The sequence below is a fragment of the Salarias fasciatus genome, chromosome 14 (genome assembly GCF_902148845.1).
Source record: "Salarias fasciatus chromosome 14, fSalaFa1.1, whole genome shotgun sequence".
Taxonomy (NCBI): domain Eukaryota; kingdom Metazoa; phylum Chordata; class Actinopteri; order Blenniiformes; family Blenniidae; genus Salarias; species Salarias fasciatus.
This window is the reverse complement of record NC_043758.1, coordinates 37,688,756-37,756,339: the sequence shown is the minus strand read 5'-3', so window position 1 is coordinate 37,756,339 and position 67,584 is coordinate 37,688,756. Positions and strand designations below refer to the sequence as shown.

General features: G+C 46.3%; 3 protein-coding genes and 1 non-coding gene across 6 annotated transcripts; 2 read left to right on the top strand and 2 right to left on the bottom strand.

Moving 5' to 3' along the window:
* Positions 1 to 8,200: 8,200 nt before the first annotated feature.
* On the bottom strand, positions 8,201 to 34,824 carry nectin3a (nectin cell adhesion molecule 3a). 2 transcript variants are annotated; one of them, XM_030107617.1, is made up of 6 exons: positions 34,648 to 34,824; positions 19,187 to 19,537; positions 14,598 to 14,897; positions 13,425 to 13,542; positions 12,322 to 12,473; positions 8,201 to 10,533 (listed from the first exon to the last, which is right to left on the bottom strand). In XM_030107617.1, the coding sequence occupies exons 1-6, from the start codon at positions 34,742 to 34,744 to the stop codon at positions 9,878 to 9,880; spliced, it is 1,674 nt and encodes a 557-aa protein (XP_029963477.1). In that variant the 5' UTR covers positions 34,745 to 34,824; the 3' UTR covers positions 8,201 to 9,877. The 2 variants fall into 2 exon arrangements, with proteins under 2 accessions (XP_029963477.1, XP_029963478.1); XM_030107618.1 differs by having other exon boundaries at positions 19,187 to 19,534.
* Positions 34,825 to 40,553: 5,729 nt separating this feature from the next.
* Positions 40,554 to 44,402, bottom strand: LOC115399974 (diablo homolog, mitochondrial). 2 transcript variants are annotated; one of them, XM_030107639.1, is made up of 6 exons: positions 44,331 to 44,402; positions 43,833 to 43,962; positions 43,508 to 43,630; positions 42,270 to 42,380; positions 42,061 to 42,157; positions 40,554 to 41,785 (listed from the first exon to the last, which is right to left on the bottom strand). In XM_030107639.1, the coding sequence occupies exons 1-6, from the start codon at positions 44,372 to 44,374 to the stop codon at positions 41,574 to 41,576; spliced, it is 717 nt and encodes a 238-aa protein (XP_029963499.1). In that variant the 5' UTR covers positions 44,375 to 44,402; the 3' UTR covers positions 40,554 to 41,573. The 2 variants fall into 2 exon arrangements, with proteins under 2 accessions (XP_029963499.1, XP_029963500.1); XM_030107640.1 differs by lacking the exon at positions 43,508 to 43,630 and having other exon boundaries at positions 44,331 to 44,374.
* Positions 44,403 to 44,632: 230 nt separating this feature from the next.
* Positions 44,633 to 44,704, top strand: trnae-uuc (transfer RNA glutamic acid (anticodon UUC)). The gene has a single exon. It is a non-coding gene; the product is annotated as a tRNA-Glu (tRNA).
* An 18,243-nt stretch (positions 44,705 to 62,947) lies between these two features.
* On the top strand, positions 62,948 to 63,871 carry LOC115399963 (odorant receptor 131-2-like). Its single transcript, XM_030107629.1, has one exon. The coding sequence runs from the start codon at positions 62,948 to 62,950 to the stop codon at positions 63,869 to 63,871; it is 924 nt and encodes a 307-aa protein (XP_029963489.1).
* The last annotated feature ends 3,713 nt before the right edge of the window (positions 63,872 to 67,584 follow it).

The window sequence follows — 67,584 nt, the reverse complement described above, 5'->3', positions numbered from 1 at the left end:
GTAGAAATAAAAGCATGCAGTGGTAACAGACAGAATTAACATGTCCAAAACAAACAGGGCCAATACGACGGTCGAAGTCAGGACATCATTGAAGCTTTCCTCCGAACGGCGGAGCTTCAGACATGCGATTCCTCCGTCTGTCCCTCCACTAAATCACAGCTATAAATCAGGAATGCTCCGGCCTCGCTGATGTTGTTGGAAGGAAAAAAAGCACATGACCTGACTGTAAGCCCGACTGCTGGTGATTCATCACCGAGGCAAACAGCTGAGTTTGACAAGCTCATCTGCAGCAGTCAGGAAGGAGCAGCGGCGGAACAAAGGCGGGAAACACAGACGGCGGCTCGGAGCTGGCGGAGACCAAACCGGCCAGCTGACTCAAAACAAGAACCCTCATGGCCTCCCGTCTGCTCCGAGGAGCTCCAACATACAACCAGCGCCTGCAGTGGTGGTCTGGAGCGTGACGGCGGGGGCGGGCGGGAGTCACACTGCCGTCAGCCTGAACCCAGCCCACCGGGGCCAGCTGCTCCCTGGAAGCCTGCAGAGGGAGCGGCGGCCGGTGGAAGTCTCAGACTGACGGACGCAGCCAGGTGAAGGAAACAGAGCAAAAATAACAGAGGACGAGCACAACGGCAGACGTGCAGACAGACAGATGGACATTCAGACAGATAGATTGGTTTTATTTTAGCCACAAGGCTGCGGAGAGGTCAGTGGGTCAGTCTGTCTGTCCTCAACCAGACTGACACACTTCAGCACCCTCCACGCCGCAGAAACCCCTCACAGTGACTTGTCAAACTGTTGGATTTACGCTGGTGGTTCTGACTGAAGATTAGATTACTGGAAGATGGCGGCATTATAAACTCCCACGTTTAGCTACCAGGCAAAGGAGCAAATGCAAACGTTAGGTCCAGCTGGTGCAAACAGGCAGCGCCGGCGGACAAACTCCCCTCGAATTCACTGAGAGAGGTTATCAATCTCCATCCCAGAGGAGCCAAGAGAGCCAATCAGTGTTTCCACAACCACAGAGGTAGCCATGTACGGAGTACTTGGACTTTTCTGTTCAACTCTGTGAACCGTGCTGGAAGCTGAAACAATAGAAGAAGAGATGATGGGATGATGGGAAACCTCTGCAACAGTCAGGAACGAAGAGTGACGGAAGACGGAGTGTCCATGGAGTGATCAGTGTGTGTGTGTGTGTGTGTGTGTGTATGTGTGTGTGTGTGACACCTCTGGAATTGTAATTGTAATTGAAATATGTTATGAAATAAAAAAGAAATTTACTTTAAGTTTGCACAATTTGGCTTTACCATAGCAGCATTCTGTTGTCATACAGTGACACCTAGTGGTCACAGATAGTATGTATTTAAACGGGCGAGCGCTTCAACTTAAAGTTTATCCTCCAGACAGATAGAAAACACAGGTAAATGAGGAAATCCAAGATATACCTGAGCACAGGGTAGTGGAGAGAAAAACCCTCAGTCCACAGAGAAACTAGCAGAAGAGCCAGGAGCCGACTGGAGAGGCTGACGGCACTCCTCACAGCGATCAGAGGGAATCATGGGAGGAGAGGGAGCACAGAGAGGAGAAAACACAGTGACGACACGCAGCAGAGTCAGAGCAGACATGAGGAAACATGGGGGCAAGGCACAAAACAAACACAACCATGACAACGGCTACATTTTGATTCACGAGTCACATGTTCGGCCAAACTGCTATTAAAAGACTTATAGTCCAAAAATGCAGCAACCACATCCACTTCGGTCTTCTTCTGCTGTGTTCCATTCTCGCTCTGTTTTGGTTTTTTAATCTTTCAATTTATTAAATTCCTCTTTTGGTTCCTGCTCTGTTTCGTGTCTGTTTTGTTTTGTGGTTTATAAAGAAGCTTCATAACTGATGTTGGATTATAATCCAGTCCAGCTCAACACCACTGAGGAAGAGGAACCGTCTGTGACAGTGACCAATGAGAAGGTTTTATCTGTGGTTTGAGAGCACTGCCAGCACCGCGCAGCGCTGCTCTTTCTCAGGCTGAAGCCTCTTTCATATCGCTGCCAAACGGATCTCATGTCCTTGACTTCCTCCTCGCCCTCTGCTGCCTCCACCTCCTCAGCCTGAGTCTGTTTCACTGAACCGTCGCTGGATGGACGCCCGGGGATTGAACAATGCGAAGTTCCTGCAGGCACCTCGTATATCTGTCCACTTCGCGCAGGTCCGTTTGATTTCAGTCCGCTCCATTCAAATGTGTGTTGTTGTTTCCCTTTATATACCCTACGGACATTTCCCAGGGAGCACTGCATTGTTTAGCAGGGATTAAAATTCACTGGAGATTATATCTGCTCCAGCACTGCAGAACAATGCAGGGGGGATGAGGGGGTCTCCCTGTCACGGCCCAGTAAGATGGCCGCCCACCCATCCTGATCAGAGCCTGTGGCATGCCATGAGCCCAATTAGAGAGTGATCCATAAGAACAACCCGGAGCCGCGGCGGCGAAGGCGAGCGGCGTCCTGCCCCCTCCGCTCGGACTTGTTTTTGTTGTTGGAAGGTGGCGGTTCAGCCTCCTCACGCTGCCAGCTGCTCAATTTACCAAAACTTCAAATGAGCAAATGGAGATTTTCTTAGCGTCCACACTCACCCAGTCTGTGTGTTTGTACCTTACTGCACCCCAGAGAAAAGCACTCCGTCATCCCACTTTCATTTCACACTGGGCAGCGAGATGTGCTGCTCTCAGTGCTTTCCTTTACACCGTCTCTGGAAAAGTTTCTGAGTCAGCAGAGAGGAGCGCAGCCTCGCTGCGGCACCCGGGATCTGCTCTGTGGAAACCCTGGGAGCATTTCCACAGTCACATTGTGGCTCATCCATGAAAACCCTCTTTGTCTCCGCCGGCGGCCTCCGAGGAGTCGCCGCACAAAGGACGTTTTGTCACAGCGGCCGACCTCTCGTCTTTGTCGGAAGTGCATCCATTTATCCCGCAAGCCGGTCAGATTGACTGCGTGGAGGTGAAGCGGCAGGGTCTCTGTTTGTTCTGGTTCCTAAATGCAGACCGGTGTGTTTCTTTACTCTGCACACGGCCGATAATTAGGACTGTTTCCATTCACGCTGATGACGAAGTGCATCATTTTAAACCCTGACGGAGGAAACCGACACTTGTGGCATGCAAATCACAAATCCCAGAGTGAAACAACACCTGCATGACGGTGTTTTTTTAAAAGCCTTCTCTCTGTAATGGACCCTGTTCCCTTCATGAGCATGAAACTGGCTTCGTTACAGCCTAATTTATTGTTTATTTTCAGGCATCAGCATGTTGATTGAATCATGCATCATTAAAGAAGAGAAGCTTTTCCCTCGGGAAGCGAAGCAGAGAGCAGACCTGGAAGGGAAAACCTAAACAATCAGGCGGATTATTCTGCTAGCGGCCGAGCGTTTGACCTTTCAATACCGGTTAGAGATTAAGGTCGGGAATTCGAAAACTACTTCTTGTCCCCACACTTATCAGCACCGCCGTGGCCCTCGAGCAAGGCCCCGGAGCGCCGGCTGGTTCCCAGGCCCTGTGTGGTTCCGGTTAATTCTGAATCAGACGAGTCAAACGGCGAAACAGTCTCCCCGAGAGTCAGCAGAGAAACCAAACCTCCAGACCGGACCACAAGTGAACATGTGGATTGGAAATCAGAGCATCCGTCCTTCCTTTGTTCTGCTGGATCCATTTGTTCGACTTGGAGCTGCAGACGGAGGAACGTGTACACTGTGGACGGTCGGCGGCCAAACGCATTATTACTGGGAAACAAAATGGAAGTTTTAGAACTGAAGAGTTTGTAGTGGTGATTCTACTTTCCCACCAAATGTGTTTACTTTTTTTTGCAAACACATTATATTCCTCAAGAGGCTTTTTTCAGCACAGAGCTACGACCAGGAGCAGCAGAAGAACGAGGAGTGACAGTGGGAACAGAACACAGCTGGAAATCAAGCAGGTAACACTGACAACTTCCTGTTTCGAGAGAAATTTGAGGCCGTCGTCTCGGTAGAGAAATGGAAGCTAAAAAAACCATTTCATACTTTGTCTTCTTACTTTCACGTGAGTTAGGAAGTCAGACCAGCAGATGTTTTTACGTCCCTGCAGCTCCAGAGAAGCCTCGGCTCAGCCGTCCAGAGGTAACCGATCCGTCTCTTCGTCCTCTGTATTTACTTTATTGACGCTGTGGCGTGGGCGGCCTGAAGACTATCCCAGCCGGCACTGAGCGGAGGCAGGAGACAGCCTGGACGGGTCTGCAGCCCCGCGTGCATGCTGTGGAAGACAGCCAGTGGAATTCATACAAAGGGAGAACATGCAAACTCCACAACTAGGAACCTACGCACAGGAAGAGTTTGCATGTTCTTCCTGGGCATGCATGTGTTCTTCTCCAGCTCCCTCTGACAGTCTGTAAGAGAACTGGAGCCTGTAGAAGCGAGTCGGTGTGAATGTTTGTGTGTCTGTCTCTCGGTTTTACTCACGGTCAGAAATGACGACTGCTGAACAGTCGGAGGCGGCGGAGGGTTTAGTGTTTGGATGCTCTCACGGCGCCATAAACAGAGCCTGGGGACGCCGGGCCGAAGCAGAGCCGGGCCCGGCCTGCAGGGGGCCGCTGCCCCGGAGCCTCACACGCCTCGCCGCCAGACCGCCGGCCATGTGACAACATTTTTGTTGTAACAGCGCCGCGGCTCTCCCACCGTCTGCGGCCTTTCATTATTTCCAAACCCCTGAGCTCAAACAATTTGTCCGCTCAGCTCGGCCGGCTGCGGCCTTTGAAGTGCGCTCCCCGGCGCTGTTCGTTAGCGGGACGAGTCGCAGCTTTCCGAGCCGAGGAGAAGGTGGAGGAGCACAAACATACAAGTGGCCGCTTAACCCTTCACGGGGCGATTCGTCACGCCGGGCACCGTCGACGTTTCCTCCTGTTCCCCAGCCGCTGGCGAATGACGATGGAAAGAGGAATTTTTTTTTTACTGGAGCGTCTCTGCAGCATCTCTGGGTGGGGTCTTCTGAAGAACGATGAAAAGGACCAGCCGCTGTTTTACGACGTAACAAAACTAAACACATTTGCTGACGGATTCATTGCGTGTGAGAAAATGCCCCCCTTGCAGCCATCTGCCAAAAAGTTAAGAAAGGAAAAAGGAGACGGTAACCCAAGCCCACCAACACGGCGTTATTTACCCACCCGGCCTGCACAAACATGCAGAGGGGAGCAGTGATGGATTAGGCCGGGGTTATCCCAGTCAGGCAGCGCTGCGATAATGGAGAGCGCCGCCGAGTGAAGTCCAGCCAGGAGATCCCGCCGCTAAACGCCACCGGGGATTAAGGATCTGGTTTCTCCTCCTGCTCCTAATCTGGACCAGAGGGGCCGACTGTCACTTTGCTAAACAACACATTCTGCCTGTGTCCGTGCCGCCGCCAAAGCCAGGTCAACGCCGGGGATTAAACTGCAGCACTTAGAGAGGGAGGACCCGGACCGCGGAGGCCGTCCCGGATTCCTCTCTCAGAACGCCGTCCTCCGGAGCCGTGGGTGGTCAGTGCAGGTGTGACCGGCCGGCGAGGCGTGATGGAGAGCTGCCGAGGGGCGCGGCGAGACGGGTCGGCTCGCCGGCACGCAGGTGTGGACGGAGGTGACGGAGGTGACGGAGACGGATGGCGTCGGGCCTCGCCGCCACTCCGCCGCTCCTTCGTCCCGCGTGTGGGAGGGAAGGAGGAGCGCCGCTCTGTCTGCGTCTGCTTCTCGTCCTCATTAACTGATCCGGTCCGTCAGCGTCCAGACACGCAGGACAGGGGGAAGACTGGCGAACCCAAGAGTCTGAAGCTCCTCCAGGAGAAAACCAAAAAAATAGGACAATAAATGACCTCTGCTTCTTACAAACTGAGGGAATGGAAAATAAATATGATTCTATATTTCAACATCTCACACTGAAAACTAGAGGTGGGAAAAGAAACTGAGCCACATCAGTATCAGGATCTCTCATTTGGTGATTTAAAATTTTTTTTTGTCTTGCACCCCAAAAACCTTGAAAACTTTGTTTTATGTTTAGATGATAGATATTCAAAGTTCATTCTGGTAGAAAGACTTTACATGTGAAAACACTCTTAGCAAAAAGAACTTTACCCCAAATCAATTTTATTCTTTTATATACTTTGATGAATCAGTACACCATTAGTACTATTAGTCTACTTTAGTGTAGTTCTGTTTTACTAGTTCTGTACATCTAGTTCACTTTTAGTTCATGAAAGTAACTTCAAGTCACCATTTAGATAAATTAGATGAAAAGTAAAATACTTAGGACATGTTTGTTGATAATGGTGATTTTTAAAGAAGACATGAGTATGAAATGGCTGGGTTTGAAAAAAACTACATTTTTATTAGTGCTGACAGCCCGAATTTTAATGCTATCCCACAGAAAAAGTCAGAATCGAAGAATAGCTATTTTTATTGAACCGAATCCTAAACGACTGTAAAAAAATCTAATTGATAAGAAGCATATCGTCTCATCTCTACTGAAAACCTTCACATTTCCATTTATTACGATTAAATGCTTTATCTGAAATGTAGAATATGACAGCAAACTGTGAAATCTGGTGAATACAAAACATCAAAAAGACTTAAGGACAACAGTAACTAGTTACTTGACACAATAGTAACCGTGTGCCAATCGCCTGTCTCCTTTGCAGCGTTGCTGTGGAACCTGAGCTGAACGAACAGCTAATCGCTGATATTGTGGGTCAACATCACTTAATCAGCTGTCCGGAGTCCGAGTCCGAGTCCGAGTCCACAGACCGCTGGATTGAAACCCCCAGCTCATCTGCAGGACTGCAGTGAGGCCTCCTCCCCAACATGTACTGCATACCTTGGTGCTTAGTTCGCACCGTGGGGGGCGTCCGGCAGCAGCTGCTGCCTCGTAACGCAAAAAATCACCTGTAACAGCATTAGTATTCATTTTAAATAACAGGACACATTCCAGTGCAATAAGGACTTTTTTTTTATTGCAAAACAAAGAAACAAAAAACAATCTATCGCACTTTCATCTGATTCCTGTGAGACATCAATCATTCAAAGAACAACTTACAAAATAATTGGTCAGAAACTCTGGAGAACAAATATAAAAAGCGTTGAAAACAGGATCGCCGCCTTAACGTTTCCATGAGACGAGAGCTCCGCCGGCGCTCGAGATCAACGAATACTCTGTGAAAATTACAGACCTCATACAAAAAAATAAGATTTTTTCAATAATAATAAAAAAAAGCCAGCTTATTTACAGGACAATATTTTCTATGAATCTGGCTTGCCTCAATTCCCAGTGAAAGCTTGTTTTATTACAATTCTCTCAGTAACCGACTTGTTACACGAGTCCTTTCAAAGCATATAAGGCGTGACGATCCACCTTTTGTCTATTATCGTAGCAAATCTTAAATATGAAGATGGAATACGTTTTACAAGGGCCAGCCGGCCCCCTGCTCTTTAAATCAATATTTTCTACATGAATATTTTCAGTTCTTGTCTTTTTTTTTTGTGCATTTCTCAGCCCATCTAAGGCACCGACTGATCAGTGGGGGAGTCCAGAACACAACAGCTCGTCATCCCATCGGCAATATGTACACGAAAAGAAACCGGGCAGATGTGGGGGAAACACGCCAATAACTTAAATCTCATGCAACCAGTTGGTACAAAACGGGCTGTACCAAAAAACATTCATCCCTCCAGCTCACTTGGCCATTTCCAGATCGGCTGGGTGGGAGCGACGAATCGGGCCAAGAGAAAACACGAAACGTGCAGAAAGCCGGAGAGGTGCTGCTGCCAAGTGTGACGAGGGAAAAAGAAGAAGAAGAAGAAAGTGAATTGAAAAGCCGAGAGTCTGAGGTGAGGCCTGCTCTCTGCTGTGGCGGCTGGGCGTGTCGATCACACATTAAAGCGGTTTATTCTCAGACATCTGAACCTTCCACCAAAGCTGTGGCATGAAGCAAGAAGGGCGGAGAAGGGTTAAAAAAAAGCCTCAATAAAGGGAACACACACACACACACACACACACACACACACACACGAGCTCTTCAAGAAAATAAACTGATTGAGGAAAGTGGGACGTTTCCAGAAAAGGTTTAGTTTTCTCTCTCTGTCTTTCATGTGAGGCTCAGCAGAGGCCACGTTGATCCGTCTATCAATCCACAGGAAAAAAAAAAAAAAAAGAAGACCCCTGAGTGGAAAAGCGTGGGGTCAAATCAAGCAGGGAGCCATGAGATCACCGATGATCTCAACGCCTCACTTTCAACCTACAGTCGCCGGATTTGTTGTTTGCAGGGAAAGAGAGACGTACATCTCTCTATCCTGTGGGGAGCCGTTGCACACAGAGCCTTTCTTTTTTCCTTCTTCTGGTGGATTGGGTTTCTCGTTTCCATGATCGCTGTACGCCCTCCGAGGAGCCAAACCCGACTGCAGGCCGCTCCGGCCTGACGTCAGCCGCTCGCCGTCTCCAGATCCTTCAGACAGAGGAAGCCGGAGCGGCCGTTTCTGATCGCGAGACTGCCGGCGGTTTATGGAGCCACAAAACTGTCAGTTGACAGCTGCTACGCTCACATCTGGGATTTATAAACCCCACTTTCATCTTTCTTGTGATTAAATAAAAAAATGAAGCTATCGTGAGCGATTGGTGTCGGAGTTACAGACGGAGGACGCTGGATGGAAAAGACGGCCCGTCATGGCGGAGGGGAGCGGAGAAAGCTGACAGAACCGCCAGCGGGGCTGGATCACACACCTCTCCAGCACCGGGCTGAACACCAGGGCCGGCTTTAATTTCAAACAGCATTAAATCAGGAATTCAGCCTCTTAAGAGTTCAGTAGTCATGTCAGAGTTCCTTAACTAAAACTCATAAGGACAGAAGAAAGAACAGACAAAAAACATTTTCCGCAAGTTTCTATCAAAACATACCGGCTGACATTTAATCTCGTCAGTTTCATCCTGAACTGCTACAGGAATAAATTTAAACCCGAATCACTGATTTTCTGAAAGACTCCGTGAAACTAAATCCCAGTGATCTTGACCTTCTGTATATTAGAAACAGGGAAACTAGAATTCAAGGCAGGGTCTATTTACAAAGCTGTATTTGAATTTCTACCGGATGAAGGAGAAAGAAACACTCGCACGTGCAAGAGGAGTCAGAGTTTTACACAAACCGGAAAACAGGAAGTCTCACGTGAAAAGACGAAAACGATTATCTATTTATGACACACACACAAAGCTTTCACTGAAGGAGGCTGAGAAACAGGAAGCACAGGCGCTAAGCTAACCAGGTAGATCCCGACATGCGGCGCTCGCTTCCCCAAACAGATTACTGATCAAGACAACCTGAGTTCGCCTGGCAAAGGAAAAGGAAATGTCGGGCAGTGTTTTAATGCCATGTCCTCCATCCGTTAGCTCGCCTCTCCCTCGGTACGACGCTGGCGAGGCTCCCTTTTCGTCTCGTGACTTTCCCTTTCACATTGTTTGTATAAAAGGCATGCAGTATAGTTTGCTTTAGATGCCGGTCGCAGCTGTGGAAAAGGTTTCGCCGGTTTGTATGAAAATGCTCGCAGCGATCACGAGGCCGCTCCGGAAAAGCCACAGAAGAAGTGAGGTTGTTCATGGGAGCAGACAGTGGGGGACATAAATACTTGACTGACGGGGGTCTGGACGCCCCGCCTCTGACCCGGGAGGAGGACCAGGCAGGGACAAAACCTCGCCGGCGTCCGGCGGACCTGGAGCGCCTCCTACAGTCTGACGCAGCGTTGCTCAGGTGGAGTGGTTGGAGTCAGGGCGGAGCAGGACTGTCTCACCGGGGCTGAATTCTCTGAACCGGAGCGACTCGGCCTCGAGCGAAGCCTGAAGCCCGCCCGGCCCCTCAGACGTACCACTCCCGGCGCGAGATCACCGATCCGTCCATGTGGGACACGTAGTCGCTGTCCGTGCCGTTGTCGTAGCAGTCCTCCGGCAGGTAGGGGGAGCCGTTGTTCACGACGGTGCCGTGCACGGGGGGCCCGCACGGGTGCACGTTCTGGTTGTTGTAGTGATCCGGGTAGTAGTTTCCCTCCTTGGGGCCCCGGTGGGCGTCGCCCCGGTCCGCCCAGTCGTCCCTGTCTTTGCGCTCCGGGGTGTAGTCGGGGTAAATGATGTCTCCGCCCAGTTTGGGCTTCAGCTCCTGGCTGCCCTTGCTGGTCTTGTCTCCGTAGACCTCCTGCAGCTCGTGCGGCTGCAGCACGTCCAGCTGCGACTCCTTCTGCATGTCGGACGGTCCCAGGTACTGCTTGGTGTAGTAGTCGCCCCGGAAGGTCCGGCGCTGGCGCATGAAGCAGACGCCGCCCAGGATCAGCAGCAGGACCAGGAAGAGGACTCCGCCCACCGCCCCGCCCACGATGGTGCCCAGGCCGCCGTCGGGCAGGGAGGCCAGCGTGGGGGACGTGAAGGGGGCCCTCCGCTGGTCGGCGGCCGTGCCGGGCCCGGAGGTGTGGCGGAGGGGCGGCGCCGCGGTGCTGGGGGCGGCCGTGGTGGGCGGCGGATCTGCAGAGCCAACACGTGATGAGAAGAGTTAAAGCACAGCAGAGAGACCGACGGAGCGAGGCGTCAGAAAAAAACACTTCATGTTCTGTAACAACTGACAAAGCGAGTGAGGCGGTTCCACATCAAGTTACAGTCCGAACGAGACGCGTCTCCAGAGGAAGAGATCTGCTGGAAGCTGCTCTTCACTGCAAGAAGTGGTCAAATGAGAGGGCAGACAGAGGATAAGTGCTAAACGCCAGTGTGTGTGTGTGTGTGTGTGTGTGTGTGTGTGAGGCAGAGCGATCGGAGGACATACACTCGAGCATCTGAGTGAGCGTGATCAGCTCCTTCCTTTTCTCTCCGAGGCCTGCTGTGTTGAAGTCATGTGAGAAGACGAAACGCCGCCGTGTGATCGATGCGAGGTTCCTGCATCCCATCCGTCCTCCGGTGGCCGCCGCCGGAGACGCCGGGCAGCGTGGAGCTCAAGGTCGGGATGAGAGCCTCCATGTTGACCTCAAGCCTCGGAGACCGGCGGCGGCCCGACACCGCCGGGCGATCAAAGCCCGACTACAAAGCAGCGTGACGCACTAATAAGAGACCTGGAGGGGTTTGAGGCACTAGTTATCAAAATCCGAATCCCCGTAGAGCTGTAATGATTTCCACAATTCAGTACGTGAGTAAGAATCTAATTACCTACAATTACACAGAGTGTGTGAGCCTGACGGATCTGGAGAAAAGCAAAACCATAAGAGGGGAGAAAGCAGACGGATCAAGGCTGGAGAAACTGACAGACTGGCAGTTTCCATCAATCCCAGCCTGCAGCCAAACGCTCCAACCTCACACAGCTGATCATCTGGGAGGAGGGGGGAAGGGACCGAGACTGAGCCCGACCTGGCTCCACAGAGGAGGGGGGCGGCCGGGCCGTCATATCTGACAGGACAGCAGGGTAATTGCTCGGCGCTGGTCCGTCCCGGACAGGATGTCAGCGGTGCTTCGGTTTGGAGCAGCCGTCCAAACCGGGCCGGCTTCTCCAGCGCCTTGCTCTCCATGAGAGGAATCAAGAGCACCGAGTGTGTGTGTGTGTGTGTGTGTGTGCGTGTGTGCGTGTGTGTGTGTGTGTCTGTGTGTTTTACAGGAGAGTGAGCCCAAAAGCAGCGGTTGCTTTGTTTGGAGAGGGATTAAACGGAGCGGAGGAGAAGTGGAAATAAAAAGAGATGCAGAGTTCTCAGGATCCACGCCCTGACTTCGCAATAATGAACTCATGCAGCAAACCACCGACAGACAGAGGAACCAGACAGCAGCATTTTTTAACGGCGCTGCATGTTTTACGACGAGGGTTCACGTCAGTGAATCAGCAACTGCATTCAATAAACACAAATCCAGGGAAGCCCAGAGAAGTTTGCTCTCTGGCGTTTGATAGTTTAATAACGGATCCGATCACAGCGGGAAGAGAAAGACACGCTGCTGGAAAACACAGCAGATGAAGAACAAACGCAGCTTTCCGTGTCCCGAAAATCCGCGAACACAACTCATTACCCCCCGCTGTGAAACCCGAGACGTCCAAACACAGAGGAGGGCGACGTGGCGAGGGTAAACACCCTCTTCCCTATCGGCGGCATCGACTGTTGCCAAAACCTCAACTCTGCAAACGCTGGGCACTGATACTCTTTATCTGCACTCCGCGCTCCTCTGCTGCCAGGAATGCGTGAAAGTGGATCTGGGTCCCGAAGACGACGAGTGTAAACACACTTTCCTTCTGTGTCCCAGGGTGAAACGCTGTGAAAGCGGCGTGGAGAGAGCTGAGAGTACCTTGCACCCAGAGCTTGACGTCCTGGCTGCGCAGGCCGATGTCGTTGGTGGCCTCGCAGCGGTAGATGGCCGAGTCGTTGCGTCCCAGCGGGCGGGTGAAGGACAGGCTGTTGTTGGAGATCTGGACGCCGTCGGGAACCGGTCCGTCCAGCCTGGAGCGACACGGGACACGACAGACGCAACACGTCATTCAACAGCGAGACGATACCGGGTCCGAGTCCGGTCGGTCTTTCTGTGTGGAGTTTGATGGAAAAGTATTTTCAGCTTCTTTAACTTTCCATTTACAGAATCAGTTTCATGATTCGGTGCATGCTGGGTCATTGACACTCTCACGGATTTATAGCCGAGTTTTCGCTTCTTTTTTGTTTTCTTAACAGAAAGTATGAGTGAAATCCAAAACACTGCTGCTGCATGTGGCCAAACGACGTCACCTCCCTGCTGGCCGACTTGGCCTGCTGCAGCCATTACCCGACCGCACGGCGGTGATAATTTGAGAGGACGGCTCCTCCGTCAGTGGAAAGGACAGGCCTTCCGCATGAACTCAGACTTCAGATGTCCAGGAAAGTGAAAAAAGAAAAGCGAGGGAGGACAGGAGGGAGGGAGCGCGGCCGTCCAGACTGCACCGGAGAACATATTTCTTGTTTTCAAAGCAAGACGATGACAAAGAGCTGCCAATAAGGCCGAGCTGCTCTGAGGCATGAACCGTTTGGAATCTTTTATTTATAGCCGGGAGTCTTCCCGATGGACGCGTTCGGCAGCTCCGGTGTCCGGGCTCTGAAGTTATGCCGGCGGTAATTTATAGACGGAGGTCCGTCACTGTGCTGCTTCGTTTCAATTTGTTTAAACCCAGGTTAGATGTAGAGAAACACACAGCAGCTGATTCAGTTACTGAACAAACACATTACTCTGGTTGGACAGTCGCTGAAAGAAGATGACCCAATGAGCACAGGAAAAACATGCAAACTCCACACAGAAAGGCCGCTGAAGCGAGCGTGCTAACCACTGGACTTACGACCATACAAAGGACATTTAGTGTTTTTAATAAGACCGTCACACACACTCTTTCTCGGCAGCAGTAAAAGGGAGGAGCGGGAGACACTGACCTGATCCAGGAGAAGTGGCGGGCGGGCGGGTTCGCTTTGGCACCGCACGTGAATCTCACATTTGTTTGGCCCACGTACCAGTTTTTGTCATTTCCGATTATTGACACCACCGGGGCGACTGAAAAACAAAACACAGGCTCTGGATCAGTCCTCATGAAAGCCTGGCTTCAGGGCAGCTTTAATTAAATGGTTTTCCTGGTTTTCCTGTAAAGGTGAAGGAGGTTTATTTTTATAATCTGTTTGAGATCTCCACAGTGCGACGACAAACGAGCTTCCTCAGAAGACGCAGAGCAGCCAGTGAGGATGAGCCGGAGCCTGGACGGCGCTGGGACCGGGTCTGCCGGTCAAACAGACGACCCGGCCGGCGGAGACAGACTCACTCAGAGGGCAGGTGAGCTGCAGCTAATAATAACCTCTCACCATGACGGAGGGAAAAAAAAAAGAGCGGGAGGACGCCTAAATGAAGGCCGACGCATGCCGCTGCAATAAAGCATGGCAAACACCGACTCGGATATCCAATTTTTCACTTTGATTTCTCTGGAGCACGAATGAGGAACTCATTACTGCACGCGGGAAGACGAGTCCGCTGACCCCTTTCGCGCAGTTCAGCGTTGAAATTGTGCTTGTTTTGCACTTAAATTCCCTCACCTCGACATCCGACATGATTTATTGAGCGGGAGAGCCTCCTCCTTCCTGTATTAACCTCGGTGTTTCTGCGTCTCCGCCCGCTGCCCCCAGCAGCTTCCTGCCACTTGTGTTGCTGCTCGGGCCTGATCAATATTTCATAAAACACCTTCATTAGCCGGCACTAACACAGAGGAACGCACTGCGAGCCAGGGAAGCATGCATCAATGATTATAACATTAGGACGACTCTTAAATTGCTCCGTTATGGCGGAGGAGGGAAAAGGCAGAGAGCAGACGATTCATAAATCACGTCAGCGGCTCGGGTTAATATTGATGAGACACACTTTTCCTTCCAGACCTGCACGATTAGACCCATCATCATTCTGTGGGGTTCTATCACTGTTCGGATTGTCCGTTAGTCATGGAACCTCTTTTGCGTCTATTTCTGATACATAAAACCGATCAGTGTATATTTGAAAGTTTCATTTCCCGGATCGATGGCTCCTGAGGACAAAACCCAGAAAAGCCAGAGTGTTTTTGCACTTACACTGGACGTTGAGTGTGTACGGAATGCGGAACTCGGTGGCCAGGGCGGCGTGCCGCACCACGCAGGTGAGGGTCTTCCCCTGGGCGTAGCTCTGCGGCGGCCACAGGTAGCGCACGTGCACGGTGGTGGTGCCGTTGGGCTCGTCCTGGCTCTGCATGTCGGTGCGGCCGTACAGCTCCGTCTCCCAGAAGACCTCCGCCGCCGGCCGGCCGCGCTCCGCGATGCACGTGGCCACCAGCGACTCGTTGGCGCCGTCCAGCAGCGCGGCCGGCCCCGCCGACACGTACACCTTCGGCTCCACTGGTCAAGGCAGAGAGAGAGAGATTACAAAGTGAACATCGATCTTTTTGTGTATCTATATAAATAAGTGATGGCCGGCGGCCTCTCCATACTTAACTGCTCAAAGACCGACTCCTTCCATTCCACCTATACGCATTAAAAATGGATGAACCGAGCCACTCGGCCACATTTCAGTGGAGACATTTTTATTGTTGTGTGTCAAACACACACACATGCGCATACACACTCGGACATAATGTGTGTATAAACGCAGCTGAAGCGTCCGCGGGTCGAGCGGTACAGTTCCAGGAAAGCACAGCAGCACCTGAACATGCGTGACTTTGGAAAACACTCAATCTCCCCGAGTCTGAGGCCGTGTTTGAAGAACGGCGTTACTTTATACTTTCAGGCAGAGCTGATGTTACACCGGCTTCCTGAGAGTAACTGGAGGTTTTCAGATTCATGCCAGAGGGACGTGACCAGAATAATTGCTGTTTCTCACCTGTTACACAAAGAAAAGGAGCATTTTATGTGAAGCTGCTGCAGCGAAACTAAAAGCTGCCACCAACACGTCCCAAGGAGAGAAAAAAGACAAAAGAAGAAAAAGGACAGAGAGGAAACAGAGGAGAGCCTGCTGAGGGAAGGGGGGCAGTGAAGCAAACTGGATACTCAGGTTGTACTAGATTACATTTCCATGTAGAAATCCCTTCGGCTCACGTCTTTGTCTCGGGGCAGCGCCTCCTCCACCCCAGCAGCTGCTCCACCTAATTCGACGGTGACAGTTTTAAAGGTGGCACGCTCGCACGAGCCGCAAGGCAAGGCCGTCGTCTTAAAGACATCTGCCGCTCTCCTTCTCCCCTTTCCAACAGCAGGTCCAGCAACAAATCCAAATAATGAGCGGCACCCTCCGCCTTCCCAGAATAACCCGGGGCCTCGGGCGCCCCGTCCGGGGGCGGGGACGCCCTTCTCGGTCCTCCACCTCGCATTCTTCAACAGTAGCGGCTCTATGCTCGGAGCCGGGCTGGCTGAAACTTCAAAATAGCTAAATCAGACGGACGTGTTAATTTGGAGTCGCTGTCAAAGAGGGAGGGGAAAGCTTTAGGGGAAACGGTAACGATTTCCCTTCAGCGAGCCGGCTGCATTGGCCCTTTCTTCCCCACACATACACACCGAACCCTGACGTCACAGCGGAAAGCTCTATAAAGCAGAACCTTTACTGGATGTTCGATGGCCGTGCATCACGTCTGGACGTTTTTACAGTAAGATTCAGCTTCAATGAACCCCGAACGGCCATTTTTCATAATTCAAGGAGTTACTTTGGTAAAACACGCTGCAGCTCTGACATCAGCCGCCATGTTTATTTAGAAATCCTGTTTAGACCAAGATGAAATGCAGGGAACAAAAAAAAAAGGAGTTTGTTGTGGAACTCCGACCTGAAACACGGAGAACAAGTGAGATCAATCAAACTGTCGGCACGTCGACTGTTGGCTCGGCTCGAGAGCAGACAGGAAACAGAGCACATATCAAACGCGCGGCGTTGTCTGAAACCGCTAAAGTACGCTTGTTTAATGAAGGAACAGAGAGGGAAGGAGGCGGGCACACAAATAAAGGAAACGGAAGAATTAAAGCAGGATCGAAGCAGAAGTGAAACAAGATTCACGTGACGAAAAGTTAAATTTTCAGCATCAGGAAAAACTCAGTGGGGTGTGTGTGTGTGTGTGTGTGTGTGTGTGTGTGTGTGTGTGTTGAGATGCTGGCGATCTCCTTTTGGTAACTCTGGGACAAAAGGCCAAAAGAATTTTAAATAAAAACAATGAGTTCTTCAAAGCTCGGAGTTTACATAGAAATAAAACTTAAAACTAACTTTATTTTCACAACAATCTTAACAATGGTGTGTTTGAACTGCAGATTATTCATGTCTTTGTTTTTCGAGTCAGTCTGTTCCTCAGATTCTGCAGACCCCGAGTTCCCAGCCGTTTCTTTAGCAGCGCTCTGGAGATCTCCGAGAAGCCGGCGGTCCAATCACGAGCTGACAAAACTTCTCATATGCAAACAGGAGTACCTCCTCACTTCACTGGCTGAGTATTTAAAGACCCCAAAAGACAGTCAATGTACATTCTACTGTATTTTACTACCACAGAAGAAGAATTCCCCCACCCCGGGTTCGCTGGGAACCCGTGGAACGCTGCCCCGGGTTTCTCTCCATTAAAACGTCAACTGCTGTTCCTGAGATCGCTCCCTGACCCGTCCGTTACGGTCCCTCCCTGCGCTCCTCACCGCTGAGTGCGTTGGCTGGCGTCGCGGCAGTTCCTGCTGCTCTGGGTTTTCCCTCGGTGAGCGGTTGCAGACGCAAAGATGAAACAGAGGGCAGAGAAACAATAGCAAATAGTTTGTGTCCTATGATGCTGATTGCTCACAAGGCGAGGTTTGCGCTGCGAGTGCGGCGATTGAAGCCGAGTTAGCGCTCACTGCACCTGTTAATCATCACACGTGTCGTGACTGTGGCCGATTATTCATATATTTCAAAGCCTCAGCCGCTCATTTGAAATGAATGAGAACACTTTTTCATGAACCTCAAAGTATAAACAGAAACCAGACAGGAACGGTACAACAGGCGGCGTGCAGCCAACACTCGCACAGACGCACTGATAATTGATTGAGACTGGGCTTTTAGCGCTGGGGTTGTACCTGCCGGGCCTCAGCCACCCTGCTCCACTGAGGCAGCGCTTCATTAAAAGTCTTGCGAAGCCGGTTTTCATTGACGCCTTGGAAATGTGAACCTGCTGACTTGGAGTCTTGTAATTGGGATGTACTCTCACTCTCGGAGAAAAACGCCCCGTGGGACCACCTCACTCCCACGTGACATATCGGCTTGCGGAGAGCGTATATTTTCACCATAATCACACCTTAATTACATCTAAATTGTAAAGTGGGTCTAAGCGTGTTTGTATGAGCTGCAGATAAAAGACAGTGTGCCTGAGAAGCTGTTCCGATGGGACAGCCAGGTGTAACTGAAGGCGGCGAGGTCCCAGACAGCGTGGCAGTATCCACCGTGCTGTTCATTAGATATCAGAGTCGCCTCCGTCCTCAGGAGGCAGAGCAGGAGCTGCTGCAGAGAGGAGGCTCAGCGTTCCTCCTCCTGGGACGGACGGGGCACTCCGGACACACCGAGGAAACTCGGGCAGAAAACCCCGAATTACAGTAACTGCAATTTTAAAAAAAAGCAAACTTTTCTGTTCTCCATCATTCAATGTCTACATCAGCACCAGCTTCAGCCGGACGGGGGTGAAAGTGTGTGTGTGTGATCGTTTCTCTCGCCCTTCATGCGGCGTTGACGCGCTGCCGGACACACAGTCTGCTCTGAGCCACACTCCTGTTGTTCCAACTCATCCCGACCCCCGTCGCTACGACCCGGCTCATCGTGCAGCTCACAACTCGCATAAGATCCATCTCCAGAGGCCAGCGAGACAGAAGACTTCATTTCAGACATTTCGAGGAGTTCAGCTCCTGCATGCCATGACATCCCGTTCAGTAACACTAAATACTTGACTGCTTCCAAACTTCCTCCAAGACAGAGTCGCTGCTTCAGGACGCTACGACTGATATGTGGAATAAAAGCTGCGTACAGCATGTTCTAAACGGACGAGGTGGATTCTTTCAAACTTGTTCTTTGTTGTAGGAATTGGAAATGCTGCGGCTCTCTGCAGTCGGCCCTCCAGAGCGAGGTACGCTTTCATAACAGCACTTTCTGCTTCGGCAGATAAACAGCTTCAGATTGCAGTCTGAGGACAATCTGAGAGGTTTTCATGCAGCCGCGTAAAATACAACTGAAAGTCCTGAGTATTTCTGTATCACACCCTGTAATTAACTGGCTGTTGCTGCAGCTCAGCGGCATCAGAACGCTGCACTATGAACTCGCTGCTTTCATTTCGCGTGTGCGCTGGGAGAAGGCCGTCAGAGCGTCAAAGAAGTGTTTACATGCAGGTCTCGCCATGCAAAGGATCTAATGGAAACTGAGTGAAAGCTTTTAACAAGCCAATCAACGGAGGTGATGCAGTGCGGCCAATTTAAAGCCATCAAGGCACTTTCTCAAAGTGACGCCGGACTGAGGAAGATAAGTGGCGCCACATGACAGCCGTCTCCAGGCAGGGATGGCATCTCTCCAGGCAGTAATTTAAAAGTTAGGCGACTTCAGGGAGCTGCTTATTCCTCAACAGCAAACAATTAGTGGGCAGCTAAGCTTTGCTCCGTCACAAGTGAAGCTTTCAGGTGAAGGAGCGGCGAGCGGCGGCGGCGGCGCTGTGCTTTACCTAGGACGTTCACGTAGGTTGACGCTTGTGTGTTTCCCAGAGGAAAGGTGGCCACTTTACAGGTGTAGGACCCGACGTCAGCAAAGCCGACTTTCTCGAGGGTGATGGTGGCATCCCGGATCGACGGGGACACGAAGGCGATGCGCTTGCCGTAGTCTTGAGAATACGAGGTTCCAAACTCGGGGTGGAACACCGCCAAGGTGATGGTGCCTGATGGGAGGCGGCGCTCCCAGGAGCTCTGCGTGAGGCTGAGGTTGGATCCCACCTCGATTCTGCAGCTCAGTGTGATGTTCTTCCCCAGCACCGCATTCACTTTGTCAGGAACGACCACCTGGTTGCTGCTTACACCTGCTGGGAGAGAAGCGCAGAGAGATGAGACCCTGATAAACGACGGCGGCGCGTCGCTGCAGCAGCTATAATTAAACTGGAAGGAACTTCGTCAATACCGAGCTGCCGGATTAAAAGATTAGTTATTGTTCTCTGGTGTCTGGCGCTGGAGGAAAATTGTCTGGGAGTTCAAATCTTGATTCAATTAGTCAAACGGCGCATTTCTGCATGTACGCTGCGACAGCTACAACAACACAGGCGAAGACGTGCCATCAGCAGACCAGATTGAAATCCAAAGTACGGCAGCTGGGAGGCGCCAGGCACAGATGAACAGGAAGGAAACGAGCTAATCAGTGCCAGCAACGGGACTTTACACACAGGGCAGGTTCACACACTCGTCACAGTACTGAAAAATGAATAATCACGACTTTTCAGACATGTTTTCTTTTCACAGCGCCCCCCCCGCAGCGTCACAGGTCCGCTCGTCTTCCCTGGGTGGAACAGCAGCATTTGTTTCAGACCAGATTTTCCTTTTTTCTTGAGGCTGAAAACAGACGTGAGTTGATCTGGGAGACCGACTGCACTGCATTCCCTCCTAATAACCAACACACTTTCACCACGGGACGCTCAGCCTGTCCCCCTCGCTAATTATCACGGCACCTTTTAAAGCAAGCAACAGAAAAAGGAAAAAAAAAAAAAACTGGAAGGAGATGAAACAAAACAAGCAACTTAATGGTTTTAATCCTGCTTTTTTTTATGAGGCTCTTAATTTGACTAGAGGCCCACCACAGGCTTTTTTTCAAAGTCCTATTTTAAACAAATGCGCCATGTTTGCGAGGCTTTGAGCATCAGTGGCCGTCTGAGCACTGCGGCCGGCAGCAGGATGAGAAGGTGACGACAAACGCTGCGTTAAAAAAAGAAAAGAAATCACATTATAAAGATGTGAAGAAGTGAACCCTGAAAGAAGCAGCAATTACGTGTTTACGTTAATGACGGTGAAAACTGTATTTTCTTCGGCTCGTTGAAAAAAGTGCTGAACTCAAGCATTTCAAATGGAATCCATTACTGGCCAATTCACCAAAGCAAAGACTTATTTATGTTAATTAGCTAAACTACGCTGGAACCAAAGTCCCCAATTAACAGCTGATTGTACGGAGCCGGCAGTTTATTTTGGCTCACCTGAAAAGACCAACACTTCCACATTTAATACACTCCTGCTGATGAATCCGTCAGGTTGTGAGCCGTTCATTTCCTTCCGGTGTGGTGAAGCAGGGACATCTCAAAAGCAGGCAGGGTTGGAGTTACTGGCCACCTCCAACTCAAAAAGCTGCACACCGCACAATTCTGGCCCTTGCTAAAATAAGCAGTCGTGGGATTATCGCAAACTAAGGCTCAAAAGTCATGTTCCTATGACTTTTCATTTGTTAGATATATCAGCGCCTCGAAACCCGTCACAGTGCGAATGCAGCTAATGATCAGTTCCAACAACACTACCAGACCAATGATTATCTGTATTCATCTATTTCCTCCGGGAGCTGACGGTATACTTGGATGACGTACCTCATCCTTCATCCTGATGATACATTTCCACAGGATCCGCCAATTTCTCGCAACACATCACTGTCTATGTGAAACACCGCGGTGCATGCTGGTTTGCGTTGCAGTGCTTTTTTTTTTTTTTTTTTTTTTTTTTAGCTGCACTGCTTTGGCATTTTCCCCAGAGTTGTCTGTGACTCACTTACATAAAGTTGAATTTTCCAGACTTCATGCAAATGAGGCACAGGAAGCTGAGCACCGACACATCCAGTAACTTCCTGTAAACCTTTGCCGTTGTTGCTTGCGATTGAGTGTTGGTTGCCGTCATGGGAGACGGAACAATTAATGTGCATTTCAGCTTCAGCTCAGCAGAATCTCTTTGGAAACACTGACATGTTAAAAAAGGGAGCAGGGAACTGACTGCACCGTCTCATTCAAAACTAACTGGGAGTAAAATGCTGGACACCCTGAATGCACTCTCTGCATCTTCTTAAAATGATCCTCATCAAGACCAGTTAACGGGCAGTTAGCTTCATTTGCAGCTTACTGGGCAAATGACAGCGTTAATGATTTTACATTAACTATATCACTATATCGGACGACTCCTCTTCTACTGCCGACAAAACCAAGTGTTGCTTTTTACTCCTGCATCGAAACAGGACCAAGTCTCGACACCGGCCGTCGGGACTGGGTTGTGTTGCTGCCAGAGATTTCTCCCAGACTCCTCTCCAGATCACAGCTGACAGACGTGCTCCTGGGTCGTAGCAAAATAAACAAAAACTTCCAACCCAGTGGGAAAGAGTGAAGTATCTTGGAAAACTAACCTGAAATAAATCCTAAATTACAGGTTATGGCTGCTGCTACGAATGAAAAAAAAAAAATCCTTCTTAGCCTGTTTTTGAGAGAATAATCCCACAAATGACTCATTGATAGAAATGTGCATGAGGCGGCACGGAGATTTACAACATCACTTAAGACAGAATTGTCGAGCCGTTCCGCAGTAAGCTCTGTGAAAATGTTTCTTTTGAAGATAAAACGTAAAACTGTGATTTCATTCAAAATATTCAGACAGTGGCTCTCAGTTTCCTCGACACGGCTGCAGTCAGCGTGAGCTATATTTGGAGCCGTAAATGTCCACTTTATACGTAGTCTCGGATGTGTATGGAGTAAAACTTATAAAAGTGGCCCGCTGGCTGGTATTTTCAGTCTCTGGCATGAATATGAGTGGTAAGCCACAGCAATGCTATCTTGGTTGGGGAGGAATACAGCCGGAGAGGCTGAGGCTCCCCCTGCTCCATTACGTCCCCTGTAATTTCAGTGAACACACACACACACACAAAACACACACTTTCTCTCTCCCAAAATAAGAAATAAGTGTGCGACCATGTGTGTGTACGAGTCCGGCGCCTTGTTTGAGCGGATGCTGAACGTATGCTGTTTGTGTCGTGAGCTTCTGTGTGTTTTGATCCACATTTTACAAACCCGGCGCTGCTGTTTATCCTCCTGCTGCGCAAACCGATCCCTCACACATCTGCCTGCTACTCCATCTTCTAAAATATTAGCGCGCAGCATTTAACCCATTATTAGCCGTCCATTTGAGAAGTCACTCTGGGGGGGGGGGAAAAAAAAAAAAAAATCACTCGCCACAAGTGGAATATTATTCCGTTTCCCAACTGTAATTTAGACATCTGTTCACATCTTTTTCTCCACCTCTGAATTACGAGCCGGTCTAAAAACGGAGCCTGCAGTGCCATAATGTGCTTTGCAGCGCTGGTGCTGCCCCGTGTTTGCGTTGCTTCTGGCAGAGCGCTCTGGGCGCAGCGGCGTGGGGGAGGATCGGGGTCAGAGCTGTGTGGGCTTCACATTCTCCGCTCCGGTCATCTGAGCTGACGTGACAGCTGTTTGTTGTCACCTTAGTGGCACAACTTTGGTTCTTCTACTCGAAGCATGAAAACCAAATGAAAGCCGCCATGGGCTGTTGTCCAGAGTTGCTGATTTACAGTGCAGCTATAAGTGGAACAACAATGTTATGGAGACGACCGTCTGATGGGACGACTCCCGCAGGTTGTCTGCGTAGTAAAGCGACATGTCTGGCATGCATGGCATTATACTGACGTACGCAGACACGTGTGTCAGGCTGGACTTCACCCCAACATGCTCCGCATACTGCAGCTACCTGACGCGACACCCCAACTGCTGCTGTATGGAGAGTGTGTGTGTGTGTGTGTGTGTGTGCGTGTGTGTTGGGTTTCAGGTCTGTCAAAGCACACAAAGAAACTAGACTCCATCCAGGCTCAGTTGGGTTTGCTTTAGAATAAGCATTTGGAAACACGGAGGAGACGAGGAGGAGAAAGGGGGGCCGTGTTTAGAGAGGACTCCACCCTCACCACGAGGGGAGGGTGGAGACAGATGGCCTCTGCATGGGATACCTACAGCCAGGAGGGGAGCGGGGAAACTTGGCACTGCGAGCCACGGCCCGGGTTTGCAAACTGGAGCACTGTGACATATTACCTAAAATACTGCAGGCAAATGAAATGTAAGCAGCGCGTTAAAACAAAGCCGTCGTGCAGTTTCGTCGAGGAGGCACACGCACTGCTGTAGAGCCAAGTGAATCCATGACTTCACGACTGTCGATACCAATAGCAAATGCCGCCAAGCATGAAATAATACATGAAATCTTTCAAGGATGTACGAGAAAAACTACACTTTCCTGGGCATCTTTACAGGAAGTTGGAGTTTGCATGCTTTGTAAACGATTAGAGCAGGAAGAACCCCGGACTGCAAAACCTAATATGACTGCAGAGGAAAAAGTCTGCACTTTTGCCCCCTTTTCCATGAGAAAAGCAGGGAAAGAGTGAACTCATGGGAAGGATATGTGAGCTCTTTGAAGAAATGCTTCATATTTGTTTCCTTCCCTCTTGACATCACTAATTGCGACAAGCTGCTCTCGAGATGCAACGCTAAATCAAAACCTTCCTCTTTGCCTGGCAACTGGCTCAAACATTCCGGTTCGGCCACTCCGAGAGCCAAAATCTCCACCTCCTCAGACCTGACCCAGCTTCGGCCCTGACCTCCCCAGAGGAGGCCGACTCCCGGCTCCAAGTCCTCCCAGGAAAGCCTGCGGTGCACGTCAGAGGCGAGCGCGACGGGGGCAGATCCACGGCCAGGAACGTTAGCAAGCAGCAACAAAACACGCAATGTGTCATGTTCATGCAGACAGAGTCCATGCATAGATTATCATGTCAAACAGAGCTGGAGAGGGACCGGTCTGAAGACCTCACAGGAGAAGAATGCAGACATGAGATCTGTGCAGGAGGGAGTGTGGTTTAGGGGAGAGGAAACTCTGAGCAGAGGATGAACGGAGCACTGGAGCCGTCTTCGAGAGGAAGTTCAGGAACGAATGAAAGACCCAAACAGTTGTATCGATGGCAGGACACGGCGAATAACGTGAAAACCACATCAGGACGCCGACCACAACGCAACCCGGTAACTAGTCACACCATCAGTCACATCCCAGGATTTCACACAGACGTTCACACACAGTCTCATAGCGATGGCTGCCATGTAAGGTACGCGGGGCTGTAGAGACCTGAGAACACCCCTGCCTGCTTCAGCACACCTCCATCTAAAGCTGATGTCTTCATCAACACTTGAAAAAAAGCCTAATAATGAGCCCCTGATACCTAAAACCTGCAGGACGCCGGCCCTCGAGGACTGCAGTTCAACACATGAGGTCTGGATCATAAAGATGACAGTAAAAGTGTGCTCTACATGAAAACTGAAGTACTGTTCCTTTTTTTTTCAATACTACATCAACTGCATAATTTAAACATTTAATAGAATGAAAATAAGTTTGTGCACGTCACAGTACAGTGTTCTTATATAAGCACCAGGCCCTGAACCGGTACCGGACCGTGGATCACTTAGTACCAGCTGCAAAGAGAGAACGAAAAGTTTTATTTTGAAAAAAGCTTCACTTCCATCAGAACTTCCCTCCTGCTCTTGATACTGTGTAAGTCTGGCACCACGTCTGAATGCACCTGATGTTATCACCTGATGCACGACGCAGATCTGGATCGTCGAGTTAGAGCCGTACAGGATCAAACACCAGAGCAAACCTTAACGACAGCCATGAATCAGCAGTTCAACTGACCAAAAAAATCTGTCCAATTAACTGGACGGGTGGTTAGTCTGCCGGTGATGGATGCTTTAAAGAAAGATGAGATTTTCCTGCCTGCCACTGCCATCCCAGCAAAACTGTCAGCAGGTAGTAAGCAATAATTTACAGCTTAATTATTGACTTTTTTTTCCCTCTGAATGGAATATCAATAAATCAGCAAGAAAATAAAATGACAAAAACCGAAGAAAATTCAAGCGGAAACAACAAAGCATTGACAGATTATGAACGATGCCAGCAAAACTCCTATTTGGTCCCTCACCTGTCGGCTGCTAGCTCCTGCGGCCATTCACACGCATTAATCTGTCAGACAGCTACTCCGAGATAAAAACCACAGAATCATCAAAAAACTAAGTCAATGTGAAAACTGCATAAGACAAGACTGGTTCTGGCCCAGCCCCCGGGGGCCCGGAGCCAGCGTTACAGGGACCTGGAGGGGGCAGATATAATGACAAAGACTCCAACAGAAGATGGATGTGAGGATCCTGGTGACCCGGGGTGCTCCAGACCTGGGCCAGTCCTCATTCTCTTTCCCGGTTCAGTAGTTTTCAAGTGTGTGTAGGAGGGAGGCAGGTTGAAGGGCAGCGTTTCATTACTGTTTAATGAGCGCAGTAATTCACACTCCTTGCAGACATTAAAGTCCCTCAGTTTAGTGTAGGCCAGTGGAAACATTAGCTAGACTATTAAACCTCCATCTGATTATCAAGGTCACATTTTAAAAATGTTCATCAACATGCTGTGGAAAAGTGAATTTGCAAACTCTGCCAACCTTAAACACAACAGCCCCAAGTCGACCTGTGAATAAAGATTAACAGAGAACCTTCAGAAAAGCCATAAAATTATCAGTAATGCCTCAATAACAGGTTAAAGCCCACAGCTACATTTCCTTTTGACACAAGTCTGTTTCTCCAGGGACAGGAAGGGATCCAAATGCTACACAAAAGAACGCACAATAAAAAATATCAACGCAAGAAAAAAGACGTAGAAGCAGGAAATGGGCAGTTGAGTAAAAAATAAGCAGCAATGGTTGAAAGTGGGAACTTATTTTCAATTCTGGAAGCTGCATTTGAGTGATCTAGCCTTTTAAAAAGCAGTCAATAGGCAGCGCAGAGCCATTTGTTTGCCATTGTGTGCTTTTAGAGTGGCGACCGGGGAGAGAGAGCCCATCAGACGTCTATACGTCTCACACAGGCCTCCACCTCGTCCCTTTGTGTTTGCGGGGCCTTTAACTCCACGGCAGTCAGTTTGAAACAGGATAGGCCAAGTGGTGAATTGCCTGTTTTATTACATGCCTTTATCGTAAGAAATATTTGTGCAGCGGGAAGAAAACATGGTGGCTATACCAGCTGTAATCTACCCCCTTCCTTCCTAGCATTGTATCCTGTGAGGGCGTGAGGCTTTTTCAGCGGACTAATTCATGGCGGAGACAAACACGGGCTGACAGGCCTTTAAAAAGAGGGGCGGGCAGGCCTCTCTCTGCATGTCACCGTCCTCTTCAGGGCCCTGCTCTCCAAGCACCCCCAGAGCAATGTGCACTGGTGCGCCGCTTCACATTTGATTAAAGACCGCTGCTTAAAAGAAAGGGATCAATGGTGTTGACACAGAGAATGTCGTGACGGGTTGCAACCTCTCGCCGGAGTCAGCTATAGCGGAGCTGCAGGACTTGTGAAGGACAATGTCTGCTACTGTGTACCGAAGCAGCACAAACATTCCCACCTCATTGTGTAGGACCTGTTATTGTTTATTGTGGGGGTATGGGGTGTTCTGGTGTGCAGACACAATGCTATAGACACACAGGAGGGAAGCACTGTTTTTACTACATGCAGAGAATGTAGAAACGTTAAAAGCCTGGTAAAGACCGGCTGATTTCTTTATGCTGCGAGTCTCTGTTGTAAGATGCAGGCTACAATGACAATCTGTTTCAATTAGAGCTTAAGTGTGTCCCAGCGCTGACACGCAGATGCTAATAGACGCGGCAGCACACTCAGCACTTCGGAATAGTGTTGAAAATTGCACTGACACAGACGCCACGTTCATGCCATGTTCTGCTAACTCATGAACTGCCGATGAACTCATGAACCCTGCGTCTATCTCCGATCAGGCCTACCGAACACAGCAATGACTTTATATCCACAACTTCGCGTCCGGGAACCATGCAGAGACGTATAGAGACGGATTAGACTCCAGAGGCTGTGGTTTGCTTTCAGAAAGACTCGTTTTCACCACATTTACATGCCACTGTCTAATGTAAAACACTGCAATTTCCTAAAGAGCAAATCTCAGAAAACTAAGCTCAATTTCAATTCATTCTGACATAAATATGTCCAGCCTCTTTAGTTGGGAAGTGAGGGGCTTGTCGAGAGAAAAACAAGTCCTGTACTAATCACAGGGTGCACTGCCCTTCGCTGAGTCTAAATGGGCTACTGTACTTTCATTAGGGGATCTAACATAATGGAACATAGTTTCCCACAAGTCACAAGGGACCCCAGAAGGAATTAGACTGTTTTTCTAGAAAATTATTCTCACGATTGTTCAATTTTAGACTCCTTGCACACGGCCTACTTCTGTCAACAACAGAAGGAACAATAACAAGCTGACGGCATGTCAATGACTGTCGCATATAAAGCTACACTGAACTACATAATGTATTGATGGAACAAAGACAGGACCAGGTGGCGTGCAGCGAATGCAGATGTAGCGAGGATTAATGTGGTTTAACCCAACCATGCACTTTAGGCTGGCAGGATTCTAAAGCTGATTCCAGCTGACTGTGGGAAAAGAGAGGGTGCATCCTCCAGTCCAACTCAAACCCATCAGTGTTTTTATGATCTGTATTATAAAGATGGCATTTGAATCAAACGTTACGAGGGAGAACGCTTGTGCCGAGTCTGATGTGGTGCATCACTCAGTCGCAGCTGCTTGGACTACCCAAACACCGAGTCCACAGCATGCTTGGTTCAATTAAACAATCTTTGTTGAAGCTCCAAATACTGCAGGCACCGACTGTGTGCCTCTTCAGACCTGCTCTGATGTCCATCTCACATGTTTGCTTCACATTTTCTGCAGCAGCGGCACAACAAAGCGAATCTCTGACATATATACGATACTTTTCACTCATATGTGCAACAGAATGTTAACATTTTGGAGCTGTGGTGGATTAAGAAGAGAGCAACAAACATCCTTTTCCACATCTTAAAGCTGCATAAATATTGTTGAAGGTAGGAAGTCACATCCTTTCATTCGTTTCTTTATATGTATGCATCCATATCAATGATGAAAGCTACTTTGAACTCTCTGGAGTAATCAGCTGTACGTCAGTATTCAGTCCCTCGCGACAAGGGAAGGAAGTAAAGTAGTCCAACAACAACCTGCCACTGCCTGTGTGGTGTGTGTGTGTGTGTGTGTGTGTGTGTGTGTGTGTGTGTGTGTGTGTGTGTGTGTGTGTGTGTGTGTGTGTGTGTGTGTGTGTGTCTGTGTGTCTGTGTGTGTGTGTGTGTGTGTGTCCAGCGGTCAGTGAAAAACAGCCAGCAGCTTGGTCAGAGTGGCATTTCCTTAACGCCGTCCGAGTCACAGGGAGATCATTTCCACGGCGCACCCACTCCTCCCGGCACGTACTCGCACCCTCTCCACGCAACAGATTAGAGCAGCATTCTGGATTTACACCTACCGCCCAGTCGGCGCAGAGGCAGAACAAGGAGATTTAAGTGCGCAGGTCAGTCCGGTGCTTTGGAACAAAAAGCCACAGCTGACTGAAGCACAAAGACACATATAGATATAACGACCAGCCAGGGTACAACACTCAGCCCGATGTACAGACTTCTACTGACGGGGACATCAATACCTTTCAGCGATGTACTGCACACGCCGACATTTGTCTACCGAGACTCACTGGTAAGAAAGAAACATGGGAGACATTAGTTCTGTGTATCCTTGTGCGACTTATGTTACATGTTCGCTTTGACTTTGTGCTCCTAAAACACGAAACTCACCCAGATTTACAAGACAAATATTGTGAATGTAAAGACAGCGGGACCTCCCCAGTCCACCAGGTCGGGTTTGTACAGTAAGTGAGCCTTGCAGCTGTGATCTCCTTCAAATTCAGTACAATCCCTCGAACAGCTGAATCCCACTTTTAGGATGTGTTAGTAAGGAATGTAAAAGAAGTGTACAAGTTATTTAACAGAGGAACTTGGAGTAAAAAGAAGGAAAAACAAGACACAGAAACATATCTGCTTTCTCCATTAATATCAAAAAGTTTTTAAAAAGGCTGTTTGATTGGTGTTCATTGAAGGTGAGGGAAATGATTCAGGAGGACAATCCTCCTGCACATCAACAAAAGCAGGACTGAGGTGTAGGATGAGGCTGGAGGTTAATGTGGATACAGGAGCTCCAGCAGCGACTACAGAAGAACCTGCCTTAAAACCAACAGCGTAACAACCCCCGACTACAACACATCTCTCTGGTTTAAAGACTGAGGATGCTTTGAAGACAACTTCCTGAACAAATCGGTTTCCCTTGATGTCTGCGTCTGATCTTATCTGAGAAAAGGTGGGAGCAGTGGATGGTGTAAAAAAGGAAAAATCCAATAAAGTCAGAGGCAGATATTAATGTTATCGGCTAAAACACAGGAATGTTGAAACACTGCTCTCAATAATGTGAGCAACACTCAGGCCCCGTCACTCAGGAGCTCTCACAATACTGTAAATAATTGATGAAGTGAATATTCCTTCTCGGTTATGGTTTTCAACTTGGGGTTTAAATTCAGACCTTCTTGTGTTTTCAGTGAAAAAAAAAATCAGCAATGCGTCACAGATTACCAGTATTTGGAGACGTAACTTAACAGCCACTCAAGGTGAGGATTAGATCAAGTTTACATGAAGACAAATGAGTCCTCGCTTCAAAAGTCTGACAGCTTTCAGACGAGCGCCACCGGCTCTGGGTGGACCGTTGATAACTGTGTTTAGAAAAACGTTTGAGCCAAACGGAGCGCCTGGATCTGACTGTGATGCTATAAGCTGGCCGGACACACAGAGCAGCTGAGGAATGTGGGCAGGTGTGTCGGAGTCAATCTTCTACGGTGTGATGTTCTTAATGTGTGACCAGATGAGGCTTCACAGCAGACGGCGTGCTCTCTGGAGTATTTGGCTGGTGGGTGTTAATAATCTCCCACCTGGGTGGTAAAGGGGCGTGTCGGCACACTGTGTGCCCATCCCACAACTGAGAAGAGTGAAACAAACAAGAGCGAGCGGTGAAACCCAGCCACACCTGTTTCCCATAACCTCAGTGCTCCTCTCCGGGGGGATTCGGCTGCTGACGGTGCACATCCTGCATGTACACCTCCTTCGTATGGACTGTAAAGCCACGGTGTGTCCAAATGACCCCAACTTCAATCACACAGTGCGATCTGCCCCGTTGAGGGGAAAACCCTGCCTCCTGAAAACAGCAGGCTGAAAAAGTTTCCCTCTGTTCATTCAAAGAAGGTAATTAACCGTGGAAATATCTGGAAGCCATTTATACGGCGCAGTTTCCTATGACTCAGTGAATTTAAACAGTCAATTCCTGTCCATCTAAGATTTGCTCAGTAGACAAGACATACCAGCTAATGCAGAGCGAACGATTACATTGTTAATATTAGCATTTCATATGTATTTTTTTAAGGCATGTTCCAATTTTCCTCCCTATTCCAAATGGTTATTAACTCAGGTTCGAGGTTCTAATAACTGTACACTCACGGTGTAGGCGTAGGGAGGATGTCAAGAAAAACAACAATGAATGCCACCAAATACAACGTGATTACCCGGCAAAGTCCCATGGCTGACCCGCAGGGTACGTCTGGTTTCTATGACCATCGAAATGTTTTCCAAACTCTCTAACCTGTCTGTGGCACTCCAAAGCGGCCGAAAACCTCAAAAGTCAGGCCACAAACGTAACATTTCCTTTACATAACGGTGCCGTACTGAGATGAGAGGGAAGCTGCCGCGTGTCTGAGAGAGCTCGCCACTTTCTGGAACTCAGGCCTTCTGTACGCAAGTATGACCCAAAATAACCTCCAGGGACTGGACCACCGTTACCAGGTTGGCTCGGCACTCAAACTGACATTTCCCAGATGAAAATCGTTCAACCAAGACCTACAAACGGGGATTTCACTGCTGCTATGTTGTATATTAAGGAATACATTCAAACGCTGTAAAACAACGGAGCGGTCAGTCCAGGAGATCCTAACCAGCTGATTGACGGCTGCGTCACAGTCGATAGTGTCTTTTTGATTAGGCTTGCTTAAAAAAAAAAAAAAACCTCAGGGATAAGCTAAAAGTGGGTTTTACAGCCCTGGATTCACTAATGGACCACCAGGGAGCAGTTTTCCACTCTCAGCCTCTCACAGTCAGTCACATCTGTCGCGTCAGAGGAAGCAAAGGGTGGAGTCAACAGAAGCTGGTGACCACAGGCTGCTCTCTGAACCCCACACACACACACACACACACTGACTCCACACCCCACAACAAAGACACACACTCATCCCCTCATGGGCTCCCCGAAAAAAGAAAACACTGCGCGCATTTAATGTGATTAGCAGTGTTCTGTCAGCTGCTTCACAACCCAGATTTAAGATGAAAAAGGGAGGGCTGCTGGGAAGACGTGACAGCTGTGACCCACAGATGTGCAACCATAATGGGAACTTTTAGAGCTGTTCTAGCAGACATTTGTCATAGTGAGCAAGAATAATTAACACCAACAGGAATCTTCGGCATATGTGCTTATATTTAGTCTGTTAAGCCTGTTGCTTTAGTTCACCAAGTCTCATTTAACCTCAGATAGCAAGTATTGGAAGAACAATACAAGCATAAAGCAGACAGCGTGAAATTCAACGTGATTAATGGCTTCTCAGTGTTTACATTAATTGTCCAAAAAAAAAGGCAGACTGTTTTAGTGACTATGTCGCTAAATTAAGTTGTCCAATCAGCTCTCCCAGCGAAAGGTCGTGACCTGAGCTGCCCTGTGCCATGTGGCGACAGAGCCACAGCTGCCTTCAGTATATTTCCAAAGACAAACTTACTTTCCTGGCGACGTCTCGCTGACACTTATTGACCAGTGACGCACATTAACCTCTATCGGGACCAGATCTGCTCCGTGAGCGCCGCTTCTTCAAATCTATTTCTGCATCAGGTCTGTAATTTAGGTGGCTCCATTACTGCATTATTTATTTAGATTGCGAATCGTGCGGCCCCAAGAGAAGGAACCACAAAACTACGGTCTTCAATTACAGACCCCACAGCCTGAAGCCACGCCTCGAATAAATCCCCTCCTCACAAGCCCCGACTACATTCCAGGAAATCTGAAAATGACACAGCTAAGAAAACTGGCAGGAGAACTGTTTTAGTCCACAACACTCTCACATGGCATCCGACTACAGGAGGCCACATTACCCACTCCCCTGTGGGCATGCCAGTGTGTGTGTGTGTGTGTGTGTGGAAGGTGCACAGTCCTCTCACTCACCTGATTAACATTTACATGAGCCGAGAACTGGGATCACTCGTGTTTGCGCTTTCAGCTCGCATAAATAAGCCTGAAACTTCAAAAAGAACATTCCACTCCATCCAGCCTAAGAAATGTGTTTGTTGGTAATGCTTCCTGCATTAACAAGCCATTGTTTCTCTATCGATTGATTGTGTGCATGTGTGGAACACTTCAGAGGGAGGTCTCTGTGAATTTTTCAGGAGAAACTTTCTCCCCAAGGGCTGTTGAGCTCAAAATGAGTGATGAACACGTCGGTCACGGTGACATTAATTCCAGAGACCTTTTTTTTTGTAGCTTTTATGAATAATTTTGACTCATATTTAAAGTAAACGGCTGCTCCCTCCACACTAACCCCACCAAAAATCTTCAGCTGCAACACATGCACCCCCCACCTTTCAAAACACAACAGCCAAAGTTATCTGGCGAGCTCCTACTCTGTTCATAATCAGGAAATCTTGACACCCAGGTGACGGGTTAAGCTGGAGATCTGCACACATGCAGCAGCGAATGGACCAATCTGCAGACCAATCAGCCCTGATTGCAACCATGCCTTGTTTATCAGTTCCCTGCAGATTTATGAACCTGTGTTTTGTGGTTGCAAAAAAAAAAATAAATAAAAAAATAAATAAAAAGAATGGTATGAAGCTGTATTGTAAGCATGTGTGCCCACAACAGAAAGAGATGAGGCAGCAGCAGGACTGATGTAGTCAGTCCAGTCACCGGATCAGCAGATATTATTTCTTCAGCGCCATAAAGTTCAAGTACCGTGGTTCAATAGGCTGTGCTTCACTTTCTACAATTTTAAACTACATGGTTTTTTTTTAAGTTTTAATAGTTAGTCACACAAATTGAGCCATGTGAGTCAATCTCTGCTCGTCTAGCAATGCTTAGAGAAGTTCTTCACAAATATTTAACTAGAAATCTTGGAAATACTTGTGAACCAACATTTAAATATATGACTGTCTATGCAGATTTTCATCCACAGAGGCCAACAGCCAGCCAGAATAGAGTGAGGAGGATTAAATGCTGCAGAAGACATAGGTTTGCTGATTTTCTAGAAACATCTTGATTATCTAAGCATATGTATTGATAAGTCACCAATAAAAACTGGAAGGAACTACACTGAGGAGGCCAATTCGACTGGTTACTGGTTAAAACAATATATGAAAAGTAAAAGTTAGTAGAAGCTGATCCACGTGCATGTTTCAGAGGCTTTCTTTGCCTTGAGTCCAGGAGAAGGATCAATAAAGGCTGCGTTCCTGTGGAGTCCCTGTGTCTGTCAGGTACTGTGATCCGGCTCGGGGCTGGAAGGAGCTCTGGCTGGCACGGAGCCCAGCTGCAGGTCAATACTTCCAGACTCTGCGACTGCAGAGTCCCCCCTCCCAAAGTAAAGTCCTGGATCCTGGATCCCAGACCCGTCCGTGCGGAACCCGCTCGGTAAACTTTTATCTGTCGGGCTGGTTTCCATCGTGGAAGCCTGGAGGAGGAGGGGGGTCCCGCTGCCTCCGCGGCCGGTACTTCCCTCCGCTCCCTGCGCTGAAAGTCACGACGGGACGTTCTGGAAGAACCGTCTGCGGTCAAGTGAGCGTGCTATCGCTGTGAAATCAGCGCAGGGCCCGGACCCGGAGCCCGGTCCCCGGTAGCCCCGTTTGGAGAGGAGCGACCGGGCTCCGGCTAACGGGACGCCCGCCACGGGACCGGCGGCCGCGGCTAACCGGCAGCCCCACGGTAAAGACGTTTTATCCGAGTTGGAATCGAGGGTCCCGCTTCCAGAGCGGGAGCGACGCCGGGAGTTGCTTTCTTTTCTTTTCTTTTTTTTTTTTTTTTGTCGGAGACTCCGCGGCGCAACTTGACCGCCTGTCCGCTCCGAAGTGAGGAAAGAGCCGGCAGAGGAACGAGAACTCACCGGTCAGTCCGTACAGCGCGAGCAGCGACGCCACCAGCCGCAGTCCTCCGGACGGGAAAGTCATCCTGCGCGCGGATCTTTTCTCCATGACTCCCATGTGTTTGTGTTTGTGTGTGTGTGTATGTATGTGTGTATGTGTGCGCGCGCTGCGGCGCTCTGCGCTCCGTCCTCCTCTCTCTCCGCGCGCCTCGCTCACTCTGGCTGCTGGCTCGCGCTCAGCGGCCACCAGGCCCGCGTGGGCTGGTCCACGTTAACGGGACAACAAACGGGAGCGCGCGGAGCAGCACGTGCACGCGCACGCAGCCGCTATGGACCCACGTGGTTTAATTTCTGCCACTTTTATCGGGAGAAGTGCGAATTTAATGCGGTTGCAGCTACTTTAAACCTCCACCCTCAAAGTTTTTTTTTATTAGGTTCTAAATGGAACCGAATATAGTTTGATTTACAGCATTTTATTTAATTAAAGTCTCGAGCCACGGGCATAAAGGAGGAATATTGAATGGTTGAACTGGACACAGGCCAGAGGAGGCAGGGAGATGAAACAACACAAAAACAACTGCATAGCAACAAAAGTGACTGGCATAGGTGGCAACAACGATGGGAAAAATACCTAGGCAGCAAGCTGAATAGAAAAATGCACAAACAACAGAGTCACAATAGAAACAAGCACCAAACACAACCACAAAGAAAGAAAATGAGCAACTGCAAAGTAACTCAATTAAAAGTAAAAAAAAAATAAATAAAAACAAGCCAAGCGTCAACAAAAAATTGACAAACCGAACTGAAAATGATAAATACAAACAAAGACACACAAAAAAAATGCAGAAATACAGAAGAACTGATTAGAAAAGCAATAATAATCGGCAAAGTAACACAAAGTCACAAGGAAAAGATGTACAAGAGTTGGAAAAAGAGCCAGGCAACGGCAAAAACGCACTAGCTTTACAGAAAATGATATGAATCATTCACAGAGAAACTCAACAAGACTAGAAAGTGAAACAAACAACCACCAAAACACGGAACGACTCCAAAAAGACATATAACAGGTGTGAAATGATATAAAAAGACAACAAGAAGGCAAATATACAGAAACACAAACCTTACTGAAGATTACATAATTAACCAAGACAATCAAAATGTGATAAATAGATTCACAAATGACCATAAACTTCTGAAAGATGAATGCAACCAACTACCGTAAAGTAATAAAACATGCCAGTGAAAGGTGATGAAAAACAACCACAGAGAGACACAAATCTATTACGGAGAGATACAAATAGAATCAATATGGCAAAGAAACAAGCACCAAACTCAAAACAAACACAAAGAAACTGAGATATCACCAGTAAAAGGCAGAAAACGATCAGAAAAATAACCAACACTGAGAAAAAAAAGTGACCACAAACATTTATCAGCAGTCACACTCAGACTCAACATGATCACAAAGAAACAGAAACAACTGCAAAGAGATTCAGTATCACCAGTCCAAGGCTGAAAAGAATTAGAAAGAAAAGAAAGTAGAAAGAGATTTAAACTGATCTGAAAGAGACATAAACACTCAAAATGACCAGAAAGAGGCTCAAAAGAGAACAACTGTTAAATGACAGAATTACAAATAAGATGTGCAACATCAGGAAGAAAATCGAAAATGAAGAATAAAGCAACTGTAAAGAGACAAACAAGCAAAGTCGAAATGCCCGGAAAGTAACACACACAATCAAAAAGACACAAAATTACACCAAAAAAGAGAAAGACACATCAACAGAAATACAAAATTACCAGAAAGAGACATAAACAGTTACAGAGACATAAGAGATGGAAAAAATGTCCAGAGACACAAACATTCACAGGCATGGAAAAAGAAACCAGAAAGAGACGTTAAATGACTGGAAAGATACACAAGCAACTCGAAAGAGACACAAAAGGACCACAAAGAGTCACAAACCACCACAAAATGACAAGCAGCAAATTTGAATACATTAAGAACACACTGCCTGGACTGAAATGACCAGAAGGACAGTAAAAAACTGTATACCTGTATGTATCCAGTCGGGGTGATTTACTTTGGGAGGTGGTTTCTTAATGCACTCTGCAAAGTTTACCTCAATAGGTTTTATGTACCGTTTGAAAATAAAGTTAATTTTGCACTATATTTATGCATATTCATTATTCAGACACGATAAAAATTCAGCTGAATGCAACATGCATCAAATGACAGCTATAATAGTAATAAAAAGTGTTGCCAGCTCTTCCTTGGTTTACCTGGCTGTTTTAAACTGCTAAACACGCAGGTTTTAAACACCACCAGTGCATTTGCCTGTCTGATTTACACTGGAGGGGTGGGGTGGAGGTCCGAGCAGCTCTTTTGTCGTCTCATTTAATGGCAGCCTGACTCTGTGATGTTGAGATCTGTGCACTGCGGGGGGTCACACCATCTGCTGCTGTGTGTCTGGGCTCTCTGCCATGCTGCAGGTTGGTTGTGTGGCTGCTTGGACGAGGCCTCGGTCTCGAAACATCTGCACGGCCGAAAGCAGCCCGGACCGACCCTGAAGGAAGGAACTGTCCTGGGGGGCGGCGGCAACGGTGGAGGGACGCTCTGTCATTTTCATTTCACACTGATGAGATAAGACTAATGAAATACATTTACACTCACTACAAGAAGTCCCTTCATAAAGACCAGATAAATGAATTAGAATAGACTGTAGCTGCTGCGTTTGGGGCGAAATGACTCAATTACCAGCTGGTCTGTCAGCGGCTGCTCCGAGGACCCAAATCCTGATAGGGCTGTGGGGTTTCCTGATTTCCTTTTGAACTCTGTTGCATCTGTAAAAAATGTTTGAGAAATTGATGGAAAAAAAAACCCACAGAAGAATTATGAATATTTGCTTAGAGTTTATTTAAAAAAGAGATTTTAAAAGACGTCTCTTTTCTAAAGAAAAAGGATTAAATAAAAAAAAAGCTGTAATTGAATTTGGGGGAATTCCTTCTAATGGCACACTTGGGAAAACAGACATTACAAGAGCATAAAAGCCATTTATTTAGCAAACAACTGTTTACTTTTCCAGCTTGATTACCATCTTCACAGCAGCCACTGAACAGATAACGGTTCGGCGTGCTGCTCTGGGAGACGCAGCGCTTTATCTGTCTTTTTTTGGCGTGTCCTGTGGGCGTTGGGGGGCTCACGCCGCACGGTGCCGGCTACGCCGCAGCCTCTGGAACCACCAGGCCAGCAGCCTATTTATAGATGAAGTTTTCATAAGGAGGTTTCAGAGTGTAAGCTGATATTAGCTCTGCCTTCACTCACCACATGAGCCGGGCTCCTGCAGTCCAGCTGTAGACTCAATCACTCAGTCAAACATACAAATACATACATTTTGAGGCACCGGTGGTGTGAAAGCTGTGGAAGTGAGGCTGTGTATAGCAGACATTCGCTGGTTTGAATCCTGTTGGTTCCCATGAGCAGGGCCTTGGACTTCCAGTTGCTTCCTCCTCGCTGGTGTGTAACCAGTCATTGGAAGGGCACTTTCTGTGCGTCTGGTGCCGGTTTCAAATCCCAAATTAAATGCGAGGGTTGTGTCGGTAAGGCCTGTGCCTGGATTACCAGATCCGCTGTGGCAACAACCCCCCCCCCCCAAAAGGACGCAGCTAAAGACAAAAGAACCCCATAACTTTTCACCCAAGTAAAGCAAACGGTGTCACATGGGGGCTTGAGGCCAAGGCAGCGAACCTCCTCAACGTGACGGATCTGCATGCAAATGAGAACATGCAAACTCCACACAGTGCAGCTTCAACAACAATGCTAATGTTTTTTTTAAATAATGAGATAAAACACAGACAGAAGTCACAAGTGGGTGTAAATGAAATCATTTCTAACACCACATGTGTACAGTCTTAACAAATCTCTCTCGAAGTTTGGCTGAGGACCTGAATGTGTCCTCCCATGGTCCCTCTGGGGTCGGGCCTCGCCGACAAGCCGGCCTCAGTGTTTAAATGATGAGTCAGTCATGGGAAAGTTGAACTGGACATTGTTGAGGCACATGTTTTGTAGACAATGTGTAACCAGTGTGAGAGAGCGTTTCTAGACCTGCTGGGAAAAACAGGGAAGTAAATGTGAAAGTTAATATAAACCCCGGGAGATCAGCCGGTGAAGGACGAAGCAATAACGTGCTGGAAAAGTGGGGCTGGACGCAGACGCACCGTGACGACGGTCCTGAAACAAAGTGGTAATGAAACACTCCGGCATTGTTCTCCTCGCTGAGGTAATTACAGCTTTTACACATCCAGGAATCTGCCGCTGTGTGCAGTGCAGTGCTATTATCATGCGCTGAAGCTTGAAATGACGAAGCTGCTCCCTCAGCAGTTTCAGGCGGACATCATATTTATTCACTGTAGATAAGCGAAGACGCTGGTTTGGATGTTGAGCCGCCAGCCTGGTTCTGCCGGGACGTCTTGATCAGTCTGAACTCTGGATTTAACCCTCGCTCTCCCTCTCCTCTGTACTGGAGCCGCAGTGTGATTAAAGCATGACCCATGATGTGTCACCGCTCCATGCCCCCTGCCTTTATACCCGCCGGGGCTTTATTTATATCCTCAAAGAGCTATAAATCCCCAGGTGAAAGCGCTGCCCTTTTCACCAATCAATCCTCCCTGCAGGGCTACTTCGCATTGCGATGTGCGGCCGGCGCATTCAGGAGGCTCTCGTCTTCATGAGACGATAATTCACAGCTTGTTTTCTGCCACTGAGCGTTTAACACGTTAATGATATCAACAGTTTGGATGAGAATACTTTCTTCATACTCCTGGTGTAAAATCACAACACTGCATAAGCATTCGAACCCCCGCAGGGTTTAATAGCTTATGTGCCTTTATGGGCCGTGACCTTTGTAATTATGGTTACCTCATTGAGGTTTTATGCAGCAAAAATGCTCCCCAGTCAGCGTTATTCCACTTTCCTCTGTGCGCAGTGAGAGCAGCGCTGTGGCCAGAGGGTGCTCGTCCACTCGGGCCGTCTGGGACGTTTGGTTTTACAGTCTGTGAAAACAGCCTTTGTTAAACACAGCATTCCTCGCTAGTCACATTGGTGAGCCGGTCCTTTACACACCTCAGAACCTCCCCCGCCCCCCGCCCGGTCCCGTCCCCTGCCAGGGCTCAGGAGAGGTCACCTCACTGCGGTGTGACGTGACCCTGACAATACAGGGACTGCAGGGACATTCAAACACATTTTATCACAAAATGAATAGATATGCGACAGAGCAGATGACATAAACGTAAAGAATGACTAGTATTTGTCTTAGGAAAGGAACATCAAGCATGCTGACGCTGCAGAGGTCATCACTGTGTTGTGACTTTACATCGCCATCTGCTGGAGTCCAGCTTAAAAACAAGACAGACCATGGCGAGTTGAGGAACTTTGAAGTAATTAAAAAATTCAAAATGCTTTCTTGTTAAGAGGTTTTTTTTTTCTTACAGAGTTCAACAGTTGAAGTAACTCTGCAGTAATCCTCCTCAGGCCATCAGGCCAGGCCTGCTTTCATTTCTGGAAAGAAACATAGTTCTGAACACACTCTCACAGAAACGTCTCATTTCATCCAGCCTTTGCTGCTGGTGAGAAGCAGACCGGGTTGTTTTCGGTTCTGTGTCTGTGTGGAAAGATGTGATGCTGCAGATGATGTGACGACAGGAGGGACTGAGCCGAGGATCGGCCTGAAAGCTCCACGGGACGGATCAGGACACGGCTAATTTGCAGTGAAGGTACAGCTGCTGAGTGAAAGAGAAAAGACTGAAGCCTGAAGCAAAGGGACAGGACTGCTCCCAGAAACTTCACTCTTTACAGACTATCTTCTGCTCCGGTGAGGACAGACACGTCCACTGCTGCAACATCAGGAACAGTTGTCCTTTTGCAAAAATGTGAACATTTATTTTCATTTTTTAGCAAGATAGTTACAAAAAAAGAGTTCACAGCACTAAACCGAATTTACTGTGTTTTTAATGTTTCCTTCCTGAATCTATTTCAGGACACAAGTCATGCACTGTTCAAGTGATGGTTTCCCCTGAGCTTTGTAGCATCCATGGGCTGGAGGATAAAGACATTTTTCTACAGGGATCCTATGAAGCAATGAGAAATCGATATTTTAGCCTTGTCCAGTTTCCTCCCACAATTCATGCATTTCAGGTCGAAATCGGCAAAAATGCTAAATGAGCGATCGGCTCCAGAGCCGCAGGACTCTGAATGTTTAGATGAACCCAGAGACGTTTATGGAGCCACAGCAGTGACCCGTCTGGAGGGAGAATGAACCAGCTCTTTCAACTGGACACCACAGCCACGCCATCCTCTCCGCCAGCGTCTAACACATTCTTTAATTTGACATCAAACACAGGAACCCACTTAGCGTAGAGAGTCAACTCTACAGCAGCGAACTCAGCTTATTGATCCTGGTTACTTTTAGTTGACCAGTAATAGATAAAAGCTCCATTTATTAAAAAAAAAAAAAGAAAAAGAAATTGACATTAGGTTCTAATGTAGTAAATGTGTCCACATGCCCATTTCTCACTGAGAGGACTACCTCTGTTCCAACAAGCAGACACAAAATGAACAATCTCGCTGTATTTTTACTGCATTTTGTTTTCATTCAAATAAAATTTGACAAAAGGCAACAAAACAAAGTAAATCAAGGTGAAAGTCCCACAGCGGAGACACGATATAACCCACTGATAATGAACACATAAATACTTCTGCAACACTTTAACACAAGCTGTGAAAGCTGAACATGTTCATTTGACCTGGATCACTTTATGTGCAGATGTAATCACACCCACATGAACATGACAGAGAATGAGCCGATCACACTCCAGCGTAAACAACAAGCAGAACAGCCTATCAACACGACGCAAACTGATTGTTTTTGGACACATGTAGGACATCCGGATCAATCCTCTCTCAGATAAGCGTCAGGGATGTCCTCCTCCTCGCCGCCGCTGCTCTCCATGGACGCGGCATATTGTGCCATGCGTTCGATCTCCATCACCTTGGTTTCGGCTAACTTCTGGTCTGCGTCGCGGGAGAGTTTCCGCGCCTCGTCCACCTGCGTCTGAGCCACCTGAATGTTTGTCCTGGCCGTGATGGACGCATGCTCTGCACCTGGAGAACACACAGCGACGAGAAGGGGGTTGAAAGCCATGAGGCCCGGGCATTAGGCAGGCGCTCTCGTCTATCATCCTCACTTTGTTGCACACAAAGCTCCGCAGAGTGACGCTAAATGATCTGCGCCATGTGGACAGAGTCACACTGACAGTCCGCTGAATAGAAACGGACACAAACAAGACATCAAGAAGCTGAGTCACCGCTAAAGACTTTCATCTGCCACTGCAGGAGCGATAAGTCAGGCCCACGCCCGGACACGGTCTCTCACGCACCTGACGTGTACGCCGCCTCGGCGACCGTTTCACACAGCCTCACCGCCGTCACCCAGGTGGACTCGAAACGCTTGCATTCTTCCTGTCTGTCGTTAACCTGTCAGGACAGACAGAATTATAAACCCCGGGCCGGAGTCGGACACATCTGTTTCTGTTTCTTCACACTCTCTACATCTCTGCTGCCATTTTGATCCAGAACACACACTGACCTCGGTGCGCTGGCCGATGATCACCTGCCAGATCGTGTCCTCCTCTGCCGGAGTCAGCTTTCCCAGTGAGGTCAGGTATCGTCTCTGCAGGGCAATTAGTGTGTGCACGGCCTGCTCGGGAGCACAAAGACATTTCCAGTAAACGGGATATACAGAAGGACCAACAGGAGGAAACAATTTGCAAATAACAGTATTGATGCATTTCAATATCAAAAATGCTTTTTCCATGTTCACTATCAGAAGCTTAAACAATTCTATTTATGTAAAACTGTTTTTTCTGATCTCTTGTTTGAGACGTTTGAATTTCTCTGTCAGCTGAGCTCTGCTGTTTGGATTCACAATCTGAGCCAAAACCTGAGACACTGAGTTCTTCATCCTAAATTGTTGCCAGATGCATTAAAGTCTACCAGGAAGCGGAGGGCAGCTCAGTGATGAAATATTCAAATAGAATCACAAACAGACCTCTTCAACTTTTTTATATTTTGTATTTTATATTCATATTTTAAAAATTTTTATATTTTGAATTTGTCTTACTCATCCGTTTCAAGTTCTTTGTTGATTTCATTTGATATCAGCATTTTGAACAGACATTGCTTTAAGTTATTTTTGACATTTGATTTATTCCTTTATATTGTTTAACACTTCTGTTAATTTGACTTATTTTATTCAACATTAATAATTCTTTTTCCTTACCTTTTGAATGTCTTTTGTTTTTGTCTTGTATTTACGGTTTTCTTGTCTGTACTTGTTTTGATGGAGAAGGGAAGTACGTTATATTGTGTTAACTACCTTCAAATTACTATTTAAATAAACTTCTACTAATCGACTGATTAAAAGCAATGATTACTGCAATATCTACGAGTGAACAGTAGAGTCAAACAGCTACAAAAGAAACAACTGGAGCAGCTGCCAGACAATTAATCCATAAAAGAAGTTGTAGCATTCCAGCTAAGTTAACCCTAACCCTTATAAAAGAACATATGACTTTTTATACACATACTATACACATAGTAAATAATATTTCAGGGTAAATTATAAATACAGACATTGCTGCTTACAGGATGTTTTTTTCCTGCTCATTTCATTTCATACAAATGTATGTCTTACCCTTAATATTTATCTACATTTATCATCTGTGACTAACATTTATTTTCCCAGGGAGGGCACACTGAAAACTTCTACGAAAAGAACGACTCAAAACTGCTCAATATCAGCTCAGGAGAGGGATCCTTACTTACTTTAGAGTACTCTGTGATGGCATCTATGAGTGCCAATGTGGTCTGGGACAGGAAGGTGCTTGAGCTGTCTGTTACCAGAGAGGCTGCTCGCCTGATCAGGGAGTCGTGGGAGAGATTTTCAGCCTGCACACACACACACACACACACACACACACACACACACACACACACACACACACACACACACACACACACACACACACACACACACACACACACACACACACACACACACACACACACACACACACACACACACACACACAGGGGGAGCTTCCAGTCACCTGAACGCACCTGGCGGCTGTAGCTCCACACACTGACTCACCTGTCTGAAAGGCACGGCACACAAAGCTGCGCCACCGACGGCCACAGATGAGACACCCGAACGAAGCATTTTCGTCCATATTCCGGGTTTGAGAGGTTTTCTGGAACTGAGCAGGAGACGAGTAGAACTCCTAAACAAATCACAAAGAGGCGACGAAAATGCAACAAACAAATGAAGACAGCAGATATAGATATCAAATCAACATAAATATATATATATATAGTCGGAGCATTTACATACTAAAATATCCATTCGATCGCTATTCTACGTTAATCTGTACACAAATATCTATATCTATATAATGGATTGAAAACATGTTCAATGAGCGCTCTCACTACTTCCGGTTGTCGGTAATGACGGCGTTATGAGGCAAATCGTTTTTCTCCTCAGAAGCCCAAACATGCTAATAAGGAGAGACAGTCAGCTTAATAAACGCGAGGCCCAACAAAGGAAAATATCCAGCAGTAAATCTGAATTTAAGCGAAATTATTGCTTTACCTGAAGAAACCGAGGAAGGCTGCTCCCGTCCGGAGCGCGGCCATTTTGGTCCGCCGCTATAAAGTGTTCGTGGTGTCATTGAGCAGAATAGTTCCTCCCTCTGTTTTCACCTTTTCAAGGTATACGACTGCCCTCTGCTGGCTATGTTTAATATTGCTCCTGACATGACTTTATCAAACAGAGCGCTGAGATAAAACCTTCTTTGCGGTACATTTTGATTTCTATACAGTCCAACACAAAATAAAAAATAAATAAAGAACCGCACGTTCAGCTAGTGGAAAAATATGGCAATATCGAACAGGTCCCATATGGTCTAGCGGTTAGGATTCCTGGTTTTCACCCAGGCGGCCCGGGTTCGACTCCCGGTATGGGAACTTCCGGTTTTGACTTGCAAAAGTTCAGTGTTCTGTTTACCCCTATTTGGTCAGTACCCCCACCCACATGTATTGCATTTGTAAATAAACACACACGCATGCACACACACACACACACATATATATATATATATATATATATATATATATATATATATATATATATATATATATATACACATATACATATACATATACATATATATATATGTATATCACAGTTACTCATACATACATATATATCCTTATTAACATTTTTCCTTTTTTTTTTTTTTTCTATTTCTACTTTTTTTTCAACTGCATATTTTGATGTGAATGTGGACAGCAGAGTCAGAATGACAGTGTACAGGGAAACACGTTTTCACGTGTACATATGAAAATAAAACTTGAAGCTGAAACTTTAAAGTGATTACTTCCCTGATGTGAAGTCGTATATTTTTCTGATCTATTTATCCTTTGATTTCAAGTAATTGTCAACATTTTTAAAATGATGAAAATCTTATTGACATGTCCATTTTAGCTTAAAGCTGTATATTAAAACCAATTTACATTTTTTATTCATATTTTGCTGAATTCAGCCGGTACTGGTATTGATGTCCCGAATGCCCAAATTTATTCAAAGTACAAAGTTATTTATTATTAGCAGTGAACTCACATTTAGAAGAACACTTTGTGTGCTTTGTGTTAGGACAACAGCCCTAACTGTTCAGCCGGCCGAAGCTGTCATCCATTTGCTTCTGTCTGCTTCTGAGAGGGGGGCGCTACTTTGCCAGAGCGACTCCTGGACATGGCTCGTGTGTGTGCATGTGTGTGCGTGTGTATGCGTGTGTGTGCGGTTTTAGGATGTTTTTCTTTCCTCTTTTTTATGGTGTTTTGACTGCTTTGTCTTATAAATCGGGATGCTGATACCAACGGCACTTTATTTGTCCTGTCTTTGGACCGCGATTGCGAGTCCATGGCACGTAAACGGACTTTGTTCACAACCGACGCAGCCTCTCACCACCAACCCAGGTATGTGCACCTATCCACGGAGCTTGGCCGCCTTCAGTCGAAGCCAGCAGCATCCCTCCTCTCAAACAACATACCTCATGAGCTTCGAGAACACAAACGAAAGCGCATTCAATGGAAACGAGGATCCAGAGGAGGGATACGAAACAGACTGAGGAGGAGAGGCAGCCGGCTACCACTACCTGCCATGGTGCTTCCAAACGTGCGATAGTTTCGGAACAAGGCGGAGAAACTTTCCACACTCACAAAGTTTGACGCTGATACTTGTTTGACCAACAAACCTGCTTCTTCTGCTTCACAGAGACATGGCTATCTAAGGACACGGACTTTCAACGGGATGGATTTAACACAGGGATGGGCCTCTTACCGTATTGGCCCGAATACAAGACGATATTTTTTTCCAGAAATGGTATTCTCAAAATTGGGGTGGTGCTATAATCGAGGATTAGATGGAGCCAAAGAACCGGTGACCTGTACTGCCTCTGCTTGCTTGCAGTGGCTCAGCCGCCGTGTTAGGGGGAGGTAGTGAGTTTGACAGAGTGTTAGCCTACAGAAGTGTGAGAACAAGACTGAGCAGTGTGGCTGCTGTTTGTTTTTGTAAGGTTCATTTCAAACAGCACATCGATAATATCGGCCTGTAAGTACTCAAATATACTTAACTGATGTTCAGGATAGAGGTAAAATTGATACGTGTGAGTTTGTCAGTTTGTTTTGAAGTTTCCACACAGATACTAATTCCGTTAGCATGTTAATGGCATTTCCAATAATAGTTTGCATTCACTTCTTTGATTTTAAATACTGACTTGTTTTGTTTCTAGACAGTGATGTATGTTGTGATCCATCTTGTGTATTTGTTCACTTATATGTATATCTGGCTTGTTTCAGTTTTACAATGCCTTCAGGAGAAAGTAATAAAAGCTCAGAGCAGCTGAAATCTCTGAAGAACTGTTCTCTACAGGCCAAACTGAATCCAACATTCACAGAGGGTTGAATTATTAATGTTCATGAAGTTGAATAGAACTTAAATTTGATGGTTATAAAGTTATTTACATCATTAAAGGTGCATTAAGGAGTTTTTTGGCTTTAAAAATACATATTTTCCACCATAAATATGTTACAAATATTCAATAATGTGTACAGTATGCCCTGACATATTCATTGTCAGTACCTCTAACAGCGGTACATTGTCACTTGAAAGTTGCAGTGCCGGTCTGGCACCAGAATTTATTGGGGGAGAATTTGAGATGAATTGGCGTAATGCGCGCTCCCGCTGGCCTGATATCCTTTAAGGCCCGTCCATGCTTCACATGTACGCGTTTCCGCGTCCGCTTTGGAAGGTCCGCGCACCACCGATGCGGACGCGCTTTCTCCCATGCTACATTTTGAGCTCAGCTGTACGCGTCCCATGCAGGCGCGGTCATCCGCACAGCCTCGACAAGCTTTTCCGGCACTACAGACTGTTTATCTGCTCCTTTATTACGGATTATTTAGAGAAAATTAAGCACATACATTGTCAGTACATTATCTTTAAGTATTAAAGTTTATTTAGCCTTTTTTTTCTGTTACTGAATCGCGGGGGCGGCGCCGGAGCGATTAGTTACTTTTTCACTTCTGTCTGCAGACCTTCTCCTCCCTCCAGACAGTCTCTCTCTCTTTCCACGAGGTTTTCACTCTTTCGGTGTCTTTAAGTGGAGCCATCAGGCTGGAACTCCGTCTACTTTCACTTTTACCGTCATGTTTTGTTTGCTATGGCGCTCTGGCGCATGCGTAGACTGCCGCGACCTGCGCGCAATGCGCAACGCGGTCTCAAATTCTGGCTGCTGCGCGGACGTCCGCGGACCAGTCCGCGCGGACCCTAGCGGACAGGAATTCATGACGATTTTTACGTCACGCGGACCAACGCGCAACGCGCACCCACGCGGACATGTGAAGCATGGACGGGCCTTAAGTCTTGTTTTGTCCGCCATTACTCCGCCAGATGCTTAGCAGCAACAACTGAGCAGTATTGAGGATGGAGCTTCCAGAAAGTAAGAAAAGACCGGCTCCTAGCACTGCCACAACTCCAGCACAGACCCCACCAGGCAAAAGAAACTCAAATTTTACTCGAGTGCTTCTTAAAGAGCAAGGAAGGAGTTCCCCTCTTCCGTGCACATACATAGATGGAAGCCACAGGCACAAGTTTTTCACTAAGCTGCATTATACTCAAGGCCTGCAGGGGGTGCTGTTTCGCATAAAACGTGCAAACTCCTTAATGCACCTTTAAAGCTAGGGTTGGCGATCTTGGAAAACCAGCATGTAGCACGAATGTAGCATCTCCCCAAGGCTCCGCCCAGCTCCCACCCCATTGGAGGAGCTCCGTTGGGAGCGGAGACCACGCGCAGCGCTTCCGCGTCCAGTGCGTTCCTGGCGTAACCTGTCCTCAGCGCTTCGTTTCTTCGTTTTTCTTTATTTGCACTATGCCAAGTTATGGCACACTCACCGGTAAGTAAAGCCCCAAACATTCTTCTCCGCCATTCTGCAACGACGCTCCGTCCGTCTACGCGCGCACTGAACCAGGGTCAGTGCACGCCATTGACATGTACGCGCAGGGGGCAGGTCGAACGGCGAAGGGATTTGATTGGTTTAAAAAAAGGTGTCCCATCAAGATGATTGGTTGCTGTTTTTCCCGTTTTACTCCTGCTGTAGATAGCGGATATTTTCCAAACTACTTTAAGAACACGCCATGAATTGTTTCCCATCGGGTCATAAAGATCATTTTCACCAGTATTTAAAAAAATGTATCTCATTCAAATCGCCAACCCCAGCTTTAATGCAGCAATTGAACCTTTGAGGCTACCTACTTACTTTTATTCTTTCTTATTTTGAAAAAGAGAATATATTTTTTTGATCTTGACTCACATGAATGTTATCTCTATTGTGAGTTTTTTTTTGTTTACAATAATTGTACATTAAAAAGTTCTTTTATATGAGTAACCTTATTGTCTTCAACATATTTTCATTTTCACAAAATGATATTTGAAAAATAGGGGTCGCCTGATAATCAGAGTCGTCTTATATTCAGGCCAATACGGTAATTGATGCAGAGGGCCACATTTTTCTTGATGCCCCCTTAGGAGAGCACGAAGGGCGTGCCATCTGGTGGCCAAAGTATGTCATTGCAACTTAATCTGTGCAGCAAAAAACACATTTTTTTCTTTTTCAAAAATTAATTTGAGGGCCGTATGGAGTGAGGGTGCGGGCTGTATGCGGCCCGCAGGCCACCAGTTGCCCATCGCTGATTTAGCATCATCCACTTTGACAGAGATGCAGCAAAAACAAAGAAGTCAATTGGGGGTGGGCGTTGTATGGCTGTCAACAATAAGTGGGCAACCAACTTCAGAGTGAAAGAGACAATGAGCTGCAAGCATTATAAATTGCTGACTGTGTCATTTACACCACATTATTTACCCCGTGAGCTTCCCCAAATCACCATCATCCTGGCGTATGTTCCAGGGCCGGACTTCCATTTGGCTGCTGAGCACATAGCTGACAGCTATAATAGAGCTGTCAACCAGAAGGGGTTTTAACAGGTGTGATATCACCACACACCTTCCCAGTTTGGAGCAATATGTCACCACTCCCACCAGAATGCAGAATACACTGGACTTGTGCTAGGTAACATCCCTAATGCATACATTTCAAAACCACGCCCACCACTTGGCCGCTCAGATCATAATGTCATCATGCTGCTGCCCAAATACAGGTCACAACTGAAAACCAGCAAACCCATAACAAAAAAAAATCAAAGTCTGGGATAAGGAAGCTTCTGAATCACTGCAGAGCTGCTTTGACCTCACAGACCGGGACTTATTCTTTAATGACTGTGGGGGTGATCTCCATGCACTGACAGGTACATTAACCTCATATATTTCATTTTGTGAGGATACTGTCACTCCCACCAGACAAATAAGTATTCACCCCAACAATAAAAAATGGATTACAAAATGATATAAAACACTGCCTTGTCCAAAAGATAAAGGCTTTCTTACAAGGAGACCAGCTGAGGATGAGGGAGCTGGAAACAGAGTTCAGGAGGAAGGCCAAGCTGGCCAAGATCCACTTCAAGGATAATATGGAGAAGAAACTAACATCTGGTAATGCCAGGGTCGCATGGCAGAGTCTAAACGCCATGACGGGCCGACCCACCAAACCTGCAGGGGTCAACTGCTCAGACCCTACCTCCTTCGCAGAACAGCTCAACAGCTTCTTCACCCGGTTCAATAACAACTGCACTGGACCAAGCGACTGGACCTGCCCAACCCTGAGCTCTCCATCAACCCTCATCATCGACCAACAACTCGTGACATCCATCCCGCACAAAGTCAACCCACACAAAGCCCCTGGCCCTGACAGGCTTAGAGGCAGGGTGCTCAAGGACTGCTCCACTCAGTTAGGTGGAGTTCTCTCCGTGTTATTTCAGCTTCTCCTGAATTCTAGCTGTGTCCCCAACCAGTGGAAGAAGGCCAAAATCATTCCCACCCCCAAAAAAGCACATGCAGAGGACATGAGGGACGACAGACCAGTGGCCCTGACCTCAGTGCTCTGCAAGTGCATGGAGAGAGAGGTGGGAGACCAGCTGTCTGACATGCTGTCCAACAAACCGGAACCACTCCAGTTTGCATACAGAGCAAGACGTGGTGTAGAGGATGCAAACCTCACACTTTTAGACACTGTCACAAAACACCTGGACACTGCACACACACACACCAGGATTTTATTCATGGACTTCTCCTCTGCTTTTAATACTGTAAACACAAAGATCCTGCTGCACTGCCTTTTAGACCTTCAGGTGCACCCAACGCTGTTTTTATGGATAAAGAACTTTTTACAGGATAGACCACAGAGGGTGCTGGTGAATGGTTTTAAATCTAGCAACTTGGTTTTAAAGACAGGGCTCCCTCAAGGTTGTGTTTTATCTCCCATCCTCTTCTCTGCATACACCAATAACATCTCTTGCAGCAGGGAAGGAATGACACTTTTTAATATGCAGATGACATGGCCCTGGTGGCCCACATGACTGGCTCTGCTGCTCTGTCGCAACACCAGCAGGCTGTCGGCAATCTGGTCAAAATGTTCAGTGAGAACTCACTCCAGCTGAACATCACCAAGACCGAAGAACTGTGCTGTGGAGGCAGAAGGAAGGAAACAGCATCTCTTTTCCAGCCGCTCAGCATCCAGGGGCAGCTGGTAGAGCAGGTCCAGTCCTTTAAATACCTGTGGACTGAGATTGACACCTGTCTATCCTTTACACAGCACACAGACTCCACAGCAAGAAAGCACATCAGCGTCTCTACCTTCTGAGGAATCTAAGGACTTTTAATATCAGCAAGGACATTTTACTCTGGTTTACCGTTCACTCATTGAACCCATTCTCACATTCAACATCACATCCTGGTTCAACTTGCTCACCACCAAAAACAAGACCAGACTCTCCCGTATAATACATCAGGCCAGCAAAATATGTGGTTCACTACACACCCCGCTGTCTGAACTGTACAACCGCTCTGTGATCAGGAAGGCCACTCTGATCACAGAGGACCCCGTCCGTCCCCTTCACCGCTCATTCCAGCTTCTGCCATCAGGCAGAAGGTACAAAGTCCCACTGGCCCGGAAAAACACTTACAAAAAACTTTTCATTCCATCTGCTGTAACCATCCTGAACAACTTCAATTGATGCACTGCACACTTCTTACACTTTTAAACACTTTATTCATTTTTATTGTGTAAATGTGTCTTGAATGGGAAAGTGTGAAAGTGTTTGTGAGCCTGTCAAAGAAGAATTTCTGTCACCATTGGCGAAAGACAACAAAGTATTCTATTCTATTCTATTCTATTCTATTCTATTCTATTCTATTCTATTCTTGCTTGTTTCATTTGTTAGTCAGTAAAGAGATTTCAAGTCAATATAGTCAAATATGGCGTACATGCTATAAAGCCACTAACCCCTGATCTATCTGGTTTTTTAGTGTGTCTGAAATATCTTACTGGAGTAACTTTTAGAAAAATCCCACTTCAAAGGTTAGTCATATTCTACTATTTAGCTACTATGTGTATGATTTGTCATTATTTTCCTGGACGGTCTCCTCTTCTTCCATCTGGGAATGAACTTTGGTGGAAAATAAATGCTTTTTTTACAATTTCCTATTTAAACCAATGCGATGCAAACAGATCTATTGTTTACATCACAGATTAAATCAAGTTACATTTATTTCTCAGATTTATTTTTCTCAGTGCTGCTTGTATTTTGACTTTGGGGGATTTCTGTGTTGAGTTTGCATGTTCTTTCTGTTCTTAACAATACCCTATACGTATGTGTGACAATTACAAGAACTATTGTATCAAAATTTGTTTTTACAAGTACAACCTTTAATATTCTTTGTTGTATTTGGTCATGCTTCTTTAGATATGTATATTGTATTTTGTCCTGTGGCTTCGAGTCAGCAGTGAAATCATTGTTGTTCCACAATGGTTCGTTTTTTTTTTTCATTACACAAAAAAGGAAAAAGACTTTTCAGTCATAAATCTGAAACAGAATGTAAGTTTGGTGGTGTTTTGTCAGATTGTTTTCCAATAGTAACTCATGCAGTCATTAGCAAACAGTCAACAGAGCAGTCTTTACATATTTAATGATGCCATTAACCAGCCCTTTTAATTAGTGTCAGAGGAGCTGATGAATACACAGAGGGATACAAACAACTGTCTAATTATCATCATATTCATCTGATGAAACACGCAGCAGCTCAGAGAATCCCTCGTGAAGGCTAAAACTAAACTGGGAAATTGAGGGCAACAACAAGTATTCAGCGATAAACAATCAGATGTGAACAACAAGAGGAAAAACACCAATGTCACACCTATACAATATATCCATGATAAAAATGTGAAAAAAAAGAAAATTAAATACATATATTAAAAGAAAGTAAAGAAATGAAAGAACAAAGATTTCTGGTCTGGTCTGGTCTGCTCTTACATCAGAGACACATGTAATCCATCCTGTTATGTTCTGGACAAAAAGTAATTCTGTCCATCATAAAGAAGCTGAGCGGAACATGTCTGCCATTTCAGCCATTTCTTACTTCTGGACTTCTTTTAGGCCTCCTGTAACATTTCTAGCCATTGTCTTTGTTCCTCTATCCCAGCGCTCCTCAAGATCAAACAAATACGACAAATTCAAACAGGAAGTCATTTTTGTTGGATCTACAGTATCTCCAGGATTTGACATGTGCTCATACAGACTGGGGTCACAGCAGGGTAACTCCAAAATATACGAACACAATTGATCTCTTTCCTTATAACAGCATCACAAACATTCTGTCTGATTCTGATTCACTTCAGATGCATTTTCTTTGTTACTCTTTAAAAAAAAAAATCTAATGTGACTGAAGACTCATGAATACTTTTGAAATTATTTTAAAAGAAGAAGAGGAGTGTAGTGGTTTGTCTGAATACAACCTGGAGAGTTTTGCTTTACTGTATGGAGGAAGCATCTTGAATGCTTGAATTGAATGAAGATGCTCCCAAGGCTTCATTCCAGAACTCATCGGATAAGATGATCTGCAGTTCCTCTTGGCGCCCAGTCCTGATTTTGTCCACAGCAGAGCAGAGTGGAGACGTGGCCCTGAGACCAGCCGTGTTCCTCCAGCACTACATCGACACCACTGGATGGGGGGATTTGTGGAAACTTTGGTGTTGATAATGTTTTGATGAAGGCCATGTGATGTTTCTGGAGTCATGACTTGGTGACTTAAACAACCACGTTGACTGAATTATGATGAGGGTTTTTGACCTTTGAGGGTTTTTGACTTCTATATTATGTCTGTTGCGAACCCTGCCCTTTGGTGAAAGACTTCCTGCATCTCATGGACTCTTTAAATCACACCCAGGCTGTGCTGTGACCCATGAAAAAGGACATATATTGGGTTTGATTTTATCATTTGGTTTGGCCTGTCATTTTTTTCAATATTCATTTTGGCCTTGGGGTCCATATTCCAGAGGCATGCTATTTAATTTCATTGCTTTGCAGATGATGTGCAGATATGTTTGCCAGTGAAAACAGATCATCCAGCCTCTGCTCAGGTTCTATTAAATTGTCTCAGAGATATTTATTCTAGGATGGAAATTAATTGTCTGTCTATGAAATAAAAAAAAACAACAAAACTGAGATAATTTTACTTGTTCGACAAAACATCTCAGAGGGACAGGAGTGCGCCATAGACCTTTTTCACACTTCCTTTTTAGCCGGAAATACGCACTCCGTGGGTAACTTTGCTTCCGGTAGCCCTGCCACAAGCTAAAAACAAACGATGCTGTCGAGTACCTGGTTGCTTTTCTAATGGGCTGAAGCAGCCTTATCTTAATTTTTACTCGTTTCCAAAGAACGGAGAGGTCAGACAAAAGTGGATTCAGGCAATTAGACGGGGGAGGGGCCCGGATTTGTTCTTAACGAGGGGAGCAGCATGTCTGCAGCTGACATGTCACTTCTGCGGCTACGTCCAGGAGCTAAGTGTTAGCCGCCGTAAAACTGATGCTGTTCCAGGTCTCTTCAGCTGGAATGAGTTCACACCGCATCCTACCAGGGAGTCCGTGTACGGCCGCTGCTCCAAACAGCAGTTTGTGGAGCTGTCTGTCCAGGAACCGGAGAGCAAACAGACAGAAACTGCAGTGATGGAGGCTAAACTGGACCATGCTGTGACCCGCCTCCTGCAGGTAAGACACTCCATCTGTTGTAAACAGATTACATATACATTTTATTTTTTCTTATATAAATGTGTGTGTATGTGTGTGTGTGTGTGTGTGTGTGTGTGTGTGTGTGTGTGTGTCTGTCTGTCTGTCTACAGGGTCTATTATTTAATAAATTGTATAATCTTTCTTCTGAATCACCACAGGTGTTCTCGATGAGGTGGCAGATCACATCAAAGACCTGGAAGCCAAACTGCAGAGCGTTTCCCTGCCATTCCCAGCCGTCTTCAGTCGAACTGATGTATAAATAAAGTTTGATTGATTTACATGTAACACATTCTTTTGTTACTGTTCCTTTGAGGGGAGAGGATTTGAATTTAGCCATGCAACCACATTTGAAAAAGTGAAATCATACACACTGCAACAAGCACAATTAATTCAACTGGGGCTGAAGATATTTTATCAAAAAGCAAGCCATTCGTTTGATTTAAACACATATACAGTACAATACAGGCCAAGGCTATTTTCTGAACAATTCATTTAACAAATGAAATATCAAATGAGCTGTGTAACTAATCACCATGTGTGCATTTACAAGAATGTACAATGTTAGATCACTATGCAATACAGTAAAATAATCAATGTGATAAAATATCAAAATAATCATGTTACAGCAGTGCAGCAAATATTTACAACAGACAACAGAAGTATAAGTTAGAGAGAGAATTCTGAGACCAAGGAAGAGGAAGAACTGGGAGTTCAGGAGCCAAGTGGTGCTGGATGAGATCACTGGATGTTTCATGTGGACAAAGGTAAGACATGGGGCATCCACGTGGGACAGGGCCATGGAACCTGCTCTATTTCAGACAAGCCATCCAACACAGGAGCAATGAGGGGCTGGGGTTGTTCCTCACGCAGCCTAGGTCCAGCCGCCATCAAGTCAGGGTCAGGAAACGGTCCTAAAAAAAAAAGATACATCAAGCCTCTACTTATTTGTGCTTCTATTTTGGGAAAATGCAGTTACAGTAGTTACATTTGACCATCATTACACAAAGGCATTACTTCACAAAAGTGAAATGTTGAATATTATTACCTGTATATGCCTGGTACAGTGTGGACTGAAGACCACTCTCACCAGCTGTTGTTGGCTTTCGCACCACCACATCACTCACAGGTTCTGGATGAATTCCCTGAAACCAATGGTGAAATATGTTAATTTTTGTAGAGAATTGTAGCAATACATAGTCTGTGTCTGTTGTTTTTTTTCTATTAATTTCAGGACACAAACAAAAAAGACAACATATGGTAAACACAAGCACTTAATGAAAACAGAGTAAATAAACTACCTTATTAAACACCCACCTGAGTTCTTGCTCTATGTCATTGTTGTAGATTGCTTGTGCAGGCCAGAGATGGAGGGACAGTCTGATGAAGTAGGGCCACAGTGTGGTTGAAAAACCCTTTTCCTGCTGCACAGCTACAGGAAAACACCATCACACATCCACTGTCAACAGCAAGAGTCATCTGTACAAAAATGGATAAGAATGATGAACATCCCCTTAAACATTGGACGTCGTATGGACGTCCAGATCATGTCCATATTGCGTCCGTCCGTCCAAGACCAATTATCGACCTATTTTGGACGTCCAAAATAGGTGAGGTATTTGGACGTCTTATTATTACCCAATTTCGACGTCTAGATGACGTTGAAGATCTGGACGTCTAAATTAGGACCCAATGTCGACGTCTACATGCGGTTGAACTTTTGAAATTCGGGGAAACTTTATGTTCTTTGATTAAAAATGTTTACCATCTGAACGAGATGAGCAATGACATATTAAGTATGAAATGGGTTTTGATGTATTTCATTTTTGTTTCATTTTGAAGGGCGACAGACAGGAAGTTCTGTGTCTGTGTTCACTTATTGGCTGCCATAGTGTATATTAACTTGACTGAGTGAACCCGGAAGTGGAGGTGTGTCAGATGCGTACGCTTTACTGCGAAAGCCACGGAGCTGGAGACGCTGCTGTCGGGCTAATTAAGTGTTTTTCCCTTAATCGCTGGTCCAGTGGTTGTCGGGGAACCCTGATTCCTGTTTTGTGGACCGACAGTAGTCTGGAGCCACCTTGGACCGGCCGGTCACAGTCCCTTTTGAGGGCAGTCAGCACCATAGCATGCTGGGACAGCGGATGGGAGGAAGAGTTAGCTGCAGATTCCACTGGTCCGGTATTTTGAGTATTGTGAAGTTTTTGCAATAAAATCTGTTTAAAAAGAATTGGATTGTGATCGTAGTTTCCTGTACCTGTGAATTTTGGCTTGTCAGCAGGTTGGATGCCGTCTTTATGCATTTCGAGTTAGCATCTGCTGGTGATTGATTCAAATGAAGTAATAGGAAAATAACCTTGGCAAGCATGTCACCTTCTACAATGGGACTTTATGCATAGTAAGCAGTATAAAGAATAATAATTTACCATTGGAAAAGTGTTTGTGTGATGTTAACCCCGCCTTATATTTCTTTTTCTTTGACTCTGTTTGTTTTCATTGTCTCGTAAAGATAGAATTATGTCTAATAAAAGAGCCGCCCAAGCGGTTAAATTTAGTACTTAATTTCATCAAATTGTGAACTTTGGAGAAACACAAAAACATTTTTTAAACCCCCACTTTGTTTTGTGTGTATTGCACTGTATTTCAGGATAAATAATTTTCTGCAAACTAGTGGTCACCCTCCCATTTACTGAATATTCATTCAATAAATTAACATCTCAACAGGTAAGTCTGAGGATTGCAGAACAGTAAGTCATGAGTTCGAATCTCGTGTGTCACCCTTCTGCGATGAAATGCTGAAATGACCGAGAGAATAAGCTGGAAACTTGGACTGCGAGCCCAGTGGTGAGATTTTGGTCAACTTAATTTATATTTTCCCCACTTTTTTTGGCCCTTGTCTGGAGGTTGCTGGGAAGTCCAACAATGACCTTAAATAGACGTCGATTCAGCGTCTTTTTGCGCAGTGGGATGACATCATGGAAATACGTCACTGTCAGTGGAAATAGATGGTAACAGCTGATGGCAAGGGGATTTTGTAGTGCAACCGCCACAACCCTTTTTTTTCCAAAATAACTAACTTTTACAATATATTTTCACACACACACAGACACGACTTTATTCAGTACAATAGAAATACACCACACAAAGCTGGTTTGGTTGAGTGGGGATGCACGCTTCTGGCCACGGATCTCTTATAGAAACAGATAACATAGCAGTAGAGACTTATAACCTATGGAATGAAGTGAAATAAAAGGACAAAAAGAGCGGAGTCGAGGCTCCTGTACAAGGTAAGGCTAGGATGGACAGCACGTCAGCAGAGAGAGCTGCAGCAGCAGGAGGGAATTTATGCTCTCTGTGGTCAAACCTCTAGTTTATGAGGCTCCTGGCTTTTCCTCTGCGACCGGCAGCACCTTGCTCTCACTGTCACCTGGCCATTTAATGCATTTGATACTATGATGACGATAAGACACGCACAGAAACACGTCAGCAGAGAGCTAACGCTGTTAGCTGTTGGGCTAATCAATGATAGCATTCGTCGAATATCATATCTCAAAGACGTTCACAGAAACAGCCAGAAAGAGAACAAACGGTTGTCGTCATGCTGCAAATGAAACTTAGATGTTTGGATACGGTTATCAGGATCTACACATGAAAAAATATGCCTAAATACAGTCGCTAGGGTTCAGAAGCACTTAGGCTAACATGCTAACTCTCTACTTACGTGTTTTCCTATGAAGTTTTCGTGGAAAAACTTGTATCCTTTCTTCATCTTTGACTTTTTTGTCACTGACTTCTCTTCCATCGTCCTTTCCACATCAGCGAAGGAAATGCTGGTTAAATATTAGAGACGTACTGAAAACGCGACCCATCTTGGAGCAAATGAATGGACTTGGCGCTGGACCGGAAGAAAAGTTACCCACTGATTGCATATTTCCGGTTTTTGTGAAAAAGGTCTATAGGCACACGTCAAAAATCTTGGTGTTATTTGGGCCAGTGAAGTCAAACTCGACAGACAAACAAGATCTGTGTTAAAACCAGCTTTTTCTCAGTAAAAATAAAAGGAAAAAGTGGAAAAACCTTCTCGTCAAACAAGGTCTACTTGCAAATCCTTTAATCTTGGACTGAGTCAGTCACTATGCCCTCTACAGGTGGCCCTGAATGCAGCGGCCTACCGATTGGCTGCCAAGAAACAGCATGACCACAATACACCTGCCCTTGCCTCTTTGTTTTGGCAGCCAGTTCATTTTAGTGTTCATTTGAAAGTTTTATTAATTGTTTTTAAGTGTTTGAATGGTCTGGTATCGTCAAACTGAGTTGAGTTTGAGCACTTTAAAACTTTGCTAAAAAGCCATTTTATTTTGTTTGGCATTCAGTACTAGCTGAATGAGTAGTCTGGGCTTTTGTTTTCATCCTTTTTTTATCCTTCATTTTTATCCCCTATTTTCTCTTTTGCTCTTCTTTTACATCCATCCATCTTCCACCGCTTATCTGGGACCAGGTCACGGGGGCAGCAGTCTAAGCAGAGATGCCCAGACTTCCCTGTCCCCAGACATTTCCTCCAGCTCTTCTGGGAGGATCCCAAGGCGTTCCCAGGCCAGCCGAGAGACATAGTCTCTCCAGCGTGTCCTAAACCTAGGTCTTTCCCAGGGTCTCCTCCCGGTGGGACATGCCCGGAACACCTCCCCAGGAAGGAGTCCTGCTGGTATCCTAAAGAGATGCCCGAACCACCTCAGCCGGCTCCTCTGGATGTGGAGGAGTAGCGGCTCTACTCCGAGCTCCTCCCTGGTGACTGAGCTCCTCACCCTATTGCTAATGGAGTGCCCAGCCACCCTACGGAGGAAGCTCATTTCAGCCGCTTGTATCCGGGATCTTGTCCTTTCAGTCATGACCCAGAGCTCATGACCATAGGTGAGGGTGGGATTGACCGGTAAATTGAGAGCTTCACCTTTCGGCTGAGCTCCTTCTTCACCACGACGAACCATCACTGCAGACGCTGAACCGATCCGCCTGTCAACCTCATGCTCCATCCGTCCCCCACTCGTGAACAAGACCCCAAGATACTTAAACTCCTCCACTTGGGCCAGAGTCTCTCCACCAACCTGGAGAGGGCAAGCCATCTTCTTCCGGTCAAGGACCATGGCCTCGGATTTGCTGATCCTGTCGCATCACACTTGGCTGCGAACCACCCCAGTGCAAGCTGCAGGTCCAGGTTCGATGAAGCCAACAGGACTACAGCATCTGCAAAAACCAAAGATGAAATCCTGTGGTCCTCAAACCGGACCCCCTCCGGCCCCTGGCTGCACCTAGAAATTCTGTCCATAAAGATTATGAACAAAACCAGTGACAAAGGTCAGCCCTGGCAGAGGCCAACATGCACCGGGAACAGGTCTGACTTACTGCCGGCAATGCAGACCAGACTCCTACTTCGTTCATAGAGACACCGGACGGCACTTAACAAGGGGCCCCGGACTCCGTATTCCCGAAGCACCCCCCACATGACACCACGATGGATGTGGTCGAACGCCTTCTCCAAGTCCACAAAACACATGTGGACTGGTTGGGCCAACTCCCACGAACTCTCGAGCACCCGATGGAGGGTATAGAGCTGGTCCAGTGTTCCTCGACCAGGACAAAAACCGCTTTGGTCCTCCTGGATCCGAGGTTCGACTACCTGTTGAATCCTCCTCTCCAGTACCCTAGAATAGACTTTCCTGGGAGGATGAGGGGTGTGATCCCCCTATGGTTTGTGCCATTGGTTGTGCACATCCTCCAGTCCCCGTTTTTAAAGGGGAACCACCACCCCGGTCTGCCAATCCAGAGGCACTGTCCCCGACCACCACACCATATTGCAGAGATGTGTCACCCAAGACAGTCCCTGCACATCCAGAGATTTAAGGTACTCAGTAGAATCTCATCCACCCCCGGTGCCTTGCCACCGAGGAGCTTACCAACCACCTCGGTGACTTCAGCTTGGGTGATGGATGAGTCCACCTCTGAGACCTCAGCCTCTGCTTCCTCCATGGAAGAAGTGGCGACGGGATTGAAGAGGTTCTCGAAGTATTCGTTTCACCATCTTATAATATCCCCAGTTGAGGACAGCAGCTCCCCACCTCCACTGTAAACAGTGTTAATGGAGGCCTGCTTTCCCTTCCTGAGGCGCCAAAAGGTTTGCCAGAATTTCTTCGAGGCCGACTGGTAGTCCTACTCCATGGCCTCCCGGATCTCCTCCCAGACCCGAGTTTTTGCCTCCACAACCACTCGGGCTGCAGTTCACTTGGCCTGCCGGTACCTGTCAGCTGCTTCTGGAGTCCCACAAGCCAACAAGGCTTTATTCATTTCTTATTCTTGTCTTATTACCTCCGCCAAGGAGGTTATGTAATCACTTCGGTTTGTTGGTTGGTTGGTTAGTTGGTTGGTTTGTTAGCAACATTACAGAAAAAGTTATGGACGGATTGCAATGAAACTTTGTGGAAAGGTGGGCCTTGGGCTAACTTAGAATCCGTTAAATTTTGGTGATGATCCGGATCACTGTCTGGTTCCAGGAATTTTTTTATTGTTGTTGGTGACTGATTTGAGCTGTGGCGGAGGTCTGTGCTCTCTGAGTGCCAAATTCTAGTTTTCCAAAACAAAGGTTCTTTTCCAAAGACCAGAGTGGTATTTTGTTATTTACCTGACGGTTTCGGCAGCTGTCAGCTGTCTTCTTCAGAGTGTTTGTCACGTGATGTTGTTGTGACGTATCTTGTCAGCTGATTTATACAGGTTTTGGTGCTATTCTCCCACTAGTGGAAGTGGGAGAACAGCGCCATCTGCAGTCCAACTTCTTGAGTACAGCATCCCAGGTGTGTGAAACCGTCGCCAAAACCGTCAGGTAAATAACAAAATACCACTCTGGTCTTTGGAAAAGAACCTTTGTTTTGCATTATAACTTGGAAGAACAATGAACCTTTTTGGACTAAATTCTAGTTTTATTTATGTTCTTGGATATGTATTTATTGTATGCAAGGTGATATTGTACCCCTGTTCTACACTTTGGTCAACCAAGGTTGTTTCTAAATGTGCTCTACAAAGAAACTTCGACATGACTTGAGCTGACTTGACAACTGTTGTTTGAAGACTCAGAAACCATCAAACGGCAGTGTGTGAGCAGCCAGACCACCGCGAGGAGGAGCTGTCAGGTTATCGTGGCTGTTTTAGATTCTTCCACATGTGACTAAGATCCTTGTCTCTTCAATAGACAAACCATAGATAGGGTATAAGGATGGGTGTAGATTGTGCAAAAAAGAGTTTGCACACCAATATGAGGGGCCATACAAGACTTCATTCTTTCTAGCCCTCCGAGTCCTCCACATATATTTTCTCTCACACACATACATTCTCCCTTCACATGCATACATCCTCCTAAATAATAATAACAATAATAATAATAATAATATGCCTATGTACAAAGAAAGTATATACATGTCAGAGAAGAATGTATGCAGTCAATTTATAGTCTATTGAGCATGGTGGAAAAGAAGGTCCATCATTTATTGCACTGTGATTGGCTGCGAAGCTCCTGTTCAGGTCATAGTCAACATGGAAGGTGTAGTGAAGTCTGAGTGCTGCTGCAAGCCATTGGGGTGTTAAGAAATGGTTTATCATCCCCAGAAACGGCCAGACCACCGGTTTCTTCAACACTGCCCGCCTGGAATGCACAGGTGGGAAACAGCCATACCCATATGGGTGCGAGTTTGGCTGAGAACATTGTAGATGCTTTGGACAGCAAGTGCGACTTCACCCACACGACTACCGACTGCAAAGTGTACATCCCTGCATATGGGTGCTATTGGTGCGGCTAGCTTTAGCTGCACCAATAGTGCCAGCAGTAGTTTGTCCATCGAACGTCACCAAACAGATGGAAATTCATTGCTGCAGCTCATGTTCTCAGCTCTGCTGCTCATTCCACAAATGCAAGGTTCTCAGAAATGTGGCACAATTCAAATGGGAACTAAACGACATGAGAGAATCAAATAATCTACCATAGCACAAGTCTTTCCACTTTTTGTTCATGATTTGTTTGCATTTAATACAACCAATATTTTTTTTTACACAGTAGTTAAAACTGATGAAAGAAGTCAAACTTTTGTCATCAGTCAGGAACTTTCACAGCACACTGTGTAAGGAAGTGGGGACAAACAGCCGTCGTTCTACATAGTCATGACAACACTAATTGTTGACGACAGCGTCCTGATGACAGGATGTTGTTCCTACTTGGTCCAACATGCATCTTTAAAGCGTGAGTGGAGAGGGAGGGCAGCAGAAAGAGTTTGTCTCTGCTGTGACTCTTGGTGATTGATCAGTGCAGGGAGGGTTTGTTTAGCTGAATGAGTTTCATTCATCTAATCTGCAGCTGCTTTCTCTCCTCTGTATTCACTGTCTTGATGATTTCTGGATGTTGGTTTTGTCTCCACAGCCTCATAACTTTAGACATTTATGGCCAATAACAGCTCATTCACAGATGGTAGTACATCAAGACGGAGGATTGATGAGCGGGTGATTCTAGTTCAGGTTCTGGTGGTTGTTTTTCTTTCCATCAACATCATAATGATTGTGACCTTTTCTATGAAGGATGTTTTCTACACAACCATGCGCTACATCTTGTTTGCACATGCATTGATGTCTGATTGTGTCACTTTATTCACCACTAATCTGATGCTGATTTTGAGTTTCACTGGCAATCCTGTTCACATGTTGTCATGTCTCATCATGTTCATATTGACAACTGTGTGTATTTTTCTCACGCCTCTCACTCTCACAGCAATGACACTGGAGCGATATGTGGCCATCTGCATGCCGCTGCGTCACGCGGAGCTGTGCTCCACCCGCAGCACCCTGCAGGTCTTCCTCATCATTTATGGCCTCGGCGTCATTCCCTGCTTTCTGATTGTGTTGGTTTTCTTTGTGTCAGTGCCGACCAACTACAAAAGTTATATTAGGTTCTGTGCGGCAGAGATTTTTATTGTGCATGAATGGCCGAGTCACATGAGGTCAGCTGTGAGCCAGTTTTACTTCCTGGTCATGTTTGTAATAATAGCTTTCTCTTATATTCATGTTTCAAAAGTGGCCAAAGCAGCATCAGGAGAGAACAGAAAGTCATCCAGGAAAGGTCTCAGGACTGTTCTTCTTCATGGTTTCCAGCTGCTGCTGTGTCTCATCCAGCTGTTATGTCCAATGGTAGAAGCTGCTATTCTTCAATCAAATATTATGTTGTATGAAAATGTCAGATACTTTAACTACATAATGTTCATCATCGCTCCAAGATGTATGAGTCCTCTCATTTATGGTGTGAGGGATGAAAAGTTTTTCCTTGCTCTAAAATATAATCTACTCTGTGGCCTCTTAAAGAACAAATTGTGATTTCTTAAACAGGAAAAGTTAAAGTGTTCACATGGTCAACAAAGTATTTTTTTCAACAGTTATTGAATCACCACACCAACCAACCTCACATTTAGAAGATTCTATGATTTAGTGTTCATTCACTTTGTACATCTTCAAGCTGAGTGCCGCGTTCAGTTTTTCACATTAAACTCAATATGTAATTTGTGATGATGATGGTGTTGACCGACACCCTTCATCCATCATACAATCTGAACTCACTCAGCGTTTCAGCATCGTCCAGAGGATGTAAATATTTCACAATTCCATCAGCTTTAAAGCTAGGGTTGGCGATTTGAAAGAGATACATTTTTTTAAATACTGGTTAAAATGATCTTTATGACCCGATGGGAAGCAATTCATGGCGTGTTCTTAAAGTAGTTTGGAAAATATCCACTATCTACAGCAGGAGTAAAACGGGAAAAACAGCAACCAATAGTCTTGACGGGACACCTTTTTTTAAACCAATCAAATCCCTTCGCCGTTCAACCTGCCCCCTGCGCGTACATGTCAATGGCGTGCACTGACCCTGGTTCAGTGCGCGCGTAGAAGGACGGAGCGTCGTTGCAGAATGGCGGAGAAGAATGTCTGGAGCTTTACTTACCGGTGAGTGCGCTGTAACTTGGCGTAGTGCAAATAAAGAAAAACGAAGAAACGAAGCGCTGAGGACAGGTTACGCCAGGAACACACTGGACACGGAAGTGCCGCGCACGGAACGTCTCCGCGTCTCTGCTCCCAACGGAGCTCCTCCAATGGGGTGGGAGCTGGGCGGAGCCTTGGGAGATGCTACATTCGTGCTACATGCTAGTTTTCCAAGATCGCCAACCCTAGCTTTAAAGTGTCTGATTTGAACTGCAGATGAATAATTGTCTTCATGTGAATGAATGAAAAGATCATTCCAAGAAAAAGCAGAACATTTAAAATTGATGTCACAATTTGAAAAATCTACTTTACTTACTAAATACTCAAGATTCAAAGTGGCTCAGTTGACATAGCCAAAATGGTTTGATGTAAAATGGCATTCATGTAATTTTGATTTTAAAATGCCTTCTGACAGCTGCCAAATTTTAGAAGTTCCTTTGTTCTGTTTCTCTTGTTAACTCTTAAATCTACATGTTTCAGTCTTCTCTGAACTTTTATCTGATTTTATCCCTTGCTCTGTTCCACCAACACAAACGTACTTATCATCTGCCAACATTTGGCAAAAATATTTTCTCAGTGTATTGCTGTATCTGTACCAACATATGTGGTCGTATTATTCATTTTCCATTGCCATGATCATAAAGTTATTGTATGTATTAAAAATATATATGGTAAAAAATAAAATAGACAAAAATAAACAAACTGCAAAGTCACTTTTTTTTAATACAACATTTTAACTGTTTGGGTGGCAATAAGCTTTAAATTACCCCACTAAGAGACGTGACACACAGATTCAGATGTATTTCATACTTTTACACAGATTATCAAGTTTTTACAAAACAAAACAGAACGGAACAAAACACCAAACCCCAAAACTCACAGAGTATGGTTGCTAAAAAAAAAAGAAAAAAGAAAAAAAGTAGATATATGTACTTTTCTATAATATGTATGTGTGTACATATATGTATATATATATATATATATATATATATATATATATATATATATATATATATATATATATATATATATATATGTATATATATATATATATGTATATATATATATGTATATATATATATATATATATGTATATATATATATATATACATATATATGTAGTAACCTGTAAATATAGTTTAGGAAAGACTATGTCCTGTTTTTCTTAAGCTTTCATACAGAAGATAATATATAACCCATTCATCTATATTATTGCCCACTTGGCCACAGTAGCAATATTTTCAAAAAAGCCCAGAGACCAAAGTAACTCAGAGTCCACAAGACCATGAAGACATTTAAAAACAAATTAAAGGACTTTAAAAGCAATCCCAAAACACACATGGTGTTATGGAGCAGGCCCAAGTCTCAGGTGCAGAAAGCAAATGAAGACAAAAGTTGGAATGTTCAAAAATAATTTTATTGAAAATAACAATTTAAAAAAACAAACAAACAACAACAAAAAAACCCTTAACTGAGTCCTAGGTAATGACAGTCAAGTCCTCCACATGGGTTTGCAGATCCAGGAGGTTTTTTGCAGTCAGATGAACTGAGCTGATTGGGTCTTTCCAAGCAGGGTTGCTGAGGAGCTGGAGTCTCCATGAGAACGGGCTTGCAAATCCATGGTTACTCATTGGGTACAGATTCAGAGTGGACTTCGTTGTTGGAGCATGGCCAAGTTAATGACTGGGGCAGGGATGCAGAAGTGAGTCTGGAGCGTTGGCTGTGCAGTACTGTGGTTGAGTGTAGGGTGAAGTATTAGGCCCCGCTAAATAGAGCCACTTCTCATCAGGGAAGTGTAAAATGAAGTCCATAGCAAATAGGATGAGTCTTCGCTTCTTTATGTTCAAGTCAGCCATAATGGTGGGACTTGGAGAGCTCTGAATTTTCCCAGGTGGTACCATCTGTGAAACGTTTGAGAGCTACTGTTCCAGAGACACTGGAGGTGTGAGATACTAGTTTTGGAAAGACCAGTTAGAAGAGCCGTGGCAGTGGGGTATGTTCGGCTCAGCTGTGGGGGCCAGTTTGTGAAAGTGGTTCAGGGAAAGCACTATAGAGAAGTGATGGTAGACACCTGCCTCTAATCATCAGCTATTGTCTCTACCCCTCGCTCTCACAGTAGTGGCTGGGACTCAAAAGGAGCCTCCACAGTGAAGGATAGGTTTTTTGTTTTGCTGACTGGAGAGAGGCCTGGAAAGGCATGCCAAGTTCTTCTTTATAAACCCCCAAAACAATAAAATCATAAATCATACATTCAATATCAACTTGTTTCTCATGTACAATCATGTCTACCGAACACTGTCAAAAAATCAAATCAATCACATATCTACTCTAAGTTATTTATTTATTTGTCCATGAACTACTCCTGAACAGCGCAGGCTGAAATCTCCACATCCCAGCTTCACACTCGCTTGCCATCCCCACAGTTTACTGTCATATTTTGTTTTCTGTGGCGCTCTGGCGATGCGTATACCGACGCGACCTGCGCGCAACGCGGTCACAAATTCTGGCTGCTGCGCGGACGTCCGCAGATCGGTCCGCGCAGACCAATGCGCAACGCACACCCACGCAGACATGTGAAGCATGGACGGGCTTTAAATCTTATTGGTTAACGGTTATTAACCGGTTAAAGGGCGTCGGTTAACAGTCATAAAAAAATATATAAAATGTGCATCCCTAGTTGGGTGTTGTGCTTCTGATGTCTCATTCAATATTTTCATTCTTCCACAGAAAAGCAGAACCAAGCTGTGCAGCGCAGACAGGTAAAGGCCAGCTTTACAGGAGCTGATCAGCTTCAAGAAGAGACGGGGTTGTTGTCACTGCATGTCCACTCAACGCTTTCATCCTCCTGGACACTTGTTTCAGTTCCTGAGCTGCTTCCAGTTCCAGGGTCTTCTGGCCCACTGAAGAAGCATCCTATAATTTGACCTTGATAATTAGCACATACACTGATGCAGGGGCGTCAAACCCAGGTCCTGGAGGGCCGCAGCCCTGCTTCAACACACCTGGAGGTCATGGAGGTTCAGGACCAGGTTCAGCAGGAAGTCCGATAACAA

Coding starts and splice junctions, on each gene's coding strand:
- nectin3a (XM_030107617.1), bottom strand. CDS start 34,744: ATGGGAGTCATGGAGAAAAGATCCGCGCGCAGGATGACTTTCCCGTCC. Junction 14,898..19,186: donor AACCTACGTGAACGTCCTAG/GTAAAGCACAGC, acceptor TGCCTTGACCAG/TGGAGCCGAAGGTGTACGTG. Junction 10,534..12,321: donor CGTCAAGCTCTGGGTGCAAG/GTACTCTCAGCT, acceptor TTGGCTCTGCAG/ATCCGCCGCCCACCACGGCC.
- LOC115399974 (XM_030107639.1), bottom strand. CDS start 44,374: ATGGCCGCGCTCCGGACGGGAGCAGCCTTCCTCGGTTTCTTCAG. Junction 42,381..43,507: donor CCATCACAGAGTACTCTAAA/GTAAGTAAGGAT, acceptor GCTCCCGAGCAG/GCCGTGCACACACTAATTGC. Junction 41,786..42,060: donor CGAGGCGGCGTACACGTCAG/GTGCGTGAGAGA, acceptor TGTGTTCTCCAG/GTGCAGAGCATGCGTCCATC.
- LOC115399963 (XM_030107629.1), top strand. CDS start 62,948: ATGGCCAATAACAGCTCATTCACAGATGGTAGTACATCAAGACGGAGG.